The 72,089-nt window shown below is 41.4% G+C and overlaps 2 protein-coding genes across 2 annotated transcripts; one reads left to right on the forward strand and one right to left on the reverse strand.

Annotated features, from left to right (window-relative positions):
* Positions 1–10,355: 10,355 nt before the first annotated feature.
* Positions 10,356–49,549, forward strand: CLCN1 (chloride voltage-gated channel 1; the record flags this gene model as incomplete). The annotated part of the gene is made up of 23 exons (XM_080348139.1): positions 10,356–10,535; positions 13,771–13,918; positions 14,433–14,564; positions 16,519–16,647; positions 16,751–16,884; positions 17,269–17,346; positions 22,062–22,140; positions 24,768–24,893; positions 31,336–31,420; positions 34,657–34,758; positions 36,620–36,704; positions 37,120–37,269; positions 39,467–39,536; positions 41,080–41,190; positions 41,317–41,530; positions 42,231–42,364; positions 42,886–43,112; positions 43,234–43,339; positions 45,060–45,142; positions 45,888–45,926; positions 46,580–46,684; positions 48,596–48,682; positions 49,154–49,549. The coding sequence occupies 23 exons, from the start codon at positions 10,356–10,358 to the stop codon at positions 49,547–49,549; spliced, it is 3,000 nt and encodes a 999-aa protein (XP_080204265.1).
* Positions 49,550–64,080: 14,531 nt separating this feature from the next.
* Positions 64,081–70,447, reverse strand: FAM131B (family with sequence similarity 131 member B; the record flags this gene model as incomplete). The annotated part of the gene is made up of 6 exons (XM_080362341.1): positions 70,343–70,447; positions 68,832–68,867; positions 66,319–66,412; positions 65,521–65,718; positions 65,057–65,200; positions 64,081–64,625 (listed from the first exon to the last, which is right to left on the reverse strand). Exons 1-6 carry the CDS (start codon positions 70,394–70,396, stop codon positions 64,081–64,083), a joined length of 1,071 nt encoding a protein of 356 aa, XP_080218467.1. The 5' UTR covers positions 70,397–70,447.
* Positions 70,448–72,089: the final 1,642 nt, after the last annotated feature.

Below are 72,089 nucleotides of genomic sequence, written 5' to 3' on the forward strand. Positions count from 1 at the left end.
CAGACCTGGTATCAGAACACAGATATTAAAGATGTTAATGTACTTCCAAACTGATCTGAATGTGCAGCAGCTGGTTTAGTACAACGATCATGTTCCCCAGCATTCAAGACTATAGGTCAAGAGAGGACAGGGTTGTAATGATCAGTGTGGCAAAACTCACTATGAAATTATATAGACAGACATGTCTGTCCAAGTGGTCTGCCACAAATTACATTTAGATTGCCAAGGTGAAGGTTTCCTTCAGGAACACAATGGAAAACCCCCCTGCCCAAAACAAGGAGAGTACCCTGCCCTTACAGAGACCTTACCTCCAACCCATGGGGTTTAATGATGGGATTTTGGGCTGCTTCACTTGGAAGCACTTGGGTGTGAGGAACCTTCTGGCCAGCAGTGTTGGTGTCAGTGGTACCAGCAGTGCTATATACCAGCAAGTTCTGTAGCCAGAGCTGTGGTCCCCATGGTACAGGGAAGCACTCATTGGGTCCCCTTCCCTCTTTGAACAGGGCCCTCGCTGACGAAGACAAGGTGTACTGTGCCATAGCAAGGGTAAGCTGCATCTTCTTCCAGAGCAATGAGTCTTCAGCAGGTGGCACAGCTTGTCCCTTGGCATCATGGGTCTGAGGAACCTGTGGACTTGTGTGAGCCCCTGGTCCTTATAGTACCCAGAAGCCTGTGGTGGCCTGAGACATTTCTGTCTCATGCTAAGTAAAGGTCCCCAGCCCAGCCCAGCCAGTGCACCTGGCAGAGACCATTAACTCCCCCTGACACAGGCAGGAGAGGCACTGAGATTTGAAAAGTTTCACCAGGATCATCTCTGCCTTTTTTTTCTGACTGATCCCTATCAAACTATGCTATAGACATACTAGTATTTGTGGAACAGAATATGACTCTGATACAGATAGGCAAAAATTTAGTTACGGCCCAGACCAAGGGCAGCGTCTGAACAAGATGCCACAAATACTCTCTGATTTTTGCTGACTCTGAATACCAAATAATGCACATGAGCAAGAATGTGAGCAATGATATTAAACATACAAACATGGCATCAAAAAGCCATAATTTCTCTGAGTTAGCAGCTTCTAGAACTTAATTCAGTTCTCAGGTTAAAGGAAAAGTTAGAAGAGTTCCCATGATTTATCCTCTGCACCTTCTTTTTCATTGGCCTGTTATCCCTCCACCACTCCTGACTTTGGTCAATAGTTTCTAATGTCGATCTACAGCCCGTCCCTGAATTTCTGTTTCAGGTTTAATATTTTTAGATGGTGTGGACATTAAATGTTAGCCCTGGGACACAATACCATTTGTGGAACACCTCCTGCCCTTTCTTCTGCTGACTTATCTTGTCCTGGGCTTGAAATACTAGGTTACCCGTCTCTTTGACATCTGAAGATTATTGTTTCTGCATGCCCCTGGGGTACTTTTTACACCTTTTTCCCCTTGTGACAGTCAAAATTGGCTCCTGCTGGTAAGTATACAGCAGCTTTAGTTTAATGAGTTCCACAGAAGAAATACTTTATGCAACATGCATGCCAAAGTGTGACCCTGTTCTTCAATCTGGATGCACTTGCTCGATACAGTTCTTCCCCCAACACTTGCCTACAAGACAAAGCAGGGGACTGATAAAAGAGGGAGTCCAGTGAATGTCATGCTGACTCTGACTATCATCCTTCTATCAGTAGCCAGTGATAAAAGGAAAGGTTATTGTCACAAAGAAATTGCTTTACCCTCATTTGTGATGGATTTATTATTCTGGCTGCCAAGAGAACTACTATCTTCCCACTGTTTACCTTCATCTTTATCTCATATTACTACAGAGGATTGTTTTATGGGAAACAGGCAAGACTCCTTCTATGCAGGAGAGTTAGATGGCATTGTATGGGTATTGGCATTTGGATGGGAAAAGGAGAAGGAAAACAGGAAGCTTAGTCAAAACCATACAAGATTTACTAGTATAACTTTGATAGTAAATAAGGTATTTAAAAATCTCTAACTGTAGTGATAACGCATCTGTGCTACAACTTTTATATTGACATTATTCATCTCAGTTAGCTGAGACAGGCCAGGACACACTAGTACAGTCAGCAACTAGTACTCATCAGCCATGGAGTTCATATAAGCAGTTTATAGCATTTGCTCTAATAATGGTGAAGGTCTGAAATGTAAGCAAGACCCAAGTGCTACTGAGAAAAGGTTTATGGTTGCTTATGTCTCTGCTGCAATCAGAAAAGATGGTCCCTTTCCTCATTTCTAGGTATATTCCTGACCTCTTGTTTTCTAACATTCATGTAGCCATGCATTAGCTGGAATGGAGACCTCAGCTGGCTGAAAATTACTATTTTGTTGCATCACACTTCTTGATTACTAGTTCCAACACCTAACAAATTAGGATTGTCCTTTTCAACCAGTCTGCTCCTTAAGTCCCCTAAACCAGTAGTGTGATAACCCTGTCAGAGAGATCAATAGATTCTAGGGCCTCAAAGAAGTGACTTTTCAAGCATTTGAAAGTTGAGCATGGAAAATAAATTACTTTCTTGCATACCTCTAATTCTAGCCATGGCCTCCTTGAGATATCTGCCCATACTCAAGGTCCCTTCTTCTTGCCCAACCCCAGCTAAAGTATATCCCTAACATGTCCTTGAAACCTTCCCTTTTCATCTCAGTCCAAATAATTTTGCTTCATAAGCCAGGCCTTCTCCTAAACTTTTCAGGTGTGACCACATCTTTTCCTAGTCGGTCATGGCTTATGTAAGAGGCAACATTCTTCTCTTGAAATTAACCAAGTCCAATACAAAACTAACACAGCCTGTACCAGCCCAGTTTCACACAGCTCACCACTGCCTTTTCTTTCCATCCTTGTGATGTCAGTCTTCCTGCTGTGTAATTGCATGATTGACAGTGCAATTATTAATGTCACCTGCCTAACAAGCAATCTACAGGGAGAAGGGGAAGAAAGGCACTGCCTACCATCTCTCAAGGATGGTTTTAGCTGACAACAAAATGCAGGTCATGTTGCAAGTGACGTGTTAAGGAACATTGACCATTTGGAATTGGAGTTCATTATGTAGATGAGCAACTTCCCAGAGAGCCTGGAATAATAACAAATTCACAAGATTAGAAGCATCCCTAAAATGTTTTGATCATTAGGGATGAATCTGTATTTCCTAGATGTTCTCTTCTGCTAAAAATGTCTTCAAGCTGTTGACTTCAGAGAATGTTTGTGATGCAACACCATTCTCCTAAAAAAAATAGAAAATCCACTTAACGCACTTAATTGAGTGTTTGCTAGTTCTTATTGACTTTAGCTGCTTTTGGATGCTTAATGCAGTTATTAAAAGTGTTCTGCCTCTCAGCAGTCTAGTTTCACTTTTTTTTTTAATTTTATTTTCATTCAATTTTGATACTTGTATACACACTGTGCATATTCGATTTGCCCTCAGTTTGTTCTAAGACAAGACAATCAGATCTCTACCCCAGCAGTAAGACACTTCTTCCTTTGGAAAGCTATTGAGCATATTTAAGGAAGAAATTATTTAACAGGGGCTACAGGGTGTTGTAGAGTAGAGAGTGAGTGAGGGGACTGAGGGTTACAGTTTAAGAAGGGGGGCAGTTGTAGGTGAGGAGCTGTCCAAGCTGTGAAGGTGCAGAAACAATCTCCTGGGCAATGGAGTGTAAGCACAAAGTTTTAGCACCTCAGAAGGTCATCAAGTTAATTGCAACCGAGGTGGCAGTGGGTGGGGAGAGTTGTGTGTAAACTATGTGTTTATTTCTGTGCTTCCTGACTTATATACTTTAAGTTTTCTCTGCTTAAAAAAGTCAAATAATCATATTTTTATTCTAGTAAAGACTGTTCTATTTCGAGTTTTGAAGTCTGTGTGTCCTGACCAGAGAGTTCATCAGGACATCTAGTCAGATCTGCTTTAAAGTTCTGGATGATTTGGAATCCATTTATAAAACCTAATTTTGCTGTCTTCTCTTTAAACTGATTTTCTGTGTCTTTCTCTTGCTGCTGTTTTTTCTTCTTTCTTTTTTCCTTTTTTTTTTTTTAAAAAAAAAAATTCTCTCTGCTTGTTCTTTTTGCTCTCAGTTCCAACCTGTCTCCATACTCTGATGTAAGATAAGACAACCTCAAACTAACAAGCATCAACATAGATGTGGCTTTGTTTCATTTAATTTTGGAGTGAATACACAAAGTGTTCGGTGCAGACTGTCACAGTTGGGTTGTTTCTGGGATAGAGACATAACCCTGCCCCTTTAAAGCTCATTTATTTTTTGCCAAGTCATGGCATATCATAATGTCATATCACTTCATACCACAATGTCATCATGTCATATTATGATCTGTTCAAGTTTTCTTCCAAGTTCATCTATTCCAATATCTGCTTCAATTTCTCCTTTGCATCCCTGTGTTCCTGTTAAGTATTTATCTGCTTTCAGTTGTGATATCTGTTTTTTTTTAACTATCCTGCCGCTCCTCTGGTAACATCATTGCCTCCCTACATGTTATCAAAAGCTGATGATTCTGAAAATGTGCCCTGTTTCTGTCAATTCTGCTCTATTCAGTCTAGTATTACTCAGTACATGTCTTTTTTAATATCATATTATCTTGTTATTTCTCCATGACGAAAGCCCTTAAACTTTCTGAACTTTTTCTTTCTACTTTTTACTGTGAATTCTACAATTCTTCCAAGTGTTCTCTGAGAGTTCTGTGTCACCCTCTCTCCATATTCAGCCTTACTTGCAATGGTGTCTTGCACAACTTCAATTTCTGTCTTTTGCTACTGTTCAAGCTTTATCCACAGTCTATTTCTTTCTTTCACTATAAAAGCCATCTTTTCTCCCAGTCTCTCCCCCTCTTCCTTTCCTTGCCTTTTCACAGCATTCTTTCTCTCCCAAAGCTCCAATTGCCTCCTGTAGCTCTTTGAAGCCTCCACGGCTATCTTGCCTAAGAAAATGTCCCATTCAAACATCTTGTTCTTATCTAGAAGACACTGCCTTATGTCTACTGAAGTATTTTTCCTGCCTTTTTACTCCTTTTTTTTTTTTTTTCTCTATCTTAATCTATTGCTTGAGGCAAAGTACACTTGCTGTGACTTCTTCCTGTCCTGCATCTCATCCCCTCATGCCCTTCTGTGCTTTCTTTGTTTCTTATCACCTCTGTGTTTCTTTTATAACCTCTGTTACTGTTAAGTGGTCCTCCTTTTGTCACCTTTCTCCTCTTCCTTCTTCAAAACTCCCTTCTTCCCTCTCACCTTTACAGTTTCTTTTGTCTCATAGCTTACCTTTTATATTATCTCCTTCAGAGCCTTATGGATCTCTTGGACTGGATTCTCTTAAGCACACTCTTTTCTTTATTCTTAAACAGCTGCTTTTGTATCCTACATGCATGGATCTGAGTAATAATAACTCCATGTCCACAAATACAACTCCTTTCAGTCTGGGGTGGTAGAGGGCTCTGCATCACCATCTGCTATAATGTCTGTGTATGCAGTAGTGGCAGCAGTTGAAAAATAAATGTTATCTTTCATTCCAGTGGAGGCCACAGCCTGGTGGTGGGCCATAAGGTTTGCATAGTGAGGTCATGAAGTGGTCTAGGTCTTTCAGAAGAAATCTGCTAAAGAAACTAACAAAAATAATTTCTAGTATAAGCAGAAGGCTCAGAAGTTAGTATGATGTCTAATAATTATGTGGGCAGGGCACAGGGAACAACATTAAGCTTGTCAGTGTTGATTAACAGCATGGGGATTTCAGGTGACAAATCTCCTCAGATAAGACCATGAGAGAAGTGTGAGTCTTCAGTCATCCCTCCTCCCATACTATCAGAGCTTTCAATATAAAAGCAGTAGGATGAAAAGGCTAGGAATTACATTTCTGCATCCTGAAAAGCGTTCAGGAGAAAAAAACACAAAGGCAGAGAAAGGGAGGCCTGAGAGAAAACTGTGAAGAGGGAGATAGATGGCTGACTGGAGAAGAGACCCATCTTGGGTGAGAGCCCTTCTGACTTCCATTCCTTTCTTTTTCCTCACCTAAAACCCTAATTTGGGTGGTAGCTGTAGTTTAATCCATTGTGAAGATGTCCTGCTTGAAGGAAGTACCACAGAAACACACTTTGGAGTCACCATAAAGCCTGAATGTGCAAAGAAAAAACTGGTGTATGAGCAGATTGTATACCTTTCCTCTTGTGTGCTGTGGGGCAGCCTAGAAACTTTTGTGAGTCCTTTCAAGAGGCTTAGGTGCACCTGAGGAGTTAAGCCATTCATACGGGTCATCTCTGTTTGTGACTAGTGCAAGATGGCTATTATGTCATCTTTTTTTTTTACATCTTCCTCCACTTCGGTGCTAGTCTCCTGAGTCTGTTGATAACTTGTCAAGCAACAGCAGTACTGCATTGCTGCGTCCTGGAAGAAGTGCAGACCTAGGCCTTGGTTGTAGAAAGCAGGACAGATGAGCAATAAAGAAAATATATGAAGCAGAACTGTGGGAGAAAATTACAGGAAAAGTTATAAGGGAGATTTGACAGCAGTTGCTGGGCAACAGCAATGCAGAAAGGCAGATCTTTCCAACTTGTGTTCAGTATTCTGTACTTTTGGGGCTCTACTGCTCTGAAAATATGGACAAGACAATGGGTAGACCTGGAACAATACTTTTCATTAGGTCAGCTGTTTCAGCTGGCAAAAGTGGACAAGCGGTTGTGTTCACAAGTTCTTTGAGACTGAAATAGAAGCAGTAGATCTCAAAGCAAGTACAAGTTGAGTTGCTTTGAATTTAGCTAGACTATTGTCGGTGAGGCTGTGACAAGAGATTGTTGGCACCTTGTGGAATAGACAGGATGTTAACAGTGCCCAGAGAGTTGACCAATTGCTTTCCTCCCAAGGGAAAGAGGGAGAGTGTTGGTTCATAAGCTGTGGAGCATGATAAGGTTAGTGTTCAGCAAACAGGAAATAATGTGACATAAATCTAGTATCTCTACAGATGACATGTATTTATTTTCTCATGTACTGTAATGGTGAATTTCAGTTCTCTGTCTTTTCCTTGGTAGACAATATCTGGGTACAGAGATCAGAGGTAGAGAGATTGTTTGATGAGAAGTGGTCTCCCATCGGGAACTAGATAAATGCTAGGTCCTTAGCTGCAGATATCCTTAAAGCTAGGCCTTTGGAACATACACATGTACCACTGTGTGCATAATGATTGTTCAGTTTCCTGTGTATATTCATCAGTCAACCATTTGGCACACTGGATGAGGTGTATCACATTGTAAAGTACAAGTGAGCATGCAGGGGTAAAGGTTTCTTGTTTGAGTAGCATCTAGAGCCATTTGGTGAATGTCGGCCTTGGGGTTTTTTTGATGAGGTAAGTCCAGGGCCAGTCTGGAGGCTGAGAGTGACAGTGCTTAGAAAAAGCATTTCAGGGTAGGATCATCTTATTTTAGCCTTTAATTACATAATTATTTTCCAAGGAAATTCCAGAACAGCAACATACAAGACAGACAGTAGAGTTTGGTTATCTGGCAGTAGGGGGTTCTTTTTTCAGTGGAGCAATTTCTGATGTGCTTTTCTTGTGCGTCTTGAAAAACAAGAGCTAGAAGAGTGCACGTTTGAGTAAAGGTTCCCATTAGCTTTTTCCAGTGGCTGCGAGTGTTCTCCTCCAGTATAATAGTAACTGAAGATCTGGTGCTGTATTACTGCTTTGATGTTTGCTGGGACTTAGTGTGGTTGGTCTTTAGGTTTTCTATATATGATATACATTTATATTCTATACAGGTTTTAAAAATATTTTATAAACTATATAGTATGTGGTACACATAATTTTTTATGCAAACCACAGTGACACTGGTCTTCCAAAAATATCTCAATAGGCTGGGAGCAGTTAATGCCTTTATTATAGAAAACTATAAGGGTATCCAAATGTTCTCCTCTGATTTCCTAGACACGATCATGCAGAAACTCTTCTTTAAGGTGGTTCATTACAAATTTTGTCCTACTGAGGTGCCACAGTCTTCCTCCAGGAAACATTTCTTATTGACAGTAAAGTGAGTGATGGTGAGAGTGAAACAGATTACAGAATTGTTAGGGTTGGAAGGGACCTCTGGAGATCATCTAGTCCAACCCACCTGCTAAATTAGGTTCATCTAGAGTAGCTTGCACAGGAATGTGTCCAGGTGGGTCTTGAATGTCTCCAGAGAAGGAGACGCCACACAGCCTGTTCCAGTGCTCTGTCACCCTCAACGGAAAGAAGTTTCTCCTTGTATTCAGATGGAACCTCCTATGCTTCAGTCTGTGCCCATTGTCCCTCATCCTATCATTGGGCACCACTGAAAGGAGTCTGGTCTCATCCTCTTGACACTCACCCTTGAGATATTTATAAACGTTGATGAGATCCCCTCTCAGCCTTCTCTTCTCCAGGCCAAACAGACCCAGCTCTCTCCTCATAAGAAAGATACTCCAGGATCCTAATCATCTTTGTAGCCTGCTGCTGGACTTCATAATTCCTTGTCCTTCTTAAACTGGGGAGCCCAGAACTGGATGCAGTACTCCAGATGCAGCCTCACCAGGGCAGAGGAGAGTGGGAGAATAACCTGGACCTGCTAGTCACAATTTTCTTAATGCACCCCAGGATATCATTGACCTTCTTGACCACAAGAGCACATTGATGTCAACCTGTTGTCCACCAGAACTCCCAAGCCCTTCTCTGCAGTGCTGCTTTCCAGCAGGTCCACCCCTAACCTGTACTGGTGCCTAGTGTTATTCCTCCCCAGGTGCAGGACCCTACACTTGCCCTTAAATGATGAGCCCAAATGTTTTGAGGCAGCACTAATATTGCTGTTGTAAATATTCAGAGCTTGCATGGCATGCCACCAGATATAGTTTGTACAGACTAACAATATCCATACAGATATTATTAGCAGAAATTCTGGAGGAGATTGGAAGGTGGTTTGTGGAGGAAATTAAGTGTCTTCCCTTTGGAGACTTTCTCTTACCTCACTGTCGAGGACCATGCAGACTGAGAAAAGACAAAATGAGCCTTCAAGAGAAATGTTTTGCAGGGGTCTGCAAAATGAAGTAATGAGGCTACTGTTCTGGACCCAAAGTCTCTCTCTCTCCTCCATCCTGCCTGCAAATCTCTTATTCTGCAGCATGAGAAGCCTGGAAACCATTACTCTGGGGAGGTGATTGTGTATAAGAGGAGGAAGAATGAGCAGCTGTGACTGTGTTTGAGGCATGTGGAGTCTTCTAGAACTCACTGCTCTTCATTAATAGCCGTCAACAGATAAATGGTTACAGGCAGCACACTGACAGTACTGGGAGGTGTCCCTAGACCATGTTGCTGGAACATACTTCTGATTACTGCCACTGGCTGGTAGCTCACTGGTGTTGGGTAAGCTCACTGCTTTTATGCATGGCTGAGAAATAAGTGACTGAGTAGAGAGGAGAAGCTGTTGAATACTCCAGCCTGTGGAAAAGTGAGCATAAAGAAGAATAAATTTCTGCATATACCCATAATTGAATACCCACAGAGCAGTGTGGTAACATTCGTCAAAAGTATAAAGTGTTCCCCATAAGGGTACATGGGAAGGCTGAGATCATGCTCAGAAGGTACAGGGATGCCTGCCTTCTCCATTAGGGCTTGCTGCTTCTCTCGTGGACCATGGACTTAGAAAAATTGTCTTGAGAAACTGAGTCTGCACCCATCTTGCTCTACATCACCATCATTCCTGGCATCTTTATGATTGTCAGTCAGTCTTTTGGACACCTGGTGTTTGGAAAGAAAACAAGCAAGCCCACTGAATTCTGCTCTTATTACAAATATGGCTTGCTCAGGATGGGGAGGTGTGGAAAAAAAAAAAAAATCCTGGATAATAATTTCAGCTTCTTCCTGTCTGCTTTCTGTCTCTATACCTCTAGCTCTGTCTGTCTAACTGCTGCCTTTCCTCCTATCCCCTCCCCCTTCCCTCTCCTTCAGGAGTTCCCCTCTTGCCCACACCTGATATTCAATCCTGTTAGTTAGTGCCTTTTGCTGAGATCAGAGATGGCACTGGGGAATCATGTGGCAAAGTTGCTATAAATATAGTTAAACCTTGCAATCACTGCCTTTGGGCAGGAAGGAGAGAAAGTGAGAGAAGCACAAGGATGAGAAGGAGAAGGAAGAGGAAAAGGAGGGACAGAGATGAAGTGAGTGCAGAAACAGGACAAGTCAGAGTAGTCTGAGGAGAGAAAGAAAGGAAGGAGGGAGCACAAGAAAGTGCAGAGGTCATGCTCTCAGGCAAAACATGAGGTGATTCTAGGCAGAGGCACAGAGCAGCAGCTCCTTTACAACTGAGTATGAGGAAGAGTAGAGGCATAGAGACCTCAGAGACCATGACAGAGGAACTCAGATTGAAGTCAGCTTGCAGAGGACGGCGGAGGGAGGCACCACAATATCACTATGTCTGCTTTGAGAAACGCACCTGTTACAGGATACCTTTGGAGGCAGGACACAAGGCCCGGGGGACAGAAGATGACCTACACTACCTGGAGATCTCCCTCAGACAACCACTGGTAGCATTGGACAACTGGGACGTTTGTGGCAGCATAGGTCTCCCTTGGATCACACAAGCTCTTGGGGATCCCAGAATGGTGCTGGTAGAGTACATATCCCGGTCCATTCCAAATCCTACCAACACTCCCCTTCATTTGCTTACTCCCAGATTAGGCATTGACTTTCAGATTTGTACTTACATCCAGAAGTGGTATCAGCATTTCAAGTCAGGCATCATTTTTACCTGCCATGGACACAAAGAGAGTTAGAGCAAGCTGGGATGGAGAAAATCAACCAGATAGGTAATGTATTTGTAACAGCAAAGAGAAACTGCAACTGCCGTCAGGTGCATAGTAATATTAAGTAGAGCGGAAGAGAGAATAAAACCAAAGAGAACAGTGATGTATATAAATGGGTATCTATCTGCACAGCTGTACAGATGCAGAGCTCTGTTCTGACTTTGACCAAAAAAGCACTTCATAGTCATAGACTCATACATGTGTATTTATATTTCTGGTAACTCTTAGGGAAGCTTTAAAGTAAGGGATTTCCTAACCCTTAAAGTCGACCTGACTCTTTCTTTGTTTCATACAAGCAGTGATTCAGAAAAATATCTGGGGCATAGATGGACTCTGGTTATGGCTTCTTGTTCTATTATCCTCTGTATCTCCTCTGCCTCCTCTTCTGGGACAGCCTCCTGTAGAGAATAGGTTTTATAGCAGGATTCCTGGTGTCTTATTTCCTACCACTCTGCTCAGACTAAGCTGATGTAAGTGGGCTTTAGAGCAATGAAGGATCCAGTCAAATGACAAGGGAGAGAGCATGTGAATGTGAAATTCATACAGACTGGATATTTCTCCTTATGCGAATAAAAGCCCCCTTACATGAATACGTAAATGAATGATTGTGGGATGAGGGAGGGGATGTATTAGTCATCTCCTGAAGACTTTTGTGATTTAGTGATAGGAAAAAAGCCACATTTGCCACCAAGAAAATCTCTTCCAGTAGGTAAGCATCCCAATGAGGATTATAATATGTGCCATATTGTAAAATATTAGAGAATCAGTTCTATGGTCATATTCAGGAATTTCTCTTCTGAAACTGTATAAAATGTCTGAGAGTCTGCAAATGTCTCCTACACTAAACTCTTTCAAAACCTGGCTTATTTGGAAGCAGCAGCCCAAACGGTACAGTGTCTGGACAGAAGTTTGACAGGAGCAGTTCATGCTTGATGTACACTGACGCAACGCAATGCTTGGGCTGCAGCAGTCACGCCAACGGAGGGGGTGGCACGAGGTGAGACGGGATGAAGAGCTACGTGCACCCCCCCGAAACTGAGCTCCGCCGCCATTCAGCCTTCGAGTCGCCGCCTGGTGCCGAGCGCCAGCCCTGCAGCCCAGCCCCGGGCGGGCGGCAGACCCGGGGCGGGCGGTGGCTGAAGTAGAGGCGGGAAGGAGACGTCCCGCCCCTGTGAGTCGCGCCCGAGTCCCCGGCTGTCCCTGAGTGGGTGTCCCGGCTCCGCTGGATGGCACTTGCCTGACCCGTGGGGCGCGAGTGGAGCAACGCTGAGGGTAGGAGAGCTGGGGTGAGTTAAGGAAATGCACCTTGTGCTACATGAACCTTTAGTGAGCTGGGGGCAGGGGGGAACGGGGCGATGCAAACTGTTTCTCCATGCATATAAACATCCCAGTTCACAGGTATCCGCCCGATTTGCTAGTCCCAGGTGTCTGAAATCATTCTCACAAGCAGGCCTAAGTGATACAGTGTGGCAATACAACCCACTCCCATGCTCCTGCTACCTGGCACTGGAGTGTCTTTGTTCTCTGCTCCAGAAGCATGCTGGCCAGTGCACGTAGATAGACAACCTCGCACACAAACAAACAGGCCACCAAATACATTCCCGTGTATTTCTTCAGGCAATAATGTCCCCACGCAAGCATGCATTTGTGAACACAATTTACAATCTGAAAACCATATCTATAGATTTACTGAAAAATATGCTCCAGAAATACTTTTATATAATCACATACACATGTGCATGTACATTTATGTGTGAAACTTTGTATGGTCTCTTCTCCCAAGTAACAAGTGATAGGATGAGAAGAAGCCTCAAGTTGTGCCAGGGGAGGTTTACGTTGGATATTAGGAAAAAATTCTTCACGGAAAAGGTTGTCAAACATTGCAATAGGCTGCCCAGGGAAGTGGTAGAGTCACCATCCCTGGAGGTGTTTAAAAGATGCATAAATGAGGTTCTTAGGGACATGGCTTAGTGCTAGATTTAGGTTATGGTTGGACTTGATGGTCTTGAGGTTCTCTTCCAAACAAAATGATTCTATGATTCTCATGATGTTAAAAAGAAATTAATATTCTGTGATCCTGCCTTGTATCCTCAAAAAAGAGATTAAAAGATTATGGAAAAATGGGCAAGAGGAAACCAGAAAGGAAAAAGGAAAAAAAATATGAGCTGCATTTGTCTGAGAGTTTCTGTGTCTTTGTCTTCCTGCTGGGTACGTTTGGGTCTGCACCTTGGACTGATAGTAGAACTGCCTTTTCATAGAATCATAGAATGTCCTGAGTTGGAAGGGACCCACAAGGATCATCAAGTCCAACTGTTATCTCTGCATAGGACAACTCCACAATTCACACCATGTGTCTGAGGGTGTTGTCCAGTCTCTTCTTGGACACTGTCAGGCTTGGGGCCGTGACTGCCTGGCTCGGGAGCCTGTTCCAGTGCTCCACCACCCTCTGGGTGAAGAGCCTTTTCCTAATGTCGAACCTAAACCTCCCTCGGCACATATTCCTGCCATTCACTTGGGTTTTGTCATTGGTCACTAAAGAGAAGAGTTCAGTGCCTGCCCTTCCTCCTCCCCTTGTGAGGAAGCTGTAGACTGCGATGAGGTCTCCTCTTAGTCTTATCTTCTCTAGGCTGAACAAAGCAAGTGATTTTAGCTGCTCCTCATATGGCTTCATCTCCAAACTCTTCACCAACTTTGTAGCCCTCTTCTGGACACTCTCTTGTAGCTTAATATCTTTTTTATACTGTGACACCCAGAAATGTACACAGTGCTCCAGGTGTGGCCGCACCAGTGCAGAGCAGAACGGGACAATCACCTCCCTTGCCCAGCTGGCAATGCTGTGCTTGATGCACCCCAGGACACAGTTGGCCCTCTTGGTTCTTTCATCTTTAATGTTATTTGGGAAGTAGCATTTACCTTACCTTTTCCTTTTGATCTCTCTTTCTTTCTGTTCCTCTAGCTTTATGGCCAATACACAGAACAGATAACAGCACAGAAAGAAGCAGCAAAACTACTGAATGAGAAGCAGGCCCACCAGAATAATGAAAGATCCCTGAAGCGTGAGAGTCAAGTAGAGATCAAAGAGGAGCACTATTCCAAATGTCAAGGTAGGGACAATTTATCTTTCATTATCCTGGGACCAGATATTGGATAGGCCAGCTAGAGAGACGGAATTTAAACAAGGAAAAGACAAAAGAATTGTGATAGGAAGGAAGGAAGGAAGGAAGGAAGGAAGGAAGGAAGGAAGGAAGGGAGGGAGGGAGGAAGGGAGGGAGGAAAGGAAGGAGGGGAGGAAAGGAAGAAAGAAAAGGAATCACAGCAGGTTGAAAAGGCTTCTTCATGTGAGTTTTCATCCAAGATCTGTTTGGTAAAAAAAGACCAGTCCCGAGTTAATATATTTTTCTATAACAGATCTCTGTAACAGGAGGAAAAGGACTTTCTTGGGTCAGATTTTTGCTGCTAGTGCACAAGATGTGTTTGAGTACCAGTCCTTCAGCATGAAGACCATGATGCTTCCAAATAAATTCTTATGGTAGTCAGTTCTCAGCATCGGAGAGGAGAGGCGGGCAAAGGCTTCATCTATGTTCTCTCAGTTTTTCTGGTTTACTCTTCCCTCCACAGACTGTGCTAGACACATCCAGAAATATGTTACCAAGAAGCTTGGAGAGGACTGGATTTTCTTGATTCTGTTGGGCCTGGTCATGGCGTTGGTGAGCTGGGGAATGGATTATGCCAGTGCGAAGAGCCTGCAGGGTGGGTCTCATTCAGCTGTTGCAAAAGCACACCATAAATTATATGAATGTTTTACAAAGCCTGGTAACCAATGTTCCTCCTCCTTAAGGATCAATGTCTCATCCTCACCCCTCACTGCCTACAAAGTTTGAGGCACTTGCAACATGGTAGAGAAAAGGTTAACTAGGGAGAGATTCTTTAAAAGGGTGGCAGGGACAAGTTTGGAAGTAGTGGGTAGAAATGAAGTATATGTATATGATGAGTCAAAGACAAACTGTTAATTTGTTATTTTCCCTCCTGCTCCCTTGAATAGGTATGGCACAGGGAAGTAGTACTGTGGTCCTTCCTGTTATACTGTTTCCCATCCCCCACAGGAATATTAAACACATGGGAATGGGCAAGGAAAGGGGCTCTAAGATGCCTTTCTGACACTATTTCTGCTTTTTACCTCATTATTGTGCTTTCCAATTTTTATTTATTCAATGCCCTGCAGTTTCCTGCTGGCTGGCCACATAGTGCTCTCTCCTTTGGCTCTTTTCACAAAGCTCTCCTAATTAGTGTCTTAAATCTCTTTCCTGCATTTTTCCTGTGGTCCCTCTCCTCTTTGTCAGCTGTAATAATTGCAAGATCTTTCAGTCCCCTTGCCACTCATCTCAGTGCACACTCACATACACAACATGGTCCACATCCTGTTAACTGCACAGTTCCTTTGTCCTGGCCCTCAGTGTCCCACTCTTGGTCTGTACACACACACCAATCCTTTCCTCTTAGTGCTCTTGGCTGCTGATGTCCACCAGACACTGCAGTTCCTGAGTTCCTCCCAATACCCTTTCAGCCCAGTGTTCCTCCCTCTAGAGCTTCCCCATCTACCAGGCATCTGATCCAGTCTGCCAGTCTCAGAAAGCCCCTGTCCTATATCTTCCCTGCAGGTAAGCCTCATGCTGTGTTGGGAGCCAGCTTGGGCAAAGAAGATGAACTGCACAGGAGCTGCAGTTCAGTTTGGATTCTCAGCAGCTCCTGTGCTGTTGTACCTGGCTGAGCAATGGTACCACTGATGTCTTAACAGTTGGCACATCTTCCTGGATGCTGCTGCTCTAGAAGGCAAATCATAATCAAAGTTTTTAAGCAAGGTTTTACAAAGGAACAATTTTTCGTGTGACCGAAATGGAGAAGAGGGCTATTGGTGGACCACTTTTTTTGTCATAGAATCATAGAGTAGTTTGGGTTGTAAGGGACCTTCAAAGGTCATCTAGTCCAACCTACCTGCAATGAGCAGGGACATCTTCAGGTTGCTCAGAGCCCCGTCCAGCCTGGCCTGAAATGTCTCCAGGGATGGGGCATCTACCATCTCTCTGGGCAACCCGTGCCAGTGTTTCACCACCCTCATTGTAAAAAATTTCTTCCTCATGTGTAGCCTGAATCTCCCCTCCTTTAGTTTAAAACCATTAGCTTCTGTCCTATCACAACAGGCCCTACTAAAAAGTCCATCCCCACCTTTCTTGTAGGCCCCCTTTAAGTACTGAAAGACTGCAAAAAGATCTCCCTGGAGCCTTCTCTTCTGCAGGCTGAGCAACCCCAACTCTCTCAGCCTGTCCTCATAGGAAAGGTGTTCCATCTTCTGATAATTTTTGTGGCCTACTCTGGCCCTCAGGCTGCCAAGGAAAAGATCCTGTACAGTGATTCATCCTCACAACTGCATGTAACACATCTCTTCATATGCCACATTTGGGCACAGGTATTAGTAGTGTCTAAGAACAGAGAGCCACTCCTATCCATTCTCACAGAATGCCTATTTTATTTGGGAACTCGTACTCAAAGTGTAACAAGGCTTGTCCTAGAAAACGGGGACTATAGGATAGCATTTCTCAGGGAGATTTAGTATGGGCAGGTTTAGCAAGTGTGTGAGTGTTTGATGTCTACCGACCTGTTTGGAGCAGCTGTGGTTACTGACAACTCTTTCTTTGTCTGTCTACAGCCTACAAGTGGATGTACAGAGAGCTGCACCCAAATGTTCCTCTGCAGTATCTGGCATGGGTCACATACCCACTTGTTCTTATTCTGTTTGCGGCCATTTTCTGCCACCTCGTGTCTCCACAGGCTGTTGGTGAGGGCAGAAGGCATGGCAAGATCTGTTTCTGTGTGTCTCTTTTTTCTTCTTTCATTTGCCTGCAGGTTTTGTTCACCCCCTGCACTGCTGTTGTTTTCAGGGTCTGGGATCCCAGAGCTCAAGACCATTATGAGAGGAGTGGTCCTCAAGGAATATCTCACTCTCAAAGCTTTTGTGGCCAAAGTTGTCGGCCTCACAGCTGGGCTTGGAAGCGGCATGCCTGTGGGAAAAGAGGTAAATATTGCTGTTTTCATGTGCAGTAATGGCCAGGGTCTGTGAGGTGGGAGGAGTTGTCTGTAGAATAAGTCTATAAGTGTTTTGTTTCTTTTGCCACTATTCCTCTTCTCAAAGCTCTGCTTTTTCCAGCAACACTTGTCTTCCATTGGCCATTTTCCTTCCACCTTGAAAAGCTTGATATAGAAAATATCAAATAACTCAAGTCAAGTAGTCTTTGACAAGGAAAAAAAAAAAAAAAAAAAAAAAAAAAAGAAAAAAGGAAAATTGGAGAACTTGCTAAGATGGCCATAGAGAAATTATGAGATCTTCAATGGCTTCAATTTTGTTGTCAGTTAACCAGAGGGTAACCCTCAATGATTTCCTCCTCCTCTTCTCTTGCAGGGTCCTTTTGTGCATATTGCCAGTATCTGTGCTGCGGTACTCAGCAAGTTCATGTCGATCTTCTGTGGTGTGTATGAGGTAAGGAACATGTCTCTGCATGCAACTCTTCCACAGGTTGAACTCCTAAGACACATAAGATAGTATTGGTAGGCCACAAAACACAGAGGAAACATACGGATTGAAGTTCACTGTCCTGCTATAGAGCGGTAAAATAAAAGCCAAAGAAAACAGTAGTGGGAAGACAAATATATAGACAAAAGACTGTGCAGGACCCTACCAATTACATAGAGGCTGGTTAGGATTATGCATTTGATGAGTTTTCAACCTCATGATGTTGATATTTGTGCACTGTGATAATTGTATAAAAAAGTAGCTGCAGATGGAAATCTATTTGTCTTTAGGCCAAATTCATATAGCATTGCTAATTATAGACATTGACACTGTCTCTAGGCTTTTGCTGTTGCAGAACAGCCTCTACAGGCTGATCACTGTATTGACTAGTTGTATAAAGAAATCTATTAACTGCATATGTAGCTAAATGTAGAAACTGCTTTACATACAGGCTCTTAGTAGAAACTGGCTCTGTAATACAGCAATGGGAGGTACTGTTCTACTTGAGTAGATCCTGTCAGTGCATAAGGACCAGATGTCACTGCTGAAGACCAGATGACAGTACTAAAGACTGCATTAAAGTGTGTAAAGCCTGCTATTTGTAATAGCAATGGTTGACTCTGCGGCTGGCTGTTGCTTTCTTTCATTGTTCTGGATCCTAACCCCCTGGCTTTGCTCCCTCTAACCCCAGCATGCCCTTCTCTGGCTGCACTCTGTTCCAGAATGTGCATAGGCAGTTCGACCTCCTGGTGGCAGCTTGCGCAGTTGGAGTTGGATGTTGCTTCGGGGCTCCTCTTGGAGGCAAGTGTCTTCCTATACATGACATTTAATGTAGAACTCATTTGGCCTCTTGCTGTGAGATTTCCTGCTCACAGAAAAGGTTCTCCACAGGTATCTCTCCCCTCTTAGCAACATGATTTCTTTCTTTGCACATGTTACTAGTGGCAGAGAAAGGAAATGTTATAGGAAAAATTACACCTATTAATGTGTTGATTTCTTATGATGCAGCATGTTCAGGCACTGCTTGCCACAGAGATTGTTCAACCTAGAGAGCACCAAGGGTTGTCCAGAAAATCAATAAGGATCAAGTAGCGAACAGAAGTTAAAGAAAAAAAAAAAAAACTTCATGTAAGGAGTAGCAACATCTAAGGGCAGGAGATAATGGCATATATGACAGGAAGTAATAATGTGGACAGGAAACTACTATATAAATACTTCATCAGTGGAGAATGGAAATATCAGTTTGTGAAGTTTTGGGCTCCCCATGCAAAAGAGATTAGAAGGTCCAGTAAGGTAGTTGGCAGGTTAGTGTAATGGCATATGAGGGGAAGCTGAGACAGCTGAGTTTGCTCAGCCTAAAGGAGAAAAGACTAAAGGGGGATGGTCTAACTGATGTCATCAACCTAAAGGGGGATTTTAGTGAAGATTGATCTGGGCTCTCTTCAGAGTAACACCAGTGCAAGAGGCAATGGGCACAACTTGCAACAACAGCAATTCTCACTTTGTATAAGGAAAATATGTTCAGCTTTCCCAAGGGTGGTTCAGGACTGGCACAGAGGTCCAGAGGGACCAGGGAATCTCTACCCTTGGAGACATTCAGGACTCACCTGGACAAGAACCTGATCGAGCCTTGGAATTAGCACAAGTCTGAGCAGGGAGTTGGAGACACTTGCGGTAGTCTCTTCAGACTTTTCTATGATCCCAGTGTGAGGAGAAATATGGAAGTTTATCGCCACCCCCCTGCATTTGTACTAATCTGATTCATAGAATTTCCTTAAGCAGCACATATACGAAGGGCACACAGTAACTTCTTCCTAAAACAGTGGCAATATATTCATAAGTAATTTGTCTTAAAATGTTCTCCATTCTTTATTGTGCCTTCTTTTCACTTTCTGCTCATGCAATGCCCTGAACCTCTCTCTGTGGTTGTTGTGCCTGGAAGTATAAGGAGTTTTTGGAATTAGATGTTTTTTCTAAGTTTGCTTTATTTCTTTCATGCACTAATTTCCAGTTAGTCTTCAAATGGATGAGTTAGCTGACAAATGCAACATGGTCTTGCATCAACAATTATGATCTTTACTCTGGTTTGCTGTTAAACAAAAGGAAGGAACATAGTTTGTCACCTACAAATTAGAAGTTCTTCAGTTGATAACTTGAGAAAAAATGTGCCAGGAAGAAAATCAGGCTTAGCAAGAGAGAGGCTGAGAGCTATGTATATGTGAGCAATATAGGAAGTTGGAGGCAGCCTGAGCTGAAGCCTAAAGTTTCAAGGCAAAACTTGTAAGTCTGCCAGAAACCTTGAGAGAAAACAGCTTCAAAATGAAGAATTGGACCACAGTCAGGTGAAACAGGTAATATGCAGGAGAACGGTATTTCTCGTAATGGTTAAAACAAAAAACAAACGAACAAAACCAACCAAACAACAAACAAACAAACAAAACCTGACCAAACAGACAAAAAAACCCACCAAACCACCAAAAAACCTCCCATAACACAGTCCACAGTTCTTGTTTCTTTCTCTGTACCTGGAATTAATATAGTCTTAGAGACTGCAGGACACATTATACATAGTTTACTAGGCAAAGTTAAAGAGAACGCTAAAGGGGGACTGGTCTAATTGCTATCTTCTGTAGGTAAAGGAGATGTTAGAAAGGCAAAACAGATGAACTCATATCAGAGAATAGTGAAGGGACAAGAGACAACAGGCACAACTTGCAACAAGGGAAACAGAAAAAATAGAAAAAAGTTCTCCCTTTGCCCCAAAGGTGGTTTGCGGTAGGCACAAGTGTCAAAAGACACTGAGGAATTTCCACCCTTGGAGGTGCTCAGGGCTCAGCTAGCACCCTGATCCTGAGCACCCTGATCTATCCTTGAAGTTAGCCCAGCTCCGAGCACAGAGTTCAAAAAGAAGCATTCAGAGGTACCTTCCAGACTAAAAGTTGCTGTGATTCTGTGATAACACTGTAGCATGGGAACAAACTGAAAGTTATAATAGCTTTTGTAGCCCTACTTGAGTTATGGATTCACACCAAATTGCTGAATGTGCTGTCCATCACCTGGGAGTCACGTAATCTTCAGCTGACCTCAGACCAGGATATAGTTTGTGACTTCACATCATATTGGCCATGGTGTATAACTTCTTGGTGTTGTTGCTGGTGAACACCACGCTGTGTATTAATAAGAAACCCTCAAAATGGATTTGAGAAGCCAGTTTAGCCCTTGACAAGCAAAAGGTGCTCAGCCTACTTTTTCTGAGTGCACTCTGGTACTGTTGGTTTTTCTGTTTGTTTTGATCTATCTGGCTACTCCTATGCTGCTACACAGCATCAGCACTCTGACTCAGTGGTGAATCCTGGGAGATACCATATGACACAGGCTTTTCTCAGGGGTTGCTATAGGTCTCTCTCTCTCATACTGCTCTTCAACATCATCCCATTAGGCTTTGCACCTTCAAAGAACTCTAATTGCCTCTTGCCATACTGCAGGCCATGCAGCATGAACTCAGTTTCAAGCTGTCAGTCACCATGCTGATGGGCTATAACACAACCCTCCCACTATTCTAGATGCTTTGAACTGAGCCCCGTCCCTGTTCTGGACATGATTATGTCTTAAGGCTATAGAGGTACTGATAGGGCCCAGAAGTTACCTAGGACAACGCTGTGAGTAAGGACATATTGTTCTGGGTCTGTTGGGTTGTGCAGAGACAGCATAAAGACACCTTTTGATGGAAGCTCTATCAAACACCTGCTCAGGTAAACAGGAATTCATGACATTCTGGCTTTATAATTCAGCCTGGCTGCTCGGATTCCCACCATAATACAGGACCACCCTTTCTCAAAATTCTCATGGAAGATCTAACAGGCTACTTAGGGAACATGTGTTAATATAATAGAAAGGACCAAATACACTGGCTTTTAACACTGGTGTATTATACACTACCTAGGATTTAGATAACTAAAATAAAGTAAAATAAAATAATCAAATCAAATCAATCTCACCTTTCACCATTCTCAGGCACTTCAAGACCAAATCTTCGAGAAAGAGTGGAAGAGCATTTTCTCCCTTTCAACAGCTCTATGTTTTCCAAAACTGTCTCGGGAGAGACTCTACCTTCAATTTCCCTTTATTATAATAATTGTTTTCACCAGGACAGCACAATGGTTTACTAGGTGATCTGTTATCCACTCACCTACCTGGAGTGACAGGACCTTCAGCACCTGTCCGCACTTGGATCTGGACATGCACGTGCCTTGTGCACACAGGCTCACAGGTGGTTTTTTTGAGGCACTCACTGGCACATGTGCATCCTGAAATTCCCTGCCAAAGTAGATGAGATGAAGTAAACCAGGCTTATGTGCTCTCCAGCCTCTGGAGGATTTTCAACCAGACATCTCTTCTACAGTGACAGAAATGTGCATGTTTCAATGAAATATGAAATGCTGCCTTCTCCACAAGCCTTGGAGATGTGATTCCAGGAATATGCCTGTCTTGTGCCAGATCTGGGCTTCTGAATATTTTGAAACCATCCAGAAGAGAGAAGTAAGATAAATATAGCTATAACTCTGAGACTAGTGATAAAACTGGGTGACAGCATGTGGCCCTGCCTGCCAATTCTGTTACTCACTCTCTGCCTTCTTTCCTTCTTTCCTCTGTTTGTCTGTCTCTGTCTCTTTCACCAGTAGCAGCCATATTATTATACGGATGTCCTGACTGTGGGTTGCGCTGTGGGGGTCGGCTGCTGCTTTGGGACACCACTTGGAGGCAAGTGGCTGTTCTGTTTCCTTTTTCTCAGGTACCTAAATCCTCTCCTGCCTAGTCTTCTTCTCCAATTCTCCTTTCCTGTGCTGTATTTTTGATCTGTCATCTACTTTGAACAAATAAGCTTACCTTTAGTGTTACCAGCCCCCCCAGCATCTCTGACACAATATTTTTTTCCACATGTTGTCAGCCTTCTAGAGGCAAGAGGGGAAGACTTTCTAGAATGGTGGTCTCCAAACCGGGGTGTGCGTACCCCAGGGAGTGTGCAAGATGATCTATTGGGCTGCGGGAATGAAATATTGGATTTTTTAAAAATTAAAACAAAAAAGCTTTACTAATATTCAGTATACATATTGGCAGTGATGTCCTTACTCACTCCTTATGTTGGTTGGCCACTTGTCACATGAGGTGTCCTGGTTATACAGTTGTTCACAATGCAGAGGGTTGACTCATTTGCTCACTTTCAGCATATCACAATGTATTGCAATCCATGTGTGCCGTCTTAAGTGGATTTATGGATTATATTATCTAGTGTTAACTAAACTAAGCCTCACAAAAAGGACAAGTGTATTAAAAAGATTCCTGAAAAGAGACTGGAGATTGGAGATAATACTAATAAATGCAAGCACAGATGAAAGACAAGAAAATGGCAGAGCTGACACTTCTCCTACTACAGACTATTAGTCAGCCGCAATATGAGGTACAAACAATGACCAGCTAATAGGTCTGACAAGAAGTTGGCCAAGAAAAAAATTATCACAGGCTATTTTAAATATGGATTTACATCCGCTATTGTTAATGACGAACCTCACTGTAAGTATATATTGTGCTTTGAGAAATTAGATAATGATGGTATGAAGCCATGAGAATTAACAAGATGTTTAAAAATCCAGAACATGAAGACAAACCTCTACAATTTTTTCAGTGGTGTTCCAAACTATGTTATATTCAATCCAAAATTTTACTGAACTTAATGATAAATGTTTAGGAGACTCCTTTGAGGTTTCTCTCTTCATAGTAGAAAACAAGAAGCCACATACTGCTGGGAAAACATGTACACAGAGAGCAATACCCAGCAAACTAACATGCATTCCTTCATCAACAAATACTGTTGGAAGATGCATAGAAAGCATTGCTGAAGATTCAAGGAACAAGTATCAGTACAAATTACGCAGTGTGAGAGGCTGGCTATGCAGCTGGATGAAAGTACTGCTGTTTCTAACATGTCACAGTTTATCATATTTGCTAGATTCTGTTTTGATAGTAAAATGCATGAAGAACTACCTTCTGTGAGCCACAAAAGGAAAGATCTACCAGAGAAGCTGTATTCTCAACAGTAAATTACTTCTTTAATAAAAATGTTTTATGGAAAAGCTGTGCAAATGTAATGATGGCTGGAGCAGTAGCACTACACCTGAAATGCATTCACTGTGTTGTTTGTAGGCAAGATATTGCAGCAAAGAATGGGAGCTAGAAACACATGAAGTACTACAGGACCTCATAAATTTGATTAATTTCATAAAAACAAGACTTTGAAATGGTAGAATCTTTACAATACTTCATAATGACATGGGAAGTGACCATAAAAATCCTTTGTACCATACAGTTATTAACTGGTTATCTCATGGCAATTGGCTTTTAAAAGAGTTGTTGAATTTAAAGACCAGTTACGCATTTTTGTTTTACAAAAAGACAAGTGTCTTGAATTTGCTGATTTTTTCTGTGATGATGAGCGTCTGTCAGTAGCATGCTACCTAGCAGTTACTGTAGAAAAAAAGTGGAAGAAATGTTCTAACAGTGGGTGAGAAAGGAAATGCTTTTCAAAAGAAACTTGTGGAGACTTTGTGAATTTGTTGCCAAATAAAATGTGTGTCACTTACAGAAACTCTCATATATGTATACTTAGAAAACTCAGAAACAGAAGTTTCAAATCTGTTTTAAAATCTTCCAGATTAAGAGTTTCAATGGGTTATGAACTCATTTGTTAAAGATATAAAAATTCAAAACGTGATTAGTTTGCAAGAACAACTGATTGACATCAGGGAAAATGGAAATTTACTATGCAAATTTCAACAAAAATCTTTGTGTAAGTGGTGGATGTGATTGACAAAATAGTACCATGATTTAGTCAGCACAGCCAACGGTGCATTTCTTGCATTTGGATCTGTGTATCTTTGTGAGATATCTTTTTCGGCTACAACAGCCATTGAGACCAAGTATCAAAATAAATTCACCATAGGACCAGAACTTTGAATCACTGCATCACAAAGTGTTAAGGCAAGATTTTCAAAAATAAAGGATATGAATATTTTAGTGAGAACAAAAAAAAAATGTTGTTCAATTAATATTTATTTATATTGTTTATTTCATATTTATTTCATCCTTTTAAAATTTTTAAGTTTTGCGTATGTTTTACATTGTACATAATATATTAGTACAGTAGTGCATGCATATTTAAAAAAAATAAATATGCATATATTGTGGGATATGTACTCAAAAATCTTTTATTGGTAAAGGTGTCTGATCAAAGAAATGTGGAGATCGCTGCTCTAGAACAGTATTTAGAAGCTTCTCTCATGCTTCTAATATTACTCTGATTTTCACTTTGCTCCTTCTCCAACTCTTTCTAGGGGTCCTTTTCAGCATTGAGGTCACTTCCACTTACTTTGCTGTGCGCAATTATTGGAGAGGTTTCTTTGCAGCTACCTTTAGTGCCTTCATTTTCAGGGTTCTTGCTGTTTGGAACAAGGATGCAGGTAAGCTAAGAGCTATTCCTACTCTCTTTGTACAAAAGTTGCTCTGTTAGTTTATTATTTTCCATCTTCTGCAAAACCACAACTTTGTATGATGTTTGAAACTTCTGCCATGACGTGACTTCCAGCAGTACAGAAGGAAAGAGAAAGGGAAGTATCTTACGTCATCAATTGTATAACCCAGCCTACTCCTAGGTGTCGTGGGGATATGACTGAAAAATGACTGAATACAAGTCAAGGCAAGTAAGGGTGCCTCTGAGATAGGATTTTTGCCTCTACTCAGCATAATATCAAGGCTGCAACCAATCACAGAGGATGTAATACATACTGCAGTGTATGCTGCTGTGATCTGCTGGAAATGCGATGATCTGCTTTGGTAATCTCTTGACTAGTAGCATGAAAACCAAACAGTCTAGAAAACTGAGATGATAAAATGAATAGGAGGCTACAGGTTTAGCAGGGTCTGACTGAAGGTCCTGAAAAAATAACTGTCCCAAGTAACCAAGAAGCATGAGTGCAACATTTGTTCAGGCAGAAATAGCACAGGATGAGCTTGTTCAGGAGAGCATTTCAGATACTGTGGGAATGGACTTCCAGCCGATGCAGAAGGCTGCCATTTCTTTGTAAACTTCTTACTTCTAATGTCTTTATATTTTATTCTTACAGTTATATCTATTTTATTGATCTGAGCTCCATGTGGATAGTTCCCTTACTTAAAACTGCTGTAACTTGTGCCTCTCTTGATTAACGGGGTCGGATTTTTTCTGTGCTTGGCCTGAATATTCTCTTGAATACAGAAAGTGACTACACTTTCTGCTTGAATGTAAAACGTGACTACATCTTTGTTTGTGAAACTCTACCTCATATTGAGGGGTATTCAGTTACCAGATCTGTCACAAAAAAACACATCTTTCTGTTCTTTCCACAGAAGACTATAAGAAAATCAAAGACAGATGACAGGAGATAATCTATCCTTCACTTTATCTACTCTAGCTCCCCTGCTGATCTCCCAAATAATTAGAAATTAACATAAAACCTGAAACATCTTAATTACTGTCCCTTCTTCAAAATCATCCAGACAGCTTTAATACCCACATTAATGGGTCCTCACATTCTGCCTCATTAACTGTCTGGGTTTAAAAGTTCCATGGACCAACTGTTTATGTAAATCTGTTCCTTTTCATATTTGTGAGTTTTCTTTGTCCGTGTTGCCAATCTTCTTGTCCTTGTATTAAAGAACTAGAAACTTTTGTCTAGCTAAGTCATTAATTATTTTATTATTATTATTATTTTTTATCATGACTGTTCTTATTTTTTGTGTCTTTTCTTGCTCATTTGCTTCTGAAAGTTACAAGCCTGGCCTTTTCAGTCTTTGTTCATGCAAGGGGTTTTTTAGGCACCCTCTCTGATGTCTCTCTAAAGTCTTGTCTATTCCCAAAAGTGACACACTCAGTAGATAAGCAGGTGTCTTTGCGCTAGTTTCATGTATAGCTACTCTTGTCATCCAGTAAGAAAGCTTTTGTATGAGGCAGGTTACCGTACTTGAAAATGGAAAAAACTGCTTCCCTTCATGTGCACTATGCTCATCTACATGTAATATTCTTGTGCAATGTGTAAACTATGGCAAACTAATACATAATATGTGAACTAACTTTTCTGCTTGGGCAAGAATTTGCCATCTTTTCCAGAATATTTTTGAGATAAAATGATCAGAGTTCCAAGCAGGTGTGTCTATTGTATGGATCTGTTGGAAGGCATTGCAACATTGCAATGCAATACTGTGCATTATGATGCCATTTTTATGTAGCTTTTGCACATTTCCAGCAGCTGCAGTTAGGAAAAATGTAAAAAGACCATTTTCTTAGAGCTGTCTACACTGACTGAGATCTCTTTCCTGAAATACTATTGTTAAATTATATTCCTTTCTAAAGTATGAGGCCTGTATCTAGCGGAGTGCCTCAAGGGTCAGTACTGGGGCTTGTATTATTCAATATATTCATCAACGATTTGGACGAGGGAATAGAGTGTTCTATCAGCAAGTTTGCTGATGAGACCAAACTGGGAGGAGTGGCTGACACGCCAGAAGGCTGTGCTGCCATCCAGCAAGACCTGGACAGGCTGGAGAGTTGGGCAGGGAAAAATTTAATGAAATATAACAAGGGAAAGTGTAGAGTATTGCATCTGGGCAGGAACAACCCCAGGTTCCAGTATAAGTTGCAGAATGACCAATTAGAGAGCAGTGTAGGGGAAAGGGACCTGGGGGTCCTGGTGGACAACAGGATGACCATGAGCCAGCACTGTGCCCTTGTGGCCAGGAAGGCCAATGGCATCCTGGGGAGTATTAGAAGTGAGGTGGTTAGTAGGTTGAGAGAGGTTCTCCTTCCCCTCTACTCTGCCCTGGTGAGACCACATCTGGAATATTGTGTCCAGTTCTGGGCTCCTCAGTCCAAGAAGGACAGGGAACTACTGGAGAGAGTCCAGCGCAGGGCAACAAAGATGATTAAGGGAATGGAGCATCTCCCTTATGAGGAAAGGCTGAGGGAGCTGGATCTCTTTAGCCTGGAGAAGAGGAGACTGAGGACTTATTAACGTTTGCAGATATGTAAAGGGTGAGTGTCACGAGGATGGAGCCAGGCTCTTCTCAGTGACATCCAACAGTAGGACAAGGGGTTCAAACAAGAGATTCCACTTAAATTTGAGAAGAAACTTCTTCTCAGTGAGGGTGACAGAACACTGGAACAGGCTGCCCAGAGAGGTTGTGGAGTCTCGTACTCTGGAGGCACTCAAAACCTGCCTGGGCACATTCCTGTGTAGCCTCATCTACGTGTTCCTGCTCTAGCAGGGAGATTGGACTAGATGATCTTTTGAGGTCCCTTCCATTCCCTAACATTCTGTGATTCTGTGATGCTGTATCAATAATCTATCCCCTCTGCAAAGTAAGAATTCATCAACATTAAACATTGCCTTTCTTATGCAGTCCTTTCTGCTTCCAACCAAGGTAAACTGATTAAGTATCATGTGCAGATTTTGCTGTCTTCCACAGAAAATACTGAATCATAGAACTATAGGAGGATTTCATTTGGAAGAGACCCTGGAGCTCTCTGCTCCAAATTCTCTGGGCATCTGTTCCAGAGCTGAACCACGTTCCCAAAAAGAAGCATTTGCTCGCTATATGTAGAAAAAATTCCCTTGTTGGAAGTTGTGCCAATTTCCTCTTTTTCTTTCATTTTTGTTTACAACTTCTCCCTGATATAGGGGAGACTGCTGTTACAAGCCCCTTAGGCCTTCTCGTTAGCAGGCTGAGTAGACCTGGTTCCTGCAGCATCTCCCTTTGTTCATGCCCTGTACCATCCTAGGGTTCACCATTGGACCCTCTCACTTTTTTTGACATTTCATTTGTACTGGGTTTTCTAGATGTGTCTTCTTCTAGTGCCATATAGAAGGAAATAACCACCACTCCCAACCAGCTGATTGCGCCTTTGCTAATGTGGCCCAGTATATGGTTAGCTTTCATTGCTGCAAGGGCACATATTAAGCATCGTTTCCACCAGGACCCACTGGCATAAGACCAGAGCTTTTCCTGTTCAAAAGGCCCCCAGGCTGTACTGACATACCTACCATTCCAGGGGCAGGACTAAATATTTGTCTTTGTTGAATTTATTATGTTCATACTGGTCAATTCCTCCAGTTTGTGGAAGCCACCCAGTGAAGCCCTCAAGGTGACAAACCACCCCTTCTCTCCCTCCCCAGTTGAATATGGTCACTGATGACTGAGTTTCATCCTGTCATCTAGGATCTTGATGCAGATGTTAAACAGAATCAGCCTCAATATTGACCTCTGAAGAAATAATTCAATACCACAGAGGTCCAAGACAACAATTAGCAACTCCTGCAACATGTGTACTATGACATGTATCGTTACATGTATGACATGATAAACTCACTTTTTTTCTCTCTCTACACTGGCTTCTGATCCATGGTAATATTTTCCCTTTTGTTGTTTGATCAGTGGACTTCTACACAAGGCTCCAACAGCTTAATGTGGAACCTCCTAATAATCTAAATAAATACCATTACCCTTAATCTGGTTTTACTGTTTTGTTAAAAATCCTCCATATCACGATGTTTTTATTCACTTGAATGATCTTTCTGGGTTTCCTCCTTGACTTTGAGGTTCAAAATAGGTACTTCCAGAGTTGTGCTTTCTTTAACCTACATGTATTTTACCAGTTCGCCAGGTGCTAATGCACATCTCTCTTTGCACTTCACCACATTTCTCCACAACCTTTTTAAACACCTGTGCTACCCATTGGTCCCCCTCCTGTCCCTGGAAGCCCTGATGCTCATTAGAGAAGGTAAATTAATTTTTTAAATGGCTCATTCTTAATTTGGCTCAGATCTTAATGCCTTTTAAGTCCACAGCTTGTTTAACACCTCTTTTACTGTAATTTTTTACCTCCAGGCTGCATCATTGCTACCAGTATGTAGCAGGTAGGGAAGCAATGACATCAGAGTAGACAGATGCAAAGAAGTTGTATAGGATCTCACCAAAATTCTTTTCTTTCTTAGACCCACAAAACCTTGCTGGCTTTTGGATACTGATGGCTTTGTTGGCTGGCTTTACATCATTATCTGTGCTTTCCAAATAACATCTGCCCCACTGTGACTGGATGCTGCAACTTGGGCCCCTGTTTGCTAATAATGGAAGACTGGAACTCTGCAATTTGCAGGATTTCTGTTTTACCATGTCCAGAGCCTTCATGTTGTTTGCCATAGTGTTTTACACCTCTTCTGCTCCTTCTGATTGCTTCTACACATGGTGCAGTGTTAAAGTTCAAAGCTTTTTAAAGCAGGCTTTCCCATTAACTATACTTTCTCATTTCCTTTTACTTCTTTTAGCTTTCACCTTGTAAGAGTGGGACAGATACTATAAAATTGTAAAGTTTGTAGCCAGTGGAAAGAAAAAGGCTTAACCAATCAGTTTCAGGATAGCTTTGTCACTCAGGAAAAATGATGAATATGAGTGGGATGAATCTTTCTGTAGAACTCTTTCTGTCTTGTGGGAGTATAGATTTGAACCTAGAAAGACTCAGATTAAGTTCTGCGACAGTTTCCCTTTGCTCTGATCATCTATGCTGCTCTGCAGCAAAACTCTTTGAAAGTGAGCCCACTATACATCTAGTGTCACTGTCATTTAGTGGCTTGGACTATTTCCTAAAGCTAAGCTGAGCTTGGGCTGCTCTAACAAAAAAAAAAGAGGACATCCTTCTTTTCACCATCTTCTGTCTCTGACTGTTCTTCTATGTGTCACTTGTACCATCTCTTTCTTTGTTGGACCCCTCCATTCAACTCACTTCCCTGGCAGAGGACTAATCCAGAAGAAGTGCAGATAGGTTTTCTGGTAGGTTTTAATGAGGTGAGATAACTAAGTGAAGGCTTTGACACAGGTCGGAATGGGCCTGATGGGAGGGAAAAACAGTGCAGCTGGGAGGGATGGAATGGGATGAAGAGGCAGGGAGTAAGATCTTCCCATTTTGGATAGTAGCATGTGGCTTAGCTATCTTAGGTAATGTGATCCACAGACATCTGGCCAAATTATTGTTCTACACCCCATCCTGGCTGACCAATTAAAAAGTAATTAATGGCTCCTGTAATTATCATATAATACCAGATCTTCACTGCTTCTTTTCTTTCCTCATGGTGCAATTAATTCCTTCATCCAGGGCAAGCTGGAATTTATATCCATCCTCATTCAGCTGTATTTCCACTCTGCACTAGATTGCTAATTTGTACTTCACCTGTTGGCATACAGACATTTACTGTTTCCACACAATTAGGTACATCCAGGTAAAAGCAGAACAGGTTTCAACATCTGAGTCATTTTAGCAGTGCAACACTACCTGGAGAGGTGAGCTGAAGAAGATAGGGCTTAGCTGATCTTTTGCATCTCTGATTTCTAGAACTTTCACTCTTTTGGTACCAGTCAAAAGTTTTACAGATCTAACTTCAGAGAGGATCTGAGTTTTGTTTCTAGAAGGCAATCACAACTGTGCGTGACACAGCTTCTCCAGATATGTAAGCACGTCCTGCCTTAGCAAAAGGGTCTTCAGAGTCAGTGAGTATAGTGGGAAGAGTGTTTCTTTCTAGAGAATGGATGGTAGAAGAAAATAAAACCCTTTAAAAATCTGTGATTGTAGCTAAAAATTAGGTATACATTCTCTAAAAACAAACCTATGCCATCTGGAGTGCTAGAGCTGCAAGTGCTGAAAAATAAGCACTGCTAAAATCAGAGCACTCTGCCAATCTGTAATATTGTATATAATGTCACAAAACCACATAGGAGCATGTATAAACTAGTTCCTCTGTCCCTGTGCCAAGCTTTCATGGCATTTAATTTCTCACTTCATTACTCCCTTTCTTCCTCTACCTCTTTCTTCTCTCACAGTTACCATCACAGCCTTGTTCAGAACAAACTTTCGCATGGATTTCCCCTTTGATCTGCAAGAACTACCAGCATTTGCTGTAATAGGGTAAGTTCCCAGGAACCCAGCTCTTTGCTCTACAAAGGTTATCATGTGAGCTCTGTTAGGAATTCTTTTGCAAAACAGTTACATACGTCTCTTTCGGACATTTTGATTGTCGCAAATAAGGACTGTGCTTGTTGGGATTCAGAAATTGTGCCCATGTAGCACAATGGGTAAGGAAGGAAATGTGGGTATTATCAAGCTTTTTGTTATTTCCTTTCCATGTAATTTTAAAAAAAAAAGTCTAACTTGGCCTAGGTTCTTGGTATAGATATACTGAATGGTACTTTAACAGTTTCAAAGGCATCTCCAAATGAACTGACCCAACAAGTATGGCCTTTTCACTTGACAAAAATAAGACAAAAAATTTAACATGAAGTTTCCCTTTAACTAGGTCTGAATGGTTATTCTTGTCAAGAGAGGTTGGTACATTCAACATGGCAGTGAGTGAAACGGAACCATTATTGGATTCAGTGAGAACAGTTTGTTAAGATGAGTGTCAGTTTTATTTATGGAGATATCTGAGTTGGTTTCATTTGTGGAGGAAATTCTGGTAGATGGAAGAATGAACTTAAGAAAAAAGAGAAGATAATTTGGAAATAATAGAGAAAATTTGAGTTTGGAATTTCTTTGAGGAAAAGTCTTGGGTTAGAGTTTGAGAAACGCTCCAAGGAAATCACTGCACAGCAGTAGTGAAGGGAACAAATACCTATGCTGGTGTTGTGAGCATATTCTGTTGCAAGAGCTAGATCCAAGACCAGAAATCTATTTGAGGTTTTCCAGCTCCTTTTAGTAGGCCACCCTCGTATTTTTTTACTTGAATATGAACTTGAGTAGGATTTCTTGGAGACATCGGATGTGTTGAAAATCTATTAATGTACAGGAGCTTTTCTAGTAATACGAATCCACTTCATTCTTCTTAAACAGACTTGCATGCTGAACTTAGAATCATAGAATCATTTTGGTTGGAAAAGACCCTTAAGATCATCAAGCCCAAACATAACCTAAATCTAGCACTAAACCATGTCCCTAAGAACCTCTTTTATACATCTTCTAAACACCTCCAGGGATGGTGACTCGACCACTTCCCTAGGCAGCCTGTTTCGGTGCTTGACAACCTTTTCTGTGAAGAAATGTTTCCTAATATCCAATCTGAACCTTCCCTGCTGCATCTTGAGGCCATTTCCTCTCATCCTATCACTTGCTACTTGGAGAAGAGACCAACAGTCTCCATGCTACAGTCTCCTTTCAGATAGCTGTACAGGGTGATGAGGTCTCCCCTCAACCTCCTCCAGACTAAACAGACCCAGTTCCCTCAGCTGCTCCTCATCAAACTTGTGCTCCAGGCCCCTCACCAGCTTTGTTGCCCTTCTCTGCACTCTCTCCAGCACCTCAATGTCTTTCCTGTAGTGAGGGGCCCAAAACTGAATGCAGTATTTGAGCTGCAGTCTCACTAGTGCCAAGTACAGGAGGATGATCACTCCTCTAGTCCTGCTGGCCACACTACTGCTGATACAAGCCAGGATGCTGTTGGCCTTTTTGGCCACCTGGGTACACTGCTGGCTTATATGCAGCCAGCTGTCAATCAACAGCCCCAGATCCTTTTCTGCCATGCAGCTTTCCAGCCACTCTTCCCCAAGCCCGTCACATTGCCTGGGGTTGTTGTGACTCAAATGCAGGACCTGGCACTTGGCCTTGTTGAACCTCATACAATTGGCCTGAGCCCAATGATCCAGCCAGTCCAGATCCCTTTTCAGAGCCTTTCTACCCTCCAGCAGATCAACACTCCCACCTGACTTCTTGTCATCTGCAAACTTACTGAGGGTGCACTCAATCCCCTCGTCCAGATCATTGATAAAGATATCAAACAGAACTGGCCCCTAGTATGGAGCCCTGGGGAACACCACTCATGGCCAACCACCAACCGGATTTGACTCCATTCGCCGCAACGCTTTGGGCTCAGCCATCCAGCCAGTTCTTTATCCATCGAAGAGTACACCCATCCAGGCTATGAGCTGCCAGCTTCTCCAGGAGAATGATGTGGGAAAAATTTGAGAGAATCTATTTGTTTATGTTGGCAAGGAAAAGAATAATCCTTGTGATTTACAGCTGATAGAATGTAAAACTTCTTGTCATTGTGTTTTGAACAGAGTTGTGAGAGCTGTTTTTTTCAATACTGCACATAGACTAGGAAAGGAGTATGTGACACTGTGAAATGTTTTCAAATGCCCGTGTGTCCAACATAGTATTGGTTAGTCTTGGTTAAAGTTCTTGGAATGCTCCGAATTCTCTTAACATTGAGTCTCAAAGTTGAACTCTCTTTCTATACAAAATATTTCTTCACTTCAGGCAGGACATAAAGACTGAGCCAGCCCAAGCACTATCAACAGGTAGATCTTGTTCTGGATCAGCAAATGTTGTTAATTTGCAAAATATATACAGGAGGAGCACTTCTATTTTATTGACAAATTGATAGGCAAGAATGGAGGAATGTACTTTTTAAATATAAATTATTATAAAGAAATTCAATTCATTGTGTACAACCCTTAGGATTATATTGCCTAAGAGACTTGTCTATTTTAACATCCGCTAAACAGTGCTGGCTCATAATATTTAAGAGAAGCTCATTGGACGTGTGAACAGCTTTATATTTAGTTTAAACTTGTTTCTATGCATTTTTTAAATGATCAAACAGGATTTTTCAAACATACAACTTTATTAGCATCAGACACATAGGCCTAAGTCTCTAGGACCATAGGAATGACATATTTTGCTTTAGTGACAAGAGTTGCTATTACTTTTAATATATGATGTAGGTTATTTTGCTGAATCAGAATTAAACTAATTTTATTTTTTACTATGTCTTGTTCCATCCTGATGTCTAAGTTCTGACAATACTGTTTTTTGCCCAGTTTCCCTTTACCAGCCCCCACCAAGATCTGTCAGTCTTTTACTATAGATTATTTTATAGATTTTTATATATGAGATTTCCCCCTCTAAGCAAGAGAAAACGTGGTAAAATGGCAGCCTGTGTGACAAAGAGGTCTGAAATAATCTCTCTCCTTTCATCAGGGAGTCAATGTCTTCAAGTTGGTTGCTGTAGGAGTAACCCTGTAGGTTACATTTAATAGACTTCATAAGCAGGTGAAGATGAAAAACACATAAACTCATTTTCTTGGTTGATGGGTTTTGTATCATCTGTTGTTTGGTATGATTTTTTTTTTTCTTTTTCACCTCTTTAGGATATGTTCTGGATTCCTTGGAGCATTTTTTGTTTATCTCAATCGCCAAGTGGTTCTATGCATCCGGCGTCATACAGCTCTGAGCCAGTTTCTCACCAGATAGTGAGTGCCTTTGAAGATACTCTCTTTAGGGACCACATTTTTATTCCCAACTGGTATTGGATAGCAACAATGCTTTCTGGAAGCTAGTAGAACTCTTTCGAGTGTAAGATAGTAAAAACATGATAAAATGAAATTATATGAGGATAATATATATGCAAACATCAAGAGAATTTGATGTGCACTGGATTTTCTTCTTGATCAGCCTCGATAGTTTTAAATTATTTTTGATTTAGAAAGGAGACTCTGTAATATTCATTAAGAGGAAAAAGGAAAGTATTCATTGGGCAGAAAATGGTTTTAATTAGAAAATCAATGGGTGTGCTTCTTAAGAACATGCTGCTTCTGTTTATTTTTTTTCAGAAACTGTAAAAAATAAATTTTAAGAAAATTAAATACAATTGAAATCTAACTATGTCTTTAAAAATCTAAATTTGTTAAAATCAAAATGTAGGCAAAAATGTAAAGAATGTGCTGCATTATTTCAATTACTGCATAGTTACAGACCAAAAGCTGAAACTGATAGTAACTAAATGGTGTGAATTGCATCATGGAAGAGAAATGCAAAACAAAAATATCATAGCAATAAAGGTTTTACAGGGCACTTGAAGATATTTTTTTCCCCTCTCAATAAAGTTATAACTTTCAAAGTTATAACTTGAAGAAAACGTGGCTACCTGTAAATGTCTTCGGTTTCTTTACAGAAGAAATCTGGTGCTATGAGAATTTTTTTAAGCTGAGAGGTGTGGAGTACCTACATTTCTTAGCAAGTTGTATATCTAGCAGAAGAAAACCACCAGTTAAAAAGAAGTTCAAACTAATTTATTATGTGGGGGGAAAAAATTATCTTTCTTCATTATGTATCATTACCCACAAGCATCAGCAAAGCCATCAAACAAAGTCAATAGAGAAGTGGATCAAAGCCTAAAAAGTGGGAATTTACTTTAATTTTTTGACCAATTTCTCAGAATTTTGTGGGTCTTTTGACTGAAAGAAATTAAAGGTTATATTTTGCCTCCCTGAATACCACAGCATCTCAGTCAGAACTTCCCATAGGGAGCACAATAATTTGTCGGGGACACCTGACTGGATTAGTCCAGCATGTGGAGGAAGATTAGACTCACATTGTCTTAGTGCCTATGAAGTGTCAGTATGTACCCAGAAACCTATCCTGGAATTGGAGACAGCAGTAGGAAAACACAGGTTGCTGTCCAGCTATACCCCAGTGGCCCAGCACAGCTAAACCCACTGGCCACTAAGGACACCTTCCCCAAAATTGTGATGGTCAGCAATTCAGTGGAAAGAAGAGCAGTTTTTCTCATAGGAACTAATGCAATGGGTGATACATGCAGACATGTTAAAAAACCAACCAACCAACCAAACCAAACCAACCAACCAAACAAAAATCCACCAAAAAAAACCCCAACAAACACACACACACAAAAACAACAACCTGCATTTAAATCCTGGGAAATGATACATTACATGGGGAATGAAGAAGCAAGACTATCATAATCAAGACAAATGGAGGAGGTGCTGACTTTTGACAATAGGTCAACACATCACTGTAAATACATATTCTCTGCCTACCTGTTCAAATATGTGCATGTCGTACATCCCTCTCTCCCTTCATCCCACCCTTTACATGAATTCTGGTGGTAAAAAAGGGGTTTGCTGACAGTTGAACTCCCTACAAATTATGACTATGGGTGGAGCACGGCATTAAACTGCCAGTAATAGAACTCCAAAGCAATGGATACAAATATGGCAGAGAGCTTTCATAGAAATAGCATAGTCCTGAAGTGATAGTGCTACAAGAAAATAATATGAAGTTATATTTTAATAAAATTTTCCTTCTTTTTAGCCGCCTCATATACCCTGGTGTTATAACCTTCCTTATAGCAACTGTGACCTTTCCTCCTGGATTTGGGCAATTCATGGCAGGAGAGGTGAGAGTGGGATGGGTATTTGCAATTCTGTGCATTTCTGCAGAACAGTCTCCCCTTACTCTGTGCCCCAATAACCTTATGTCATGGAAAGGGGAAGAAAGATATGGGAGGAGTTTGGACTGAGGAAGGGCTATATCCTGAGACTCAGGATGTCTGCTGTCTACTTCATATAAAACTTGAAAAAGTCAGCTCTCCCAAGCAAGTAAATAAGGAAGATATTACCCTATGTGTAAAAGTAGTTATCCTTTCACTAGTTCAGATAAAGTCCTATCTCTCTTCCTGAAGATTAAAAATGTGAATTAAGTTTCACAATCATGAATTACTGAAGTAAAAATCTCTTCCACCTTCTTGGAACAGAGGTAGAGTATTTACTCTGTCTAATCTCATGGCTCATGCCTGTTTTTTTGCTGTTTAGTTGATGCCACGGGAAGCCATCAGCTCTCTATTTGATAACTATACCTGGGCAAAATACACAGGAGACCCTCAGATCCTAGGGAAGTCTGCTGCCTGGATCCATCCTAAAGTCAGTGTCTTCGTGATCATCCTGCTCTTCTTCCTCATGAAGGTGGGAAACCTAGCTCACAATAACCACTCAGAGTGAATGTTCTTGATCCATTGTAAAATAGTTTGAACTGCCAGTGAGTAGTTGCTGGATACTGAATGAAGCACTACAACTGCATTGGGTTCTTACATCTTTTGATATGATGTTTGTACACTCTGAATGCAAGATTACCAAAATTATTAGGGAATAATAGTTTCCTGGCCTTAATGTAGTGACATCTTCCTCATGCAACCTGCTGAATGACATTTGGTACTCACTGTGTAGTAGTCGGTGGGGAAGACTACATCAGGAAAGATTTCTTAGTTTCCACAAAGATACGTAATTGAGTAAAAAGTTCTCAGATAATTTGTATGTTGTCTAAATAAAGTCTGAAAAATACTCTATTTGATATTCCTGACTACAGATAGGAGACAAATAAGACTATGCAAGCACAAGCTATAGTCATGTGAAGCTCAAGGATTTTTTAGCAGTACTGTAACTTGATGAAGAAATGCAGCTAAAAACAGTTTTCTCACTTCTGGGAAAGCAACAGCCAGTTAAATTGTCTGTGGAAGCTGCAGCTTCTGAAAGGATCAGCTGTGTAACTGGTACATGACAGAGCAAGAGAAGAGATTTGAAAGAAGAAAACATATTCCAGTGTTCAAAATAGAGGTAGCAAGAAAGAGGTTTTCCTTAGTTGGGGGGGGTGGGGGCAGGGAGGGAATTAAAAATATCATAGAAATCATGATTTGTTGTTGCAAAGGAGCAAAAGAGCTGAGGCCACCTTGCAATATCAGTTGAACTTTTTGAGAGATTGGGAATGGACATCAATGACTGATTGACCCAGCTGATTCCATCTAAAGTAAGACACACTATCAAATTTCTGAGAGGCAGTTAAGGGTTCTGCTTCTGTGATAATTCTGATACAGTCTCATTTACCTGAATAAAGGAGGAATGGACTACATGGTGGGTCCATATCCTGGGTCCATTTGTTCTCCTTTGGAAGAGCTGTCTCTTCAAACACTGGAATCATTGACCTTGTCCCATTAACTAAAGGCTCTCTCAACTCACTAGATAACTGTGATATCAGCTAGATAATGCCTATATCTTGGGTTCATTTTCCCTTTTATGCCAACCATCCTATAAGAGTTACAGTGGAAGAGCTGTCTCGGGTTGTTTTCCTCTCAACAAACCGACTGTCTACAAATTAGTCTGTAATCTGTCTGTGGCTACAACAGTGTCTGCGAAGGCATCACCTCCTCAAAGGTGGACCTTGAAGATGAAGGATTTGCCCACACTGAGGAGAATATTGTCCTGAAATACCTGAAAGTATTGCTCCTGATGTGCTGGACCATGGTTGTCTCTCTCCTGTGGATGATACTGCTGCAGCAAGGAACATCCTACTAGTATACTTCTTTGTACGATCTTTTGAAACAGCAGCATTCTCTGTGTTTCCCTCAACTGTGGAAATCTTCTGTCATATTGCTTGAGAAAGTCTGACCATATTGGCCTTCGAGGTATTTGTAAGATTAGGCTGTTGCCTCCAGAAGAAGTCTGTATGTGCTGGGCTGAGTCAGCACTTGAATTGGTCTTAGCAGCACCAGGATGGATTTCATCATTTTGCCCCAAATAGTGGTAGGACAAGAGGCAACAAGACACAAGCTAGAATAGAGGACATTTATGACAATTGGACTTCAAGAAAAAATTCTCCCAGTGGTGGCACAAATACCCAGAAAAGCTGGGGAATCTCCACCCTTCTAAGTGTTCAGAACTCACCTGCATAAGGACATGAGCAACCTGGTCTCACTTAGGAATTAGTAATTAGGAATTAGGGAGCTGGGGGAGAGATCTCCAGAGTTCCCTTGGCACTGAAATCTTTCTGAGTCTGTGAAATTTTTACAACATTCTATGAAAAGCTGTGCTATTTGGAGCAGCAGGAAATCTCAACTTCAAGGTCCAAGGCAAAGGAGTTTGCATGTTCATCCATCCCCTTGGTGATTCAGCTTCCACAGCAGTCACACAGATGTCCTCTGCATCAGTGTGATGTGTTGGCAGAGTTCCTCCAGGTCACCTTCACACTCCACAGCCCCTTCACACTTCACCTTCTGGCTGAACTGCCAGATCCCTCAGACTGTATCTCCTTATGGATCCACAGTAAAGTGGGGCTGAAGGAAATGCTATTGCCACTCAGTAACAATGATACCTTCTGCCTCTTTTCTAGTTCTGGATGTCTGTCATTGCTACCACGATGCCAATCCCCTGTGGAGGCTTCATGCCTGTTTTTGTTATAGGTGAGTTTCAATATTGTACTGCAGCACATATGTCCAAGTGGATAGGGTAAGAGAGATGTTGCATACATACCCAGTAGGTTTCTTCTAGTGGATGCAGAGTCATCACTTGATGTCTATGACAAGCTCGGTTAACAGTCCAGACACCGCCTCTGAGTCTCTGCTTTTGTAATTTTCCCACCCTCCAAATCCAAATGATGAGGAGGAAATCCCTGCCACACTGTGGGAAGGCATGCTGAGCCATGGCCTTCTAATTTCTCTGCGTCTTCACCTATGGAGAAGCTTTCATCCTGCTACATCCTACTTGTAGGATGTAATAGTTGCTCCTTTTGCCCCTGAAGACCAACTAGAAGAGATCACCTCAAACTAGTACCTTGAATGTAATCCACTACTTACTCTTTTCCTCTGACTGAAATACGGTAACATATGGGAGTTTATTGGTTTTTAACTGGCTTTAATTCCAAGAACCAAAAAATAAAAAGAATACGATGCCAATGTTTAGAAAGAGAGGCTATGTTAGACTAAAGTGTACAAGCTCATGAAGTTCAGCATTAAGTACCAATAGCTCTTAAATGATGATGCTAAGGACCTCTGAGTTCTGGGAGGCAGTAACTGAACATGAGTCAGTAGTTACCGTGATGAAGGCTAATCACAAACAAAGCTCTGTTAGGAAAAACCTCGCCAGCCTGGCAAAGAAATTGGTTATTTCCCTGCATTCAGCATTTTGGACACAATTCTGGAATATTGTGCCAATACAAGCGATTTTGTCAAAGTGTAATGGGACACTGTGATTGTTAGGGAGGTGGAGCACAGAACAAAGAAGAAGAACTGGAAGAAGTTTGGCCTATTAAGCCTGCAGAAGAGGAGGCCTAGAGGGGGTCTAACTGCAGCCTTCACCACATAATGCACCAGGGAATAGAATAGAAAGACTCCTCTTAGAGATACACAGTAAATAGGAGGTAAAGGTGCAAGCTGCAACAGGGGAAATTCTGATGGGACATCAGAAAAAAAATTGTTTCCTTGTTTAAGGTGCCCAGAAAAGCTGGAGAATCTTTTTAAAAGCTTGTCTAGATAAAGCCCTGGGTGACTTGAATTCTCTTTGAAATAAGTCCTGTTCTGAGCAGGGGTCAGAACAAGACCTCCAAAAGACCCTCACCACATAAACTCTTCTGTAAGTTGTCATTCTGCTGTTTGGACATTCATAGAATGAGTGTGTGAAGGGCCTCAACTGTAATCTGGACTGATACGGTACATATTCTGAAAATATTTCCTCTTATGCAGGAATCACAAATACTGTTGTGCCTGGTTTGCCTAAGTGGAAGAATGAGGGGTCAACTCTATTGACATCTTAGTGCCTTTTTATCCTCTTGGAGTCTAACTTCATATTTTGTGACTGAGAACTACCTTTTAGTCTGCAGTGTCATTTTAATTTGTTTTGATCTTGTTTCTGTTAGAAAATACTCAAGTGGTTGCCCAGCATAGCTGCACAGCACACACTGGGTGTTCTTTAGATGTTACTTCCATAATTGTCAGTGATATTTTCCAGGTGCTGCATTTGGGCGTCTGATTGGGGAAATCATGGCATCACTTTTTCCCAATGGGATTCTCTTCGATGGTATTGTTTACAAAATCTTACCTGGAGGGTATGCTGTCATTGGTGAGTCTCTATGTCTTCCTTTTTCTTCACCTGGTTCCATCCCCATGATTTTCCTGGTTGACATGATGTGCTATTTCAATATGACAGTCTTCTCTCCCTATTCTTTTTCCACCCTACCTGGGAAAGGTGCAGCAGCTCTGACAGGAGCAGTGAGCCACACTGTGTCCACTGCTGTCATCTGCTTCGAGCTGACAGGTCAGATCTCTCACATCCTCCCCATGATGGTGGCTGTCATTCTTGCCAACATGGTGGCTCAGAGTCTGCAGCCCAGCCTCTATGATAGCATCATCCAGGTGAAGAAGTTGCCCTACCTGCCAGACCTGGGCTGGAATCACATAAGGTACAGTAGTAAAACAGAGTTAGAGGTGAGGAGTGGCAAAGAAATAAAGCAGAAGAGGATGAGACCATGAGTAAATAAAAGGTCATGAAAAGAAAATAAAAAGGCAACACAGGCCTGCAGATAGAAGAAAAAACAAGTGGTAGAGTAGAATTAGGATTCATACACAGAAATGGAAAAAATGTTGTCTTATGCTTTTCACTAAAAGCACAGGTTTGAATAATCTGCAACATTATTGAATTTGTATTAATATTTCCAAATTGCTTCAGTTTAAATATTTAAAAATCAGGTGTCTCGTTTCCATTTTTTTTAATTCAGTGGGGTTTGGATTTTATTTTCCCAGTAAATGACTGAAATATCATTTTATGTGGATATTTTGCATGAAACAAAATTCAGTTATTCATACACATCTTTCTCGCTCTAGTAGATATAACGTATAGGTATGTATATATAAAACACCTATACATACATGTATCTAAATGGTGGGGGGTAATGGAGTGAAACATAACTGTAATGAAAATCCAGTTGATCTGTGTTAATCCTTTTGAAAGGTTCTCTTTGGTTACTCTCACAGAAGATTATTTAGTAGCTGTATTGAGGATACTTTTTAAAGAAGTGGTCATTTATATATTTCTTTAAGGAATTTGTCTGCTAGACACTTTTAGTATGCTAACTCTTCCACTTATTGCCCATACATTCACAGCAAATACAATATCTTTGTTGAAGATATTATGGTTCAAGATGTGAAATTTGTCTCCTCCAACTGTAAATACCGAGACTTGCAAACTCTACTTCAAAGCACCACTGTTAAGACTTTACCTTTCGTGGACTCACCAGGTAAGCAATATAGAGAAACCACTCCTTCCTGAAGACTGTCTCAATTAAAAGAGCCAAAGAAACTAGCTTTACTCTTACATGCTGTGAAGGAGACAGTGTTACACACTACATAAAAAATCAGCCTCCAAATCTTCCACTATGGATGATGTGTGACAGAAGGCTGTTCCAGCTGATCAGACAGGTAAACTGGAGTGTGGGCAGTGAAGCAGATAGAGCAGGTAAGGGACATGTGGGGAAAGTTTGTGGACTGAACTGTGACAACAGGGAGGGATCTTGCATATGTAAAGAGGCTGCTTCTGGTGTGGTGCTGAGGGGTGGCACAACTTAAGGATGGTGAGCTTCCTACAGCCCCACAGTGTTTTAGCAGCAGCTAGCTGAGTTGGTCAAAGACTTCTTTATAGCTCTAGATAGTGCTAGTCCAAGCACTTTGAAGAGGCAGGAGGGAGGAGGGGACAATATGTGGCAGGGGATATTCAAAACCCTTAAGTGGCTTAATGTCTTCTTTGCTCTGTGATATGCAGAAACTATGATCCTTCTGGGGTCTGTAGAGCGATCTGAACTGCAGGCTCTCCTCCAGAGACATATAAGCCCAGAACGGCGGCGGCTCCTCAACAGAGAAATGCAGCAGAAGCTATCTGAGGCACCCTACGATGGACACAGCAAGGGACCGTGGGCAAACCTGCCAAAGCTGAAGCATGAATCTTTTGCTTATGTTGATGAGGATGAGGATACAGATGAGAAGGGAGAGGTGAGGGAGAGAAGTGATGAGATTGCAACACAGAGACTGCTTAAAAAGCAGTAAGACATTTGGAGAGACTGAGAAAGAAATGACACGTGGTGGACTCTGTTTTCTCTCCTTTCTTTAACAGCTGCCTCGACCCCCAAGTCCCACTGCCAGTTACCCAGAGGAGCCCAACGGCCCAACAAGTCCTCTTAAACAAATGTCTGAAACTTTGGAGCCGCAGCAACTCTCAGGTATGGTAACATATGGCATGCCTCAGCAGCATCCTAGCCAGGTTGTGGAAGCTTTCATGCTGAGTGTGTGTACATGTGTGTGTGAGGTTGCCAAGAAGAACTCTCTGTGCTGATCCTGTAGTAAAGGTATTTCGTTAACGTACCTCAACATCAGTGTGACCTACCTGGAAGTATCTTCTCTTTGTGATCTCTCAGAGAGCACAGCAAAAGTAGGCCCACTCAGGCTTCTCCCTCTGCCAGTACTCCCCACTCCATCCTTTGCAATAACATCTCATCAGACATTTTCTGCAGAGTCTGCATGGAAGGTTGCCATCTCTTTCCTCCTTCACCCCATGAATTAATTTCCCTGGGAAAAGACGCATGAGACCTAAACATCTGTACTTGGTTTTTGAGTAGCTTGGGCTTTTGCTCAGCTGTCTCCAAAACTGAACAGCTCCTCCTTTGAACATACATCTATTTGATTCAGCTACATTAGCATGGTGGACAAATATTGATTTATTGTGTTCTTTGTATTCCACCCGAGCCTATATTAGCTTTGCTTCCAAGATTGTACTCATAGTTCATTTCTGATTCATATCTCATGTATACTTGATTCAGGATGGTGGCTTTTTTCCCTTTATGTGTCTTGAAATATGTAGAGAGTGAGTAAGCACAGAGGTATAGCCCAGTCCTGAGAAGGAATACAGAGGTTAAGGCTCTGGCTCATGCTTTTAGGCATCCAAATGTTAGCATGTAATATAGCATATAGCACATGCTGGTTCCACAGCAGCACTCATGTATGACTAAACTTCTAACGCAAAGGAATATCCTCTTTATGCTTCCAGGACAGTAAAATGCTGGGACAGCCATCCACTTCCCTTAGCAAAGCAGAAAAAGAATGACATGAAAACAAGGACAGTGTGTGAGACATTTTACATTAAGCTAGTACTGATCCAGACGTGACAAGAAGAGGTGGAGCAGGGTTACTTCATGAGGCTTTCCCTGCCATAATTTTCAGTTTAGTTTGCAGCTGTCATTGTTTCTGAACAAACCTTCCTCTACAGCCTTGTTCACTTCATAACAGCACCAAACCCTACCTCCTCCTCTTTCCTAACTCCTGGCTGTCCTGCCTGGGAGAATAATTCTGCAGTTTTTTTCATTCTCACCATTGCACTGCTGCCACAAAACATGGACTAGTCACCCCTTCGTACCTGTCACATTTAGGCTGTTGATATATTTTGTCTTTGAAGTAATTTCCAAATTCTCAACCCCCTTCCTATGCTCATCCTCCAAAGCACTTTCTCTTTGTGAACTGCAGAAACGGCCATCACAGCCATTTACCCCTTGTATCAGATTTTCTGCTATGTTAGTAGTCTTGCTTCTGTTTTGTTTTTGTTTGTTTGTTTGAGGTTTTTTGTTGCTTTATTTAGGATTTTGGTGTTTTTATTTGTTTGGTTTTTTCTTCAGGGACACTGATCTATTAGTATTATCTGCAAGGGTCACTTTGTAATGGTTTGTTTCCTCTACTTGAGGAAAAGATATTGCATGGGAAGATTTATTCTGGCATGTCCCAAACACCATCTTACAAAGTGAATGCTAGATTGTCACTGGCTCATCTAGCATCTACTCTGTTCCTCATATTATTTCCCAGTCTGCCTTAGGCAAGGAGATAGGCTTGAGACTTTGTAATTTTGGCTCTCATTTGTTCTTTCTTATACATGTGTTTTTTTTCATCCTTCAGGCAATTTCAGGAATCTGAGGCAACTGATCCAGCATCTCTTGTGCCATTACAACCATCCACTTGAAGCAGAGAGTGTCATCCAGGTTAGGGGAACAGAGACGTAGTAGTATCCTGAAGAGGGAAGGGAATGCAATAGAATAGAATCTACTACTCAGAGCCATTCAGCATTTGGCCAAAGCACTTATGCTCCTAAACTCTGACAGCATCAGTGGGGAACTCCATTCAAGGAGAAAGGGTGTGATTTCTGTAATTACACTCTTCCTAAAGAAACACCTGTGCTCAGGTGTCAAAGCTACCTACCCTCATGACTGAGTATGGGCATCTGTTTCTCAGCAAATAACGCTGTTTTGACCATCCTGGAATGAAGTGCAGTCCTATTCCATCTGGCAAAAAAAATTGGCCAGATAAAAATGAAAAAAATGTTTTGGCCTTGTACCATATTAGATGTCCTCGAGTATCTGATATATCTGTACAGGGTTAGTGGATATCATACAGAGCCTATAGTAGACCCATCCACTCTACAGCAGTGCTTGGTCACCACGTGGGATATTTGAGAGCATCTAAAGCAGTACTTAGATGGCCATGTTTAGGCAACTGAATTGCTTCACCAGCATTCCACAGTCAATCTTCATGGTCAAGGGAAGCACAGCAAGTACAGAGTACACTTTATAATGTATGACTATAAAGAGAATCTAAACACTCCATAATATACCATTAGGAACAAAAAAGGGATCATACAGGGTAAGGAGGATGTGCAATTTTTTTCTTTTCTGTACTCTGTGAAACTGTGGGGTCCTTACCTGTCATGAACACTGTTTCCTCCTACAGGAGCCGGCAGAAGTCATTGAAACAATGAGGCCAGAAGAGGTAAGAGTGAGTGCAGAAAGGAAGTGAGATTGAGTGCTTCTTTTGCTCATTTCCTATAATTTGCAATGCTTCCTGAACTCCAACAACACCAGTGATTGCCACAAAAAAAAAAAGCTATAGCTAAAGCCATTTTCTTCATAGAGTTGCACAATGGGCAAGTCTCACCCAATAAGAGAAGAAATTGTTTTGCTAAATGTGCTGAGTAAGGCTCTGGCTAATCCAATCTAGTTTAGAAGTCAGCCCTTCTATGAGCAGGGTTTGGGACTAGAGAAATCCACAGGTACCCCCTCACCTAAATCTTTCTGTGGATCTATGTTCTTTCTTCATATCTACACAAAGGAACTATTATCTTGCAATAGCAAGTGGAAGATGCACTGAGAAAGGAAAGCTAAGATGTTAATTCCCTCTTTAAGCAGGAAGGAGCAAAACCTCACCTTTCTCAGAAGACCTCTGAGGTACTGGAATTGCTCTGTTTTCATAGGGACTTCACATCTGGCATGGAAGCGATAGGAAACCTGAGGGGTGTTACATAATGGGCAAGATGAATGATCTACATAGGAAGGAAGAAGCATTCTTCTGGTACTAGTTTAGGTATGGAAGACAGCAACACTGCTGATTGCTGTAAGAGTGATTCCTCTTCTTTACTGTGTCAGATAGATGCTTGGGAACAGGAGGAGTTGAACAAGAATGTGTGTTTTGACAGCTGCCACATAGACCCTTCCCCGTTCCAACTGGTGGAGAGAACTTCCCTGCATAAGGTGGGTGCAGATGTCTCTCTGAGGCATACACTGTTTTCTTCCACTGTTTTTATCATTGCAAATCTAGTCTATGACTTTTTTCTTCTCCTTGTCTTCACCTACAACTATTATCACCAGCTACTTCCACATCCAGCTATAGAAGTCAGTTTGTTCCTATGACATTCTGCATGTATGACATTCTTGCATTTCCTGCAAAATGAAAGGCTACGTGATAAGTCTGAGTGCATTTATTAAAATATCTTTTGGACACGACATAGGATTTCCCAGTCACTATATTAACGGATGTATTGTCTGCCTTGCTGCTGTGGGCATCACACTGAGATTTACACTCTGCATTGTCAGTGTGCAGCTCTGGAATGAGTTCACCTGGATTTCTCAGGGTGTTTCTGTCAAGGTGTAAAGTCTGCCTCAGTGCATGAGAAGAGTTGCTTGAAACCACCCTATATCATCAGCTCTTTGTTGAACTGAAGGGCAAGGAAAGAGGAAGCTCGATCATACAACTTCTAGTGTTAGCACAAGATGTCAAGGGGTAAAAGCAATGACTGTAGATCAGGAGTAAGAGAGGACTGGGCTTTCGCTCGGTGGAAGGGGAAGGCAGCCTACTGAAGCAAAAGTGCACAGTGCATGTTTTTTATCAATATTGATTTAATGTGAATGGTCAGTATATGCCTTGCACAAAATTAATTAGTTATCAAAGGGGTAAGATCTCAGCCTTGAGCAAAATAAGAACAGGTTAGTATATACTTAAGATGAGTCTGGTGCTTTTTAAAGGGCTGGCTGAAGTTACCTTAAAACCACTAGCCTTTATCTTTAAGAATATAGGGGTTACATGAAATTATACCTGAAGACTGCAAACAGGGAGTTTCATATCGCTCTCAAAAAAAGAGCAAATGAGAAACTCTGAAATAACAGGGAAGTCAGCTTAACTTGGATGCACAAAAAATGCAGGAATAAATAATCAAACTATCTGAGGTATGCATACGTGGGGCTAAATGTGAGACTACTGACAATGACAGGAGTATCACAGCTTATCATGATCAAATTGTATTTAATGAGTCTGATTTGCTTTTATATCAGAGTAAAATGTATTGTTCCTAAGAACTGAGATTTCTCCTAGTTTATGCTTGACCATGACATTCAATGTCTCATGTGATGTTAAAAAAAAAAGCAAACACCAGCTGTGAAAGAATGACTTCATCTAAGGCCAAAGGTAAACTCCAGCTACAGCTCAGCTTAAAGAACTTGGAGGTTGGAAATACACCACAGATGAGCACTGAAAATGCAAAAGCTTTAGAAAGTCTGGTTATGAAGTACATAAAATGGGGTATATTTAGGCTGAAGAAGACTGATGGCAGTGTGATATCTGTCCTTTGAGGAAGGCTTTGTAAGAGAAAGGGAATAACTTGGTTTTGGTGTTCCCACTGCACTGGATAAGCAGAAACAAACTTAGCTTCTGACAGAAAATATTCTGGAATGGGAAAAAATAAATCTTCTGGTGTTAAGGAAAGCACTGGAATAAAGAACCTAAGCAGATTCTGACTTTGCATGTTGCTATATGATAGTTTAATTTTCAGCACCAAAATGAAATAGGATCTGCCTAAGTCCCAAAATACATAGGGTGCTACATGTGAATCTCTGTTTGCCACAGGCCGGATGACAGTGACTTTGAGAATGTACGTGCTCTCCATCACCAACACACTCCCAACTATGGCTGTACAGCAAAAGGATGAAAATGTAGTACTTGTTAGCTACAAAAGGGGAAGGGAAGAGGTAGTTTCTCACTGGGATAACTGCAGACTTGTGAGCTTTTGTGATTCCCATTTCTAAATCCCAAGTCCCAGCTCTAGCACCAAATATCATGTTACCAGTTTCCAAAGTCCCTGAAATGGTCTTTTATATTTTTGCTCATAGACGCATACATTGTTCTCATTACTGGGCCTCAGTCATGCCTATGTAACCAGTATGGGAAAGCTGAGGGGAGTGTTGGCTTTGGAAGAGGTAAGTACAGATCCTTTCATCTCTTCCTGATCAACTGCAAATGTCCTATGGATCATTGCAACAACCTACAGGTGCTGGAGGATCCAGCTGGGAATATATATAACTGCAATTGCTAAATTTTCAATCCAGTGTGGAATTCCGAGTCAGCCCTTTGGAAGACATGTAGAGGAAAGGATGAGTGTATTTCAGAGGAGGCAGCAGGTGTTGTTTATGGGGTTGTTAGATGGTTCATCCTTTTCTTAACTGAGTGGCTAGTACTGTCTCTGAAAGTGGTATGGAATTAGTTTTTTACCATGGAACGAAAAATAACACCACCAATGTAAAAGATAATCTCCACAGGCCCCAGAGGTAGAGCTGTAACTCTCTCTATCTGTGATCCCTTTACTCTGGAAAGCAGATGAACTTCTGCTTTGCAGAGCTGGGTCAGCCTCCCTTTCATCCTTTTCTTCTGAACTTTTTCTCTTCTCATAGCTCCAGAAGGCAATAGAGGGCTCCACACGGTCTGGGGTTCGCCTCCGCCCACCCCTTGCCAGTTTCCGTGACACCAACCGAACTTCCATCAGTAGTGAGAAGGTCAGTCAGGCCACTCAGGTGTGGAGCCAGCAGGACAACTACATGGCAGCAGCACAGCAAGCAGCAAACTTGGGCACAGAGAGCCCACTGCCTCCCTGCTCACACTCCCCCCAGCCTTCACACTTGTATGAAGAGGGGGAAGTCCTGTGCTCCACTTCTGCCACTGATACTGAGTTGGAAGAGATGGAGCTGACAGGGCCAGTTGCTGAAAACATCTCGGATATCCTCAAGGACATAAGCCTACACTCCACTGACCTGGATGAGGATGAAGATGAGTATGATGTCTCCTTATAGGTGGTGTGAGGGGAGTAGTCCATCACATTCTTCAGTTGAGCCAGTCTTCTTGTGTTTGCTCCTCAAAGAGAAGCTTTTGGATGTTCTTTGCAATGCCCAAAGAGGATTAATCCAGCTGATCCATTGGACTGATCTTTATTCTGTGGCTTTCTTTCTGTGCAAAGCGTGTTAGGCTGTTAAACTATGTGGGTGTGTGCAGCAGTCAGATGTGGACTGCAAGGTGGCTAAGGGCAGGCTCATGTACATGGCAGAAGTGATTGTAATGGGACACAAATATTGCTGAACACAATCAGGATGCTCTGTGAATTTCTGCCATGTGAAATGTGGAGGAGGAGCATTCTCCATTGGTGTCATTGTTCCAGTAACACTTGGCCTGCATGATCCAATGTTAACACAGCCAGACCTCCAGCCTAGAAGCATATTGCTGCTTCTGACTGCAACCATGTCCATGTTGCTGCAGCTCCTTTTCACTTGGCTCTTATCTTGCATCCTCCCCAAACATTCCCATGTAGAACATTTTTCTTTCTCAATTTTTACTCTGGGATTTTCCTGGATGGGGATGTAGTTAGGAGCTTCTCCTCTGTCCTTCACTGAGCTGTTCACTAAAAACAGATGGAAGGAAAATATTTGATCTGTCTCTCATGTCTTCAATTCAGCCAGTGCTCTAAGAAAAGCACTGGGAGGGAGGAAAGCCTCTTTGTTCTCCCACGATCTCTGGATTTTTTTAAATAGAATGGGAAAATCTTAAATGGGGACATCCTCAGTGTTGGAGGGAGAGGAGTAAAACAGCGTGTATGCACCTATATTTCAAATACCTGTGTTTTTCTCTGAATCACTGTTCACAATTTCTACAAAGTTAAAGTCTTAAAATACAAGAACTCAAAAAAAAAAAAAAAAAAAAAGAGACTTAGCAGGCTGCCAAGAAATACAGCAGAGGGAAGCCACTTTTTCTACACTTTGAAAACAGGTTTCTCTCTGAAAACTCCTGCTCTTTTTCCTGGTAATTCTACCCTGCCTACTTTCCACATATTTCTGCTTACCTCAGATCTGAGAATTCCAGCTCTCACTTTTGTCGGCTTGTCTCTAACAGCAGAGGCCTCAACCCTTGTTTGCAGCATCCCTCTCTATTCCAGTTCTAAATCTGGAGTTCTTGATCTGTATCTGGCAAAAAGCTGTCCTATCAGTTGGTGTCATGCATGCTAAAGATGCTGCTTTGTTTAACTCATGGTCCTTGTGAGGTTTTCTCAGTAAATAGGCAAAATCAAATTCTGAGTATTCTGCAGCTTTCCTCTAACATTTTACATTTCTTTCTAGCTTATTTTTAGTGTGTCATGGGACTTGGATGTAGTGGATATATTTCCACTTATCAGCAACAGAGAAGAAATCCAGGCTCTGAGAATATGTTCTTGCGGGTATTCTCCAGGATGTTGGGTCACATCCCCTTTCCTGATATTAGTTAAGCATTTTATGACTTATAGTGACCTGTTTCAGCTTAATAGGTGGTTTTTCATAAGCTGTCTCAGGAGCAAGTGAAAAATATCATTACCTCTAACCTGTTCTCCTTAGGAAAATTCACTCCTGGCCTTAATTCCAAGAATTGACCTTGCAGCAGTTCCTCTCTGATGATGCTCATGCATGGAAGAGTCTGCGACAAGCTTATAGTAGAGGGAAATCTCCCCAGCTAGTCTCTTGAAGAGGGAGAGATTTATTTTTGCTGTCTGGAATTCAGAGACCACCAGCTCTGTATTGTCTTAACACATGATCCCCCTCTATAAGCTAACTGGGGGCAGCCTTTTCCTGCCTAAGTGATCTTCAGTCCTCTGAGGGTCACCCTGTCCTTGTGAGATGCCAGTGGTGATCTGAGGGCAAGTCTCTTGTGCACACCAGCTGCTTGCATCCACCAGAGGTTTGTGGCACATTTCTGGCTGCCAGGCATTAGCACATAGCTTCCTTGCTACTTTTGTGTCACTTTCCCCTGCAGAGAAGAGTCAAAACAACTGCTGTTTTTTCTCAGAGAACTGTAATAGACCTTTAAGTAAGCATGAGACTTTTAAAAACCTACAAATGTGCAGTGAGTGGCAGTACTCTCAGACCAAACCTGATCTGAGGGTCCACACATGGTCAGGAAGAACAAGTTACTCCAAGTCAGCCCCAGCAAGTACTAGCAAGTACAGGCTTACATTGTGCAGCTTAGCCAAACACTTGCACTGAGGCAGATAAGACACGGAGAAACTTTGAAGCTGGAGTCAATACACCTCCTCCTCCTCCTCACTCCTGAATACAGATATATGTTCTGCTCAGTCCCACAAATTTTCCTACAGTGTGTTACAGAACTGGGATCTGACTGGCTGAGGAAGCAGATGGAGTCTAAATCAAAGCCAGCGAGCATATGAGTCATGACAGACAGATTGTGAGCTTGGGAAGATGAATCTGGAACTAAAATGATGGAAATGGAGAGGCTTGGGGAGCTCTAAGTAAGACACAAGCTAACCTGTTGAGTTTCTTGAGTTTGTCGCCTGAGAGTACAAGAGCACACTTTTGCCCACACATCCACACACACATATCTCTCCGTTCCTATCACATTTAGCTGTCTGGAGTTACTATGAGGAGCTGGAGTTCTCTCTGTGGGGAAGCCGAAAGGTGAGTGTTACTGCTGCTCTTTGGAGACATTACTCAAGATCCATTCCAGGTATGCTGTCACCCTTGGAGCAAAAGCAGCATTCATCTGCACCATTTTCTCACCTGGGAAAAAGTATGCATACATGAATGTGTAAAGGGAGCCAGGAGGAGACAAAATACATATTGCAAAGACGGTTTGTGATGGCTGAAGATGTTTCCACTTCCATTTTAACAACAACATCTTCACTGAGCTGACACCAAGTACTTCAATAAGTGTAAAATGTGCAGTCAGCTGACACTGAGCCATTGTCAAGGGAACCCTAAGCTTACACCCTCTCAGGCAATCCCAGTATGCCCCCTCAAAGTTTAAATTTGAAACCTTTGTCTAGCAAATAAAGTCACAGTGATGTCACTCTAAAACCTGCATCCTATCCAAGTAGCACAGACGGCTATCTACACACAAAAATACTTTTTCCCCAACCCAAAATACTCCCAGAATTTGTATCAGCCCTGAGGCTTTCCCATTCAGTTAGAAAGTCAAATCTCAGACCTGCCCCCAAAATCCAAGCACAAGCCTTGAAAAACAAGAAGCCCGTAGGCTGTTTTGAATGACAGAAGCTTGCTTTTCTCCTAAACAGCATGTGAAGTTGCTTAGAATGATGGGTTTGGGCAGAGATTCATGTTATACCAAGCTTGCCACTACCACTCAAAGCACTAAAATATAGCTGATTTTGTTCAGTATTTTCAATTCCAATCACCTGTTGAACTGCATTTGGTATCCAACATATAATAGTCTGAGAAGAATATGATAGGGAAAAATCTCCATCACAGCAGATAATTCTGGGAAAACACCACCACTATCATCACCACAAAAAAAACTTAAAAAATCCTTTGACCTTGTATCTTCAAGATAAATGTAAGTCTTAATCTCAACTAATTGCCATTTTACTGATATTCAGTTAATGAAGACAAGAAGTTATCTATTAAATTTTAATCTATCAAAAAGTTGAACTCTTGCTTTTATATGGCATTTAAATGTGAATGCAGAAGTCCTGTTTTTAAACTCATCAATATAAAGAACTGAAAAAATAAGAAAGACCTAAGGTTTATAAGACAACAGATAGAGCTTTGGGTAGTTATGATTCAGATGAAGGAGAAAACACATGGAGATGGGCTGCTGGACAATGAGAAAAATTTGCCTGAACAATGTAACTTTTATTGGTTGGCAAATTATTTCAGACTAAAAATGAAATCTTTTTTTCTAACCCTATGGACAAAATGAGTTAGTACAAGCAGAAATAGAGACACAGACTCAAGAGTTAATAAAGTCAACTGCTCTCCACAGTATGCAAACACTGTGTAAACGTGTGTGGTTTGTGGCTGAAGAGTACAAGACAGGGCAATAACCAGCTGAGCAAGTAAAGATCCCTCTTTGTCAAATTAGTCCAACCTCAGGAAGGGTATAATTAAAAATACACTATTAAAAATACTGTCATAGCAAGAACTAAGTTGTTCTTGGCCACATAACCAAGGATCTGGGCACAGCTATCTTAACAATTTAAACAATACTGGAGACCAATAATAAGTATTTCTACACAAAAGCCATGCCTGAGCCGTAGTACTCTCAAATAGAGAAAAATATATTTTACCTTAAACAAAACTATTTAAGGCTTTAATTGTGGGAGGCAAGTTAAAACTGGTCCTGGCAGTAAACTGCAGGCTCTCATTGTGTGCCTACCCCATACAGCCAACCCTGTGCACATGTACACATACACACGCACACACACAAACATCACCTTTTCCAAATCACATGTGTGCAATAGTCAATAGCTCTGCAACTGGGTTACCTGTGCTTTGAGCCATATCCCCTCCCTCAGCTTGCTGAAAGTCTGTAGTCCTGATGTAGCTTCACAGCACTAAAGACACTACCGTGAACACTGCTGGGATTAGTGTACTAGCTAAATGAAAGCAGTCTCAGCCAAACCTACCCCTAGTTCAAGCATTTGCCTTTCAAATGAGCATTTGCTTGCATCCCAGCAGTTTTGGTGTGCTGCTTGTAAAAGCAGTTGCTGAAATTTATCTAGCCAACTTGAAGGATTGCACATGATATGAAGGACAAAGTATGTTATGGAAAAGACCAGTAGCAAATTTATGAAGGAAACAATGTAGAAAAATCAAAATGCAAATTGTCTGCTTTATATGAACCTCAATCTAAGAGCTGCTAATATCTGGCTATTTACTGAATAGCTACTTACTTAGCTTGAAGAACGGAAGGTAAAAATACAAGACCTACCATAATATGTTCAGAATTACAGTCACACAAACTCAAGTTAGAAACTTTTCAGTTTTTCCTAACAGAAACAAGGGCAAAAGACAGTAGTAGAAGGCTTATGAAGAACACATTTGCAAAAAAGATAAAACTGCTTCCTCCCTTACTCCCCTCCCCCCCGCCCCAACTTCTGTAGTACACTTAAGCAAACAGGCTCTGAAAATAAATGGGAGCTGTGAGATAATTGAATTATGACCAAACGTCACAGAATCTTATCATAGAATCAAATTTGCAGTTTCTCTGGCACAGAAGATATGAGCTATCTGAGGGACTGTATAGAAAATACCCTTGCAGCTGCTAAAGTGCTGAGCCAAGTGTGCAGCAAGTGGTCTTACGCCTTTTCCATTTACTGTTTTCATTAATGACTTGAAAGTAACATATAAGAGTTTGTAAGATAGTATAGAGAAGTATATGAAGATTTGCCATCCAGTCTAAACAGAGAAATAAACAGAAATTAGAGATCAGTGACTGGGGCAGATACCACAGAATTATGTTTATGTTGGGGCTAAGCAGCTAAATCCAAAGGAGGCATACTTAACTGAGGGATAAATCTAGACTAGTGTGATGGTAAAAGATTTCTGCTAGGTGAAGCACTCAGCAGCTGGACAACATCTTTGTAGTAAAATGTGAAACTGAGAAAAAAAGACATTTTTCCTATACAGAGGTACAACTTACAGGCCCAGAGACATGTTATTTTCCCAGGGACTCAAGTCTTAAGCATATATGGAACAACTGATTTCATTTTACACACTACATTTAAAAAAAAAAAATATATATATATATAGAGTAACAATTTAGAAATCGTTTGGGAAAAAGAAAGAAAAAACATATAAAACAACAGCAACAACAAGAACTAAAAGCCAACAACAGAAATGAGTACTAGGGGACTTACAGGACTGACAAAATCAAACAAACTAAAGGAGTTAAGTATGTGTGCCTTATGTAAGTCACAATTAATTATAGGAACATAATTATGCAGACATACATACCAAAGAGTGGGTGGGAATCTATTCTGTAGCAAAGGCAGGTAAACTAGAAGGAAGTAAATTACTTCAAATATTATAGAACACAGAAAGCAAAGATCAGCTAAATAGGCCTGATTGTGAAATATACCACTATGCCTTAAGCAGGGCCAGCGACACTGAGTAGTCCCTGTAAGAAACAACAGAAAAGTGCAAGTATCTTCACAAGGAAATAGGTATCTTTTATGTCTAGAACTTAAAATTCTTGTATGGTAAACAAAGTGTTACTGTATCTAGCCTAACGTTCTAAATCAGAAGCAGATGATACAACAATGTTGGAAGTGCAGAGATGCTCTTTTCCCTTTACCAACTAATTCCTCAATCTGCTATGAGGGCAGCAGGCTGAGAAACACCGATTTAAAACTGAAATGTGAATCGATAGCCTTGCTAACCAGTGTCAGTGCGTTTTACAACCCCAGCATCAGACTCCTTTGTGTCTCCTGTCTTAAACTGCTGTTGTGAAACTTCTGTCCAACTCTGTACCAGATGTGTCTGCATGTCACCAATATCACGACAGAAGTCACATGTATGATGGGGAAAACACTGTTTCAGTGTAACAGGAAAATTCATTCTGCTAAACTAGATGATCTCATCTATGGGATGCTGTCTGTCATCAAATCTGCTGCAGTGGCCTGGGATTTGTGTCATGGTAGCCACAGGCACACATGAGATTTCAGCCCTGGTATAGTCAAACATGATGTTCTTATCTTCTTAACATGAAATATCTCTTATTTCCTACTCTGGGATGCCTCTCTAAGCGACCATGGATGCTTTTCAACATCCTCCATCAGACTATCTCATTGACATCCACCCGCTCTTCCTAGGATTCTCCTTCCTCAGACACGACGCAACTCCCCTGGAGCCAGTCCGCAGAAATAAAACACTTCCACCAGCCAGGACAGCAAGACCACATTCTGTTTAATAACAACTCCATAAAGGACTGTACATGCTATTTTGAGCTACCTCCCCTCCTTTACTGTGGTTGCTGCCACATACAGGCATGGAGGTGTATAATGCCATACAGTTTCCTAAATCTATATGTAGTGTGTCTACATGTATGTATGTGGTTGCACATGTATGTATTTATATATATCTTTGTAGAAGTGTTATCTCATAAGTCACATTATCAAAACATGCGAAGTATATCGAACAAAAATTTTCAGGCAAACATGTTTTGGATCTGGAAGACCAAAGGCAAATCCGACTCATTTTAGTTATTAAGGGCTAGTGTGTGACAAGGTAAGGATGAAAGCTTTCAATAGTGGGTTCCTTTCCCTTTTTGTTTTGCTTCCATTCAGTACTTTTCCCCCAAACATCAATGCACCTCTGTAAACACTAGCTTGAGAGAATATATATAATTGCCGTGCAGCCTCCCCTCTACAGAAAATTTGTACAGGCTTGGGGGAAGTTCTTTAAAATTGCTTTGTGGTAACCTCCATTGTCCCATACACTTATGCTAAAGCAGTTTCAGATACTGAGAATACAACATTTGAAGATCCAAGCCTTTAGTTACTTTTAAACATGCTTCAGGAATCTATTCCACATGCCACCCTGAGACTACCACCTACCACCCACCACCCTTTTACTTCTCAAATCCTCAGTCTGTACCCTCCCATATCTGAAAAGAGTTGAAACAAGAGAAATCCTGTTCCCTATAAAATTACTTCTGGGTCACAGTTGTATAGTGTAGGGATTCCCAGAGACCTCCAGTCATGCAAAACATCCACAAATGAGAAGAAAAATTGAAGTCAAACAAGAATATATGCCTACAAATGAGCTTTTGGCTTGCTATATTGCTCACACATGCAGTATCTGAAAAGAGGGCAAGTCCACCTGTACTTGCCAGAGCTCTGATTCTTAACCTTTTGACTATCCTCAACTCATGACTGGATTTCCATGCCCGATGAAAATGAGTCCAGAAGGCCAGTGAATCTGGATTAGATGCCTTTATCTTATTAGAAGTAAACCTTGGTGCACTGTCTCATCTCCATAACAGAGAAAAGTCTTTTTGGATGCTTTTGTCTTGATAGCATGGACATTTGATCCCTTACGGGAAAGCAAATACAAAACTAGGTTTCAGAGAGCATTTAAAATGTCCCCAGTCAAAGCAGATGAGAGAGATCATCAGTAGCACTCTTTCCACAGAACACTGCAACCTCTCCCTTCCTAGAAGAGAGCAGCTATTACTCATCAGTAGGTAAGTCCTGCCCATGGCAGGGGAGTGGGCACCAGATGATCTTTAACATCCCTTCCAACGCAAACTATTCTATGACATCTGCACTGAGAATATTCTTTAACAAGTCTTGATAGTTTTAGTAAACATACTCTTTGTCTGACAGTTACAGCCTAAATTTTTCTTCTTCCAACAATCTGTATCTGCAGTGGAAAAATATATCACGTATTTATTTTGCTTTGCACAGATCAATACTGACAATCATAGAGTTTCTCCTGATTTCCAAGGGAAATATAACACTTTGTTCTGCCGATGTTGGGGAAAAATGTCAGTGCAAGGATGTAAATAGACCCTAATGTTCTAAGCACAGGTCTTCCATGTCCATTTGTTAACAGGGTAGCCATTTGTCTTCATCCCTGCCCCAGTCAATTCATAAAGCTGGCTGTGCTGCTGAGAGAATATAGTGATCTGAAGAGTCTTGCCCACGCTCCATGACATCATCTGAGACAAAGAGACAGTGATCTGTCATGGATGTCCAGCTGTTTTCTTCTGCTCATGTGCAGGTTCACTACTACTTAGCCTGCAAAAGGCCTATGATACAAAATACGCACTTGGCATCGACTTCACAGCTTGCATTCATATTTGAGACTGGGCTTTAATGACCGTAGGCTGTCCTACACATATGTTCAGTTCTAAAAAGTACTACTTTCCTCACATTTTCCCTGTTTATCCGTCCTTTCCCTGAGCCACGACACAGACATCTTTCCCCGTCAGATTGCTACAGGGCAAGAGAATCAGAGATGATACTGTTACTCATTTATATTTTTCTAGATGTAAGAACACCAACTGCTGATAATCTCTGTATTGGAAGAGCCTGCCTGCCTGCCTTCCTTCCTTCCTTCTGAAGTCAAACGGTTAGTTTAAGGTAAATGCCAGATTGTTTAGAGTTGTCTGAACAATGAACATGGGAAATTACGTCTGGGATAAGTTAGAAGGAAGAGCTTAGATTACGCCAAAGTTGTTCTGCTCTCTACAACATTTAAAGGTGTATTTATTTTAGTTTGTTTCTCCTTCTAGGTAATTACCAATACAACAGAGCAAACTGAGCTAAATTTAGATCTTCTGGGTTTCCAGTGAGAACAGAACTCACATTAAATTCATCTGGACAATGACTAAGTTCTCAATTGGTATATTTCTTACATAATTCCCCTGAAGAATTAAGCATATTGTGAACTGGTTTTCAAAGATGATGAAAAAGAAGCCAGTACAGGCCCAAATTCAGAGAAGTCTCATTCCTATCACACTGTCTTACAGAAAGAAGTGTGGCTTGGACTAAGGAGTACTGTATGCTGTACCAATCCTGGAACTACAGCTTGTGTAGCAATTCTATACCTGAGACCATTCTGCCTGGAGTCTGCCATGAAGCTTCCTACTTGTGTTGTGTGAATGTAGGACATCAAGCTTTGTTGATCTTTTTCCCAAGCCTTTCTCTCAATGTCTTTCCATCTCTGGGTAGACAACTTCTTGATATTGCACAGAGCACACACAGCTGTCCACAAGCCTGTACTGTTGCACACCAGCTTGCCTCACCACCACACTTTGTACTTCTGTCAAATGAAAAGAACAGTTTGCTTCTCTCCAATTCTCTTCTCTGGGCATAGAACTATTGTTTTCTAGGTGTTGTATGCAGCACATCATGCACAGACTCTGCCTGGCTGTGAAGTGCCATTCTGGGTCTTAGAGTAGATTAGAATTGGCTTAAGATAGAGATAAATCTCACCTCCAAAAGCTGTGCTTCACTCCTGCACAAGGCTCTGCCTCTTGCAATTACAGGAGAAGACTTATCAATATCTTTAGCTATTATGGAGTGTAGTTGCTGAGTACATACGAGATTTGTGTATGTTAATTTTATTAATTCCAGGCATATATCAAGTTACTCATCTTCTCTTGCCCAATGGAAAGAGTTTATCTCAAAGGAGCCTGTGAAAGAGCAGGAAATAGTGAGGGAAATAACAGGGCATTAAATAACAACAAAGACCAAATCAGATATGAGCATACTAGAATTCTAAGCAAAACACTAAGGAAGGAAGGGGGGAATATGTCCTACCTGTTGCCCCAGCTGGGTTTATTTTCCTCAGACAGCTATTTCACAATCAGCTGAAACCAATTTAAGTCGCATCTGCAACCAAATAAGTATTCTTCAGCATGACTATCTGCTTGTTAAACTCAGTTCTCTGTTGCAAGCCTATCATGAAAGGTGATGTTAAAGTTTTTAAAGGGAAAAAGCAAGTAGGTGACTTGTCAGCAGCTTCCCAGAATAAGATGATTTAGAGACACAGAAACTGAAAGAAGATTGATTTCTCCAACACAGAGCCTGAGGTAAGGGAGTTGAAGAGAACTCACAAGGTTTGTAAAGAAAGCTTAAGATTTATATGAAAGAAAAACTTAAGAAACAGTGTAACTGATCAGATATGAGCAATTATGGGAAAAGGAACAAGAGAGAATTTCCTTGCAGTGAAATCTGAGATCTTTTTCAATTAGGGTCACTTGTGTTTAAGCTTTCCTTTGTGGCCAGCACAGTAATTTCAACAAGTTCCTGTTGAAGATAAAGGCTTGGGGGGGAAAGATGAGAATCTTCTACCTCTGCTGCTTCAAGAAAATCCAAAATCTTTATGTAGTGCAGCTCTGCTTTACAAAGGGTTTGTGTAAATGAACAGCAGGGGTCAATTTGTTAGTAACTGTAGATCAGGGATACTGAGCTTACATTTCTTTCTTGTTTTAAGCCTCACAAATTTTATTTGGGCTTTGAGCATTTAGCTGGCCTCTCTCCAGCTCATTTCTCCTCACTAGGATAAAGGAACTGCAGGCCAAATTTTGCTCACAGAGCACCTGTGCCTTCCATATGCTTGAATAGGTGTAGCTATTTAATAATGTATTTTCTGGGAAATCTACTGTAGGCCCCATGTCCCTCTCTCCAATATTGGATATACATAAGCAGCAGGCCTGTTATATAAGGAAAGGCCAAGTTATACAAAACATTTTCAATTTTCAAAGAGATTCAACTGCCTTTCCAGTTCAGCTCCAGATGCTGACTCAGGGAGCAAGTATGGATGGGCAGACCTGCTCTCTCCAGTCAAGCTCCTAGCAAATGTAGATACATTTCTCTTTTGGATTGTGCATTGGTCATGGAAAATAGCCTTTTTTTTTTTTTTTTTTTCCTTTCCAGAAAAAGGCTGACATTTTATTATTCACAGGAAGTTAAGACCTTTATGAAAAACCTTTATAGAATTTAGTAAACTTGAAGGTTTTTATGGACAGTAGTGTTCAACCAGTCTGAATTCACAGAGAATGAGAGTCTATCTACAGGTTTCTAGAGATCAAGTTATGGATATAAGCAAGGTATAATTCTATCCAATTCCACAGAGGTTAGAAGACTCTACAGATAGGTTTTGTCTTCCTAAAGAACTCAGTAGAATTTTCTGTAAGATCATTTTTTTCCACACTTTTTCCCAGGTAGGTGATTCCCTGACACTGCTCTGCAGATGGAGAAAATGTACACCTTTTAGACATCAATCAAACAGCTTAGTAAATGTACCACATGTCCACATTAAAAGAAAAAGAAGTCCTGGACAAATTGACTCACTTGTCCCAGTCCTGTAAACAACAGAGAGGGATCATTAGAAGCTACTCTGAAAGTTACCATAAATATTCAGATTGGTCCTGGAGAGGCACATGGGAACAAAATGGTTTGGTGAAAATAGCAACAAGCCAACCAAATCTTCTCCCACAAAGGAACATACCTGACCATTTTTGTTTACCTGAAGGCTTTTTAAAAAAGAAATAAGAAAAGGTTAACACTTACTAATTTGTCATCTGCTTGGTGCTTGCCCCATTTCCCTGTTCTGGCTAGTGTGATTTCCTAGGCCATGCTTCATGGCTAGACCCAAATCAGTTCAGGACAATGAGCTAGCACTGGCCCTATGAGAACTGCAGGAGATCATCTTTATCAAGCCTTCCTGCCCAGGGGACGTTAGCACTTGAATGGTAAACATCTTTAAAGAGATATTGCAAGGTGATCATTCAGGAGAAAAGCTACCTCCTTAGAGAGACATAAGCAAGCTCAAGCAAATGGGTAAAAAATGGTCACAAAAATTTTTTTCTCTTACCTACACTAAATTACCAGTCTTATGTAAATATCCCAAAGGTCTTTAGATGTGCAATGGAGAGGGAAGATAGATCTGCTTGAAATGAACTTGGCTGGAAAGACTTGGGCGCTTACAGAGGAGACTCTCTTCATGCAGATGGCTGTGTAAACAGGAGAAAGCTGAGTGAGGTAAAGTTCTACCTAGGAGCCGCATTCTTACTTTTCATAATTCCTGGACATCACTTGCTTTGCTTGCCAGGAGCTGTCTGAACTCTTGATGATATTACTTCGGTCATATTTTATTCTCCTCAGACATTCTTCCATGCAAATGTGCTGGGGCTGAATCTGAATCAGGAACAAAGTATGTATCACTCTCCTGTCATCCAAAAAATACACCAAGTCTGAAGAGGAGGCAAATAAGAGACAAATGTATCATGAACTAAACAGAGTAGATATGAGTCAGAGTAAATGAGAATGAGTTGCCACTGGGACAGTATGGCAGTGTCCAGGCAAATACCTTTATCAAGCTCCTCAGATGCAGCGTCTGATCTAAACCCATGCTTTGCTCATGATTCTTTGCAAGAGGTATTGCAATTAAAACTCAGTACTTGGGTAATGTCTGCTGATTCTGTTCAGCAAAACAAATAGTCTTGTGCGATATTTTCCTTTTGCTTTTGCCCCTGTTTATTTTCTGGTGAGAACCTGAAAGGAGCCCATTTGTTCAATTTCTTTTGAAAATGCCTCTTGCCCCAAAGGAAGTCTGTAGAAACATGACAAGGAATTGCGAGAGACTGAATTCCTCCTAGTCAATGAACCATTTTTTTTAAAACCAAAAAATATAGAACCTGTACAAATAGGGGAAACTAATGAACTCAGCTTTCTCCGCTCCTAAAAAAACAGATGAGAGGGAAAAACAAGCAGACCAAGTACTGAGCATTATTTAAATTGCTTGGAGGTAAGAAAACATAAGAAGAAAACATAGGCAGGAAGTAGAAATAAGTAGAAGAAAGCTTCCTCCTATCCCTTTTCCTCCAGTGATATTTGGCACTGCAAGAGTGGCAGAAATGGGAAAGGTACAATATTTCTGTTAAGTGATGACTGCAGTACAGGCCTTTCCCACTATTAACTGCTTCATTAGGAACCCAGCAATATAAAAAAAAGTTTAAAAAAGCAAAAACCGAAAACTCAAATTTAAACTGGATATCTGTTATCTCATAGCCGTACACACTGTTCCTGGATCTCCTGCCTATTCTCTGGGTCTCCCCATACTGCTGGCAAAGGAAAAGACAGAAGGATACAGCAGCAGCACCAAGATGGGCAGGTTCTCAAGCCCCCTGCAAGAGTCAGCTTTTTATGACTATCTCTGTAGCTGAAAATGTCCTTTCCACTGGCATCCAGTGCCCAATGCCAAAAAGACACACAAGTCTTGCCAGCTCATGGGAAGGCAGAAATGTCAAAGAGATAAACAAATAAATGAAATATTAGAAAGAGACCAAAGCATGAATATCTGTGAGCAGAGTTAGAGTCATATCTACATGCATTCTTCCATGCCACAGCAGAGCCGTGCCCACAGAACACCACCATCTGCACTGCAGCACGGTCCACACCCACGGAGCACAGTTTGTATCCACCAAGCCTACAATTTCATATCAAGGTGCTATTGAAGATCTGGTTACACAGTGAATCTTTCATCTCAGTACAGTCCATATTGAATACAGCCTTCTCCTCTGTATTGGCCGCAATCACAGTACTAGTGCAATCTATATTTGTAAAGCCATATCTTCATTTTAATCCAGTTTATATTTATATATTCTATCAAAGGGGACCATGCCCACAGAGCAACATCCATTCTGCCAAGACGTATTCTAGCTACATAGCCACTCCCTATACCAAGCCTGTCTCATCAGCCACATCCCTAGTACCAGAAGTGTTTGTATCCACAGCCAAGACTTTGTATTAAACAGATTTAGAAAATATTTACCAACCCAGATCTCTCCAAGCACCTCACATGTGTTGCCCAGAGTAATGAAAATCAAAAATACATGTCCATGGTAGAGAGGAAGAAGAGGTCTTCATTTGTTGATCACTTTGAGATTTTTCTCTCATTTAAAAAAATAATTAAATGTCAGGAATGTAAGGTGTGTCTGCTCAGAAGTATGGGGACCTGGAGAGAAGAATCCCTGTAATTTCATTCCTTGCCACCCCTCTCCTTGTTCAGCAGTGATGTGAACTTCACAGAAAGCATCAGTTGTTTGTTTCTCCCTCTTCCTCATCAAAGGACTGCACTCCAGAGGAGGTGACATCTGAGACTTTGCGGCTCAGTGCAGCATGTTCCATCTCCTCTCGAGGAGATAGTGATTCCAGGTCCCGGCACACTGCATCATCCTCCTCTGGAGAGGGTTTCTTGTTTAGGAGAGGAGCCTTTTCCAGCTGTGGGTTCCCTTCATCCTCAATGTGGTCCTCCATGTATGTGCTGGACTCAGCCCCACCCCCACTTTGAGCAGTCTGCATGGGCCACACGTGGACCAGCCCCGTGCTCTGGATGAAGTTCTGTTCCTGCCGCTGTTGCTGTAGCTGTTGCTGCTGGAGAAGGCTGCTCTGCATCAAAATGCTTTCCTGAAGATTTGTCTGGCACTCGTCAAAATTCTGGCCTAAATAGGAGCCAGTTGCTGGGGAAGCGATGAGGGACTGGTCACTGGTCTCCCAGGCATCGGATGAACCTAAGCAATACATGCCCTGTGAGACATAGGAATGAGGCCAGCTATCATACTGTGTCTGGGCCATATGCTCTGCAAGTAAAGGAGGAAAAAACCACACAGTTAGACACTCTCTAGGCCAAGCTGGCTCATTCAGACAGTGCCATGCCTGTGCATGGCACTGTACTGTACAAGGTAGATAATTCCTTTAGAGGGGAGAAGGGTGAAGAGTGGTAGGCAGTTCTAGGCAGTAGGCAGACAAACTTGATTATACCCACAATTGACTGCAAGAGTTAGTAGCTTGCCACAGTTGTGCCTAGAAAAGGCAAAGAAACTGGGCTTGGGAGCCTCCCTGTTAAGCTAATATTCCTTGGACAGCTCCACAAATAGGTGATGCCTCTGCTAGATCCCAGTTCCAAAAATTGAGGCTACAAGAATAGAACAGGGTAGAAGGAAAGAAAGCAACATGACCACAAAAGCAGGAAAGGGGCATTTCAAGATTAACAAGAGTCACTGGAGCTCACCTTGGCTCTCCATTAGCTCCTGATAGTTCTCAGAGTAATTGCCTGCTGGGTTCTCCTGGTTTGAGTTTACACTCACATCTTCACCATCCATGGAGGACCAGGCCATAAGAGTTGCCTCAGAAATAGCAAATTGCTCCATCACTCCTGTGCCAAAGGAGACAGTGAGGGGAAGCAGGGATCTATGAAAGTCTCCACTCCTCACCACTCTCTTTAACGCCATCTCCTGGTCACACTGTCCTACTCGTATCCTATCTCTGCAATACCCATCACCCACAATTGGTCCTCACCCTCTGCACTATGCATGCTGTTGGCAATACTCCAACCACAATCTCTCTCTCTTTTCACTGAATGACGCACAGGCTCTCCTGAGTGTGTTTTTCAGGGTACTGCACTTTTGTCTCTCAGTGATTCTGCTCTGGGACATCCCAACCAATCCAATACACATGCCAAAAAGTTAGCGCTACCTGCAAGGAACCGAGCCTCCTTTTCACCATCACTCAGGTCGGAGTAGGCATCAGCGTCTTTGCGTGCTGTCTCATGTGTGTGCTGCTGCTGCTGGCTGTTACCTTTGCCCCAGCCTTGCCATTCAATCATGTGAGCCACGCGGCCTTGGCCCATAGCCGTTGGCTTTGTGACATGGTCCTTCATGCTGCGAGATATCCCTAAGGGGCCAGACATTAGAAAACAAGGAGGGGCTATTACACAGCTCCAGGGTTGTCTGCCATGCTGTTTACTTGTCTTGAAAGTGGAGCTTCTCCCCTCATTTCCTAACAGGGTTCAGGCCTGGTGTTGGGTGTCTCCCACCTTTCATTGTATCACTCTCCAGGAGAGTTTCTCTATCTTTCCTTGGACTGGCTCTCAGAAGTGAGGGGAAAGGGAAACCCCAAATATGAAAGACCATTTCCTTCCTTGCCTAGACTCCATTTGGACAGAGTTGGGCATGAAGGATGAAGCCTGGAAGTGAATAAAGTAATTAAATAAAAACAGGGTTAAACCCAAGACTGTTTGAGGGGAAGCAATTGAAGATGTCTGAGTTGGGGTGCATGGTAAGAAGCAAACAGCAGTAAGACAAATCTGTTCTTTTAAAGAGCAACAACTAAGAGATTTCTGTATCTAGAACCATGATGGTGTAGATTCTAAGGCCTCAAAAAGTCAAGAGTCAGAAAGGAGCAGCTGGGAGAGCAACAGAGAGCTATGGGAAGAGGCATATAGGCCCGTAGAGAGAAGCTGCCAAGGATAAACTCAAATTTTGAGGATCTCACCAGAGAAAGATGATTTAGCCAAAGCCCCAATCCCATAAGCATTGGAGTTGCGTTTCAGCTTGGGGAGGATGGAGGTTGTATCTTCCATGGAGAGCTGAAAAGAGAGATAATATGAGGAAAAATTAGAGGCTATATAACCAGGACTGGATATTGCATAGTGTTGGTCTTGAGTGAGGCAAGGTCAGTGGGAGAGGCAGAAGCAGGCTGTGAGAAGCCTCTCTTTGGCTGCTGCCATATCTCCATAGACATGCTGCACTGTTTCCACCTCTTTGTTAGATCTGCAAGGTATGGCTGATGGACAATTCAGGGAGCTTACAAGGGGGAACTGATAACGTTATAGGCAAGACACAGTAATGTATCATACTACAGATATTAATTTTTATATGTTCTTTTTGGGTTTTGTTTCTTCTCATATGGTCTTAATAAAACAAACATGACTGTATCAGTGATGCCTCCTGTTTCAAGCACCTACAACTACCTGTAAAGAAATGCTGTCTACAGTTCTGCTTACGTTCTCTTTATTCTCTATGTTAATCCTCAGTCCCTGAACAACAAGTACAGGAAACTATTTGGACAAGCAGCAGTCACAAACATCATCATAAAACACAGACCTTCAAGATTAATTCATCAGGCTGCTTCAGAGATGCCAGGCATTGCATATGAGGCTCAATTTTCATAAGGGCTAAACAAGCATTACTTCTGCTCTTCATTTCAACCTCTCTGAAAATCAAGTCCAGCATGTTTCAAACACAGAGATACTCAAAAATAGTGACCATGACACTCAAAATTTTGAATCCTGACATGAAGCAAACATTTGGTCATAGGCACACACCTCACAAAAGGCAAGTGGAGCAAAAACTGGGGAGTCAAATAGTTGGAGGCAAAGGAAAGCATCATAAAGACATCAAACTGCATATAATCCCAGACAATTTCCAAAATATGATAGGTGACTTTCTCTGGAAACTGAGTGTAAATGGATCAGCTAAGGCATCCTGTAACTTTGGACCCAGGAATATCTGTGTGTAACATGTGAGCTGAAGAAGTCAAAAAGCAGGGGAAGAACAGTAAAAAGTGAGAACGCTTGTTCCATGTTGCATTTCCTTTGGTGATGAAGCTGGTTGAAGAATGTCCATCTGTGCCCCCACTAGTCATTCCTACCTGAGCACTGCTGTTCAGTATTCACCCATTTCAAGACAGCCTGGGGGCTGTGCTGTAAGCCACCTCATGGAAATGGTCCAGAAAAGAAAGTGAACTGTGGAAGGTCTCTACCACTAAGAAGTTGGAGAGCTATGACACGAAGGCAGGAATGAATGGGAAGGTAAGGAAATTCATGAATCAGCTTTGATATCGAAGAAGATCTATGGAATTACACTGAGAAAGAGCTGCATTATAAAAGAGCACCATGGATTCAGAATGGGTTGGAAAATGTGAAACTGCAGGTAAGGAAACTGTCTTCTACTGTCTTTAAGGAAACATGACTTTGTGTACTTTGCTTTCAGCTTGGGCAGAGGTGCAGGGAGTAAAAAAACTGACAAATTTCTCCAGATAGTTGCTGCATGCAGCATTATTTTCCTGTACAATTTGTTACTCTAACTGAGCCTAGGCAAAAGATCCCAAGCCATAAGTGCCACAATGAAAGAGATGTCAGTAGGGTGAGGGTTAGTTAAAAATATAAGTCCCCTTGATACTCAGCGTCCCAAGTGCTTTCAAACCACAAAGAACAAGAAAATGGCAGGCATTTAAAACTTTTGAAAGTATCTGGAATTTGAAAATGCTTATACTACAAAAAATGGAGCTTCTAATCCTGCCCTTCCAAGTGTACAAAACTATCAAGGTAATTTATATGAATGCATTTTTTAAGCCTCCTGAGCAGAAAAAAATAGTTTGGGAGCACTAATATACATTATTCCCTTTTCAGGATGCTGGTTTTGTATTAGTGAAAAAGAAAAACAAACAAACATACTTTTTATGGCATAGGCATTAAGAGCAACAAGGACCATGTGCCATTAAAGTGTTTGCTTGTTTCTTCTTCCATTTGTTAATTCAAGTTAACTGGTACTGACCATGTCTCCCAGGGGATATTAAGAATTCTTTTACTTCTATATGCAAATGAAAATGAGGGATACATTTCCCCAAAACTCCTGGAGAAGATCAAATTATGCTGTAATCAAAGACTAGTGACTTTTTAAAACATGCTGGACAGACACCTTTTTTATCTAGCAGTGCCCAGAAATCTCAAAAACAGAACTTATGAAATGACACACAATTCTTCTAAAGAGGACAAAGGCAATTTAATAGCCACCTGCAGATCTAAATACCTGCCAGACAGCAAAAGACCCAGAAGCAAACAAAAATTCATCACCATCCTCTGAATCATAGTCATTTCCCAGAAATTCAGTGAAATTCATGACCTTCAGTCATGTTTCCATTCTGGTCTCTGCAGCATCCAATGGCAGACAAATCCTGGTCTTCCTATGACTAGAAATTTGAACAGTGGTGTGGTACATACTCACATTGATACCATCCCAGGAGAAATCTGTCCGTGTTTGCTAAAGAAAGCAAAGAAGAGCATCATGTTAGTGTAACAAACAAGTTGCAAACAGCCATGCAGCTCTTTATTAGTTTGCCATAACCAACAGCCACTACTTCATCTGATATATTTAAAAAACTTTGTGTCTTTCAAGCTGGTTTCACCCCCTGCTGTTGATTATAGTATCTGTAGGTACACAGTGTTTGAAGCTACAATAGCGAATAGGATTATATAAAGAGTAAGAGAGATAAAAATAAACACCTTTTTGTAAGGGTTCCCTTTAACAGCTCTTCGCTAAATGTTGCAGTGCTGGCACTCCTGCATGGGAGTTGCATCACTTTGAGGCTAACACAAGGAGGAGCTACACTACCTATGTATTTTGAGTATAATACAGCAAGTTACAGAATTATTTTCTGCAGAAATTATTTTCTCTTGTAGTCTTTCAGTTTGTCCATTTTGACCCACTTTCCCCTTGCAAACTAGATCCATTTCCCTTATCAGGCATTACAGTAGAAATTCATAGAGCATTTCTTTCTGCTGGGACAACTCACATCTCAACACCTTGGTTGAGATATGTGGACACTCAGGAAAATTTAGATGAATCAATTACATCTATGGTATCCATTCACATAAATCAAAATGTTCATTGAGGTATAGTTTGTGTTCATTGACTTTTAGATCTGCATCTGATTTAACTGAATCTTCCATACAAGGTTGGGGCCCACAATTTCTGCCAGGCTTCCATGAAACTCCCAAGTTTCTTGAAGTTGCATTCCAAGCCAGCAAGGTACAATAAGGAAATAAAAATACCTGCATACTAGCATTTCTTAACGCTTTGCAAATTGCATGTTATTTGTTAATATTATTTGTGAATATCATTCGTGACTTCTCAAATATTATCTGTTTAAAATAGCTTTGATCTTTTTATTAATCATGACTGCATACCCTGGACCTTAGAGTTGAAAATTCAGGTACCTAAGATTGCAGAACCTGCAATAATTCGGAACAGCAAATGAACCAGCCCTGAACATACTGCATGGTATGGTAAATCAATTGACAGTGAGTTACTACTGAATGCATCCCTAAAATTCAAAATGGAGACAAATGTGTTTCTTCAAAATATTTATGGCTGTGCTGCAGAAGCTGGGACAGGCATAGTGCTGGACATTTCAATTAATCCATTATTCAAGGAATGCAGACCTATAGGCTTGTCAGAACTGCCACAGTGTTTTCCATGTTCTGTTCCACTCCAGTCATGTGTAGTTAAAAGCACTTTCATTTGCAAATTCTTACTCACTATAGATATTGTGAAGGGAGTGACTCAAGTCTATACAGTGCAAGCCAAACTGCACAGCTATGAAAGTCTGATCCTTGGGTGCATTCTGGTCCTCTCCCAGATGATGCCTCAGTGATGCACAACACCTATTTCTGAAACCAGAAGGAAGTGCAACTTTCTGATCCCCCTAGGTAAATGCATCTGGGACAGGCACTCACCTCAGTGGAAGGTCGATGGAAGCTGCTGCCATGCAGTGAGCTGGTGCTGTCCATATTGATTTGGTCCACATCTTTCAGTCCCTTCCAGTCTACTGCAATCACCTCGTTTCCTGTAGGAACACAGCTAGTCAGGCTTCTGAATGCTACTACAATTGGTTCTAGCAGTCTTAAGCCAACTGAGCTCAGTGTACAGGAGAATAACTCAGTTTAAGGCCACAATAGCCTTAAATCATTCAAATTTTAATCAGACCACCTATACAACATCATCCATTATAGTTCATACAGTTATCTCCATATAAAGACCAGTCATTTGTGTTTTTCCTCTAGCATAACGTATGCTTGGCTAAAGCGTAGCCCTCCCCCTTCCAAAAAAAAAAAAAAAAGAAAATCTAGTCATTATATGTGACTGAGAAAGAACTAATTCTTTTGATATTTTGTTCCAATATTAAACCATCATCACTTAAAAAGGCTGTTCTCAGAAAGATTAAAGACCTTTTTAATACCTGCCATTACAATTCAATAAAATTATTTATACACTTACTTTTCTTCTTGATATACTAAACAGACTGAGATCTCTAGGTTTCTTACTGTAGAACGTGTTTCCAGTCCCCTTAATAAATCTGTGTCTATTTTAAAAGACATCTTGTTGCTCCTCTTCACATTAAGCCATTGTGCCATAACCTAACAGTATATTCTCACATTCAACTGTTTGTTCACTCAGATCCCTATGCACTTTGCATAGCTTTCTGGGATTGTCACCCATTAAAAAGCAGAGTATTAATAACATGAAATAGAAATTATAAAACTGAATAAAGATAAAAAATATTATTAAGTAAGACTAAATAGTAATAAAAGTGAAACTAAATGTAAAGTAGCACACTTTAAGTAGTCAGCCAAGTAATCAGGACTGCTCTGTGTGACTGCTCTGTCCAGTTAGTGATTTACTATGCTTTCAGCCCTTGTGCCAGGCTCAAACTCTTTTAAAAGTTATTTGCTTCCATGTCATGGAGGAAAGGTTGTACTGTCTTTAAACGTGAGCCTTTTGGAACCTGGCAAGAAATATAGCTCCCAAAGTGATAATCTGTTCCTGGGATCAATTCAGCAATATCTAGTCTATTTGGAATACATGCCATTGAATGTAAGTGGTTCTATTTTCATTAGCTTTTAAGCTTTTTATTTACTCTTAATAGCAATTTTCTTCTCCCCAGGACATTCCCAGGAGCCATCAGCCCACCAAAGGTCCATCTCCACATGCTCAGAGGAGCACAGGAGCACAATGACAGGTGGAAACCCAGCTTATGGACTCATGGGAAGGAACACCCTGTCTGGGCCTCTCCTAGGACTGTTCCAGGAAAGTCTCAGCCCCAGAATCCAGGGAAAGACCATGAAGATCAGTCATGGGAAGAGGGTTTCAGAAGCAGTTTCATGACTGAGGGAAGTGGTTACTGCCTAGGGGTAGGGGACCCATTATGGAATGCAGGAGAAGAGTATTTGGGGATTACACTAGATTTAAGTGAAGTTAAGGGGAAGAACCAATGGCAGGGAAAGCAGGTGACCTCGGTGGTGTGAGGCAGAACAAATCTGAGAAAATAGATGAAGTGATAAAAGGGCCTGGTAGCATGTAAACAGGTTGCTGATCAATATGGTAGTCTACCCATGTCCTGCACTTATTTTGTGCATTCTCTCTTGTCTTCTTCTTAAATTCTATTTCTAACTAACTCTTCTGGCATGAAGGGTGCTCTGTTTT

The sequence above is a fragment of the Nesoenas mayeri genome (genome assembly GCF_963082525.1).
Source record: "Nesoenas mayeri genome assembly, chromosome: 1".
NCBI classification, from domain to species: domain Eukaryota; kingdom Metazoa; phylum Chordata; class Aves; order Columbiformes; family Columbidae; genus Nesoenas; species Nesoenas mayeri.